Genomic DNA, 72,089 nt, shown 5'->3' with positions numbered 1-72,089 from the left:
TTGTTTATGCTAATCTAATCACTGTTATTCATTTACAGCAGTATTTACACCAGGGGCTACCTAGCATGGCTATTGCAGTTTTTATTAAAATAATAACTAAAATGACACAACCTGATTTTAGATGGACCTACAAGCATGCAAAATCAGCAGTGCATGCACAAGGTGCTAGTCCAATACAAGCCATTTGTAAGATACTTTATCAATATCTATGAGTGCCATTTACGGAGCAAATGCTGCTGCCCAAGGCCTGCTTTCTATTTGTCTTTCAGATCCTTTTGAGAAAAAAACTAAAGCATAATCAGCTTTAAACTATTTTGTGTTCTGAGTCTTCAGGGGAAATAATAATTCTACATGCTTCTCTTCTTACACTCATGATAGCACTGACAACATCATCCTTGCTAGTGCTGCTTGCAGCCTCCAAGGGCTGCCCTTGAGTGTGATGACAAAGAATGTCTGTTGTTTTCCTTTATTAAAATCACAGATTTGCTTTTATTGTTAAAACTTTAAGAAAAAAACCCTTATCCTCTCTTCAATCCTTTCATCTGCTTAAATCTCATCCAAATGACAAAGGTAATTACATAAATTACAGACAGTGAAAACTGGTGTATTCATTTACTCAGAGCTGAAAATGAGGGGAATGAATATTCAAAGCAGTGTGATGTAGCACTGTGTGAGGAAAAAACCACATCAGCAAACTGAATTAACTCTTTATTGGAAGTGCCTTTGAACTGCATCTGGGTTTTATGAGAAATAATGTCACTTGCCACCTACTTCTCACTGATGTCAGCAATCAGATGGAAGAGTGAACTGCCAGCTCCTGCCTTTCACCAGAAGCAAAATCACATAGAGGAGTCTCCCTCCTAAATTCACAAGATCTGGACAGATTCTGTAAGAATGAACAACATTTCTTTTGGAAACACAGTTTCTGCTAAATTTGGTTTAGACACACTTCTGCTTCAATCCCACACTACAGATTTTCAATATATTTTTAAAAATTCAAAGAAAAAGCAAAGTTCAGAAACTCTACAGTTGGCATGCCTTAGTGGATTTTTCCTCAAATCCTTGACCCTTGTAATAATATTCTGCATTTTTCTTAGTTTAGGAGATCACTGTGGTGCTGCCTTGGATGAGGAGATGAATTGACCTGCCTGATCCAACACAAAAAACATGAAGGCTCTGTGATGATGGATGTGATTTTTGAAAGAAACAAGGTCAGCTAAGCCACAAGTGAGTGGTACACTCCTGAAGCAGTAAGGGTTGGAAACCTGCAAAACAGACCTTTCTTGTCTCCAAGGAAGGATCTCTTGCTTTTTTCTCCTTGAGCTCTGATTTGTGGTTTTGCTCGAGGGAAGAAGTGAAGAGAGGCTGCTTGAATCATTTCAACTAACTGGTTTCCATGCCTTTAGAGCTGCCAGAACAGCTTCTGTGCCATTTCCAGGACTCTGCCTGTACATATTATACAGCAAAAATTCTTCAGATGGGAAAGCAGATCAGATTTGGGTGAGAATTTGCATGAAGTTCCTAAAGCAGATGAACTAGCTGTCCAGATCAGTGTGCAATCCACAGATTATTCAGGTTTTTGGCTCTGCTCCTGTCTCTATCCTTTTAAAGCCATCTCCTCATGGGGGCTTCTTTGGCACAGTAATAGAATTTTACTCACAGAAATACTTGCAATGTTTGTTTCAGAATAACCTTACTGGATTTACTTACTTTTGGACAATTATTTCAGGCACTTCAAAATACTGTTAATAACTCAGATAAGTAGCAAGAAAAATGCATCATTAATTTATATTTACTTGCTACTCCCAACTTAATTCAAGGTGTTATCTACACATAAAAACTACTGTTACTAATTTCATACCTTCTGCATGACACAGTAGACATTTGGAGAGATCATTAGGCTGCCAGTCTCTGTATCCCATGTTAATTCTAGCTTTTTATTGTTTCTGAATGCCATTCATTTGTTATTGTGGATGCAGCTTCTGAAAACGCATTAGTGTTGAAAACCCCTAGATTGTTGTAAATTAGGAAACAATCCTTTTCTTTTCCAACAGGTGTCATTTGAATGTCACTACAAACCTCTATATCCCTGTTGCAAACGGCAACATATTTTTCTCCTTGTTATTTGAAGGTATTTATCCAAAATTCCATGCTACCAAACATTAATTTGTTAAAAAACCAGTCTGGTTTTCTTCTACCACAAAGTTTTGTTTAGTCATTGCAATACCTATTCATATCCTTGCCCTAACTACCATTATACCAACATGGCCTCACATCCTCACTGCTAATGCTCCAGCTACCACATGCAGAACAGCTGCTCTCCCCAACAGGTACTTACACCGCTTTGGTGGAAATTGTTGTGCTAAGAATTGCACTAGACCACTTCAAAGCTATTAAAATGAGGCATCAATCTGGCTTTTATCAGAAGTGCTTCTGAAGTCTTTTTCTTTTTCTTTTTTTCTTTTTCTTTTTCTTTTTCTTTTTCTTTTTCTTTTTCTTTTTCTTTTTCTTTTTCTTTTTCTTTTTCTTTTTCTTTTTCTTTTTCTTTTTCTTTCTTTTTCTTTTTCTTTTTCTATTTCTTTTTCTTTTTCTTTTTCTTTTATCTTTTGGTTCTTCCTGAGTGTGAAATTAAAAGCAACACAGCAGCAGCATCTGTGGCCCGTTCTGCAGTTTCTGCTGCCCTCTGATGGGCGCAGTGATACAGCAGCTTTGGGAACTCACTGATATTACTGTGTTGAGCTTGTTCAGCGTGAGGGGTTGAAGCCCCTTTTTCTGCTCCTCAAGTGAATACTAGGCAAATACAAGGGAATACATGAGTTGCTGTTTATGCCCCTCTCTTTCTCAGGTGGCCGTTTGTATTTGTGTAACGGAAAGGAAAAGAAAACATAGCTATTCATTTCTTTAAGAGAAAAAAAAGAAAAAATAGGGGATTTTAGGTTTCAGTTTTGGCATGGTTCTTACTCATACTTCAGCGTAAGTGTGTGGCCTCTCTGAAATCAGTCTAAACATGGTGCACCATGACTGTATACCATTAAGCACTGTATTCTTGCTCTCCATCATAGAGTAACTTGGCAGTTTCAAGCTGGCCTCATTAGGTTTGAAGCCTCCCAAAACCACTCTTTTTGCCACACCTTGTCAAATGGATCTTGTACCTGCTTTTGAGTCCTTGCTCCTCCTAATTGCATGTGTGATAAGAGCCAAATTCCTGTCTGCAACACGAGCTTTGCACCAGGTGTTGATCCACTGAAGGCTCCCAACTCCTGCCCAAACATTTCCCTCTCCCTGAAAGGGCTGAGAACTCCACTCATGCCCCCTTCTGCACCATACTGGTAGTTACTGCTGGTGAAAACCCACTTTTCTTTTCAAAAGCTACAGACGTTATGCTGCAAACTTGACCAAGTCATGTATATAAACTCCTTCATGAAAAGACTGGGTGCCAAAACCAGAAAAAGAAAAGCTGTCATACTAGTGGCAAATTTCATAAGCATCAGCAAAGACAACAGTAAGGTAAATATGATCTTAATTTGTGACATACCTTTGAAGCTATGCTACATGCTGAGAATGCTGACACCATGTACATGGCATGTTCTGTGCCCTCATCTGCACTACCCTGCATGCAACATCAATGGGCAATCTCGCTCAGAACTGAGAGAATCCAAATCTAAACCAAGTCAAATATATATATATATATATATATATATATATATATATATATATATATAATATATATATACTCATGTCACTGATGGAAATTATCAGGGTAAGAAAGTTCAGAACAGCAATATGTTTTCCTTCAAAATAAATAAAGCAAATTTCCATGGTTTATTTTTAACGTATTTTTGTTCTTCTTGAAGGACTTCCAGTGAATAAGGATTTCCAGTGAAATCTCTTGTTTGCTCTTATGTCACAGAGACACTTGACAAAATGAAGTCAAGACTTCTCTCCGTGGCTCATACAGTAGCTAAGCCTTGATTCTAATTATGACAGGTACAGCACTTGCTGCTGATAGCTCTTTTAGCCCATTTGTATTTCTGTTAGGGCCATTGGCAAGGATTTATTTAATTCACTTTCCGGACCACTGTCAACAACTCAACTGTAATTACTCCAATCTAGACAAAGACTTCGCCTACAGAATGTACTAAAATATTATTTCTGTCTGATAACTTTTCCTCATCTCAATCAGCTTTAGCTTGTAATCTGTATATAGTTGTTTACTGGGCTTCAATTTTTCTTTCTTTTTGCTTTTTAAATTGCCTTGCTATGCTTGGGATGTGTTGAAGGCTTCAAAGTAAAATGGTCTGGCCTCTAATGAACTTCTTTCAAACTTGATGGGTATATAAAGAGAAAACAGGATACAGCAAGAGCCAGACAGTTATCAATACAAGTTGAGTTGCTTTTTTTTTGTTTCCACCCCTGAAAAACAGAATCTAAGCAAGGATATTTGTATAGCCCAAGCAATCCTGTATGTTGCCCACACTTGACGATAAAAAGAATCACCATGTTCACAGAAGTGGGAAAATAATAAGAAAAGGATGAAGGCTTTTAGATTTGCAGTTAGAAACTTTACACTACAAGAGGTAAATGAAAACTGAAGTGAGCTACTTTCTGTGTAGAAAGAAGATGAGATGGTGCCACATGTGGAAAGATTCTAGCAGTGAAGAGTCCAGGTTTAACACCAAAAGAGCCAACTAAAGCAACTAAAAGCAACATTTTCTGTACTTCTAGAAAACTTTAGAAATCAAAACCATAAAAAACAGGTGAAAGATTCTTAGTAGCCTTCTGAAAATGAAGCAGCTAGTGAAGGACACCATAACACAAACACAACCCTCTTTGAAAAGGCCTGGGGTGGAGCTAGGAAATTATAGACCAGTCTGACCTTGGTGGTAGGCAAGATCCTAAAGATATTAATAAGAGATGACATCACAAGGAACACAGACTGGACAAAGTGATTCATGGACATAATCTACTTGGATTTCAAAAAAGTATTTGACATAAAACTGTAAAGTAGATTAATGTACAATGGCAGCAAGCACAATATAGAAGGTGTCATCCCTGAGCGGCTAACGAGAACCACAGGTTCACCCTGCATCTCCCCATGCTACCTGCACTCTTGGAGAAAGTATGATAAAATTTCATTCTTTTAACATACAGACTGCAGACTGAGGCTAATTTGTTGTTCCAAGGTTGCTGGTCTCTTAAAGATGCAGGGGACACATTTTGCTCTCAGTGCCACAAGTGTAGTCACTAGAGATTTCCCACAGTGGGTACTTGAGGCTATATATATTCTGTTTTAGGTACCATAGTTTCCTGTCAAACTAAATTATTTTGACTTGTTAGTATGAGTTTGGGAGATAAGTTGAGATAAGTATTTAGCTCTTCTTCCACAGCATTGAGTTCTTTGATGGTCACTTTTAGGAATCTGATTTGGTATCCTTTATTTCTACCAATATAAATCCTGGGCAAACCCAAGGAAGCTGTTCCATTAAAATGAATTAAAAAACCTAGTCCTGAAAGCATTAAATGTGTACTTTGGGCCTGGCTGTCTGAAAAGTCAATTGCATCAACTACAGGAGAGAAATTCGCTTATGTAACTTCTTTACTGCTGATCCCTTGTAATGCCAAAAGGAAGTTCCAACCATTTACAAGCTGACATATATAAAATGTGAATCCACTGGGATGCCGTAAGTCTCCTTTGAAAACCCTGTCACCATCAACAGCTCAGGCTAATGTCAGCAACTGCTGTGAGAGTTGTTCAGAACAGTCATTCCTTTTCTGAAGTGTGAAGTTGAAATGGCAAGATAGAGTTGCTGCTTACCCTCGTGTTGCTGCTTCAGCAGGATATATTTATCCCATTACTACTGGAGAGCTTGGCAGGCTGCTGGAGCATCGTGATGAACCACAGTTAATGATAGCAGGGAAGCCAGCTCTGTTCCAGATTTGTGGATGTGATGCCATGTGCAGGGGACTGCAGCAGCATCAATGAAAGGATCAGAAAGGAGTCAGCTGATCACTACAGATCAGTCTCTGAAAACCACCCCACATCCACAGCCTGAGTCTCCCTAGGGCAAGAGGCGATCCCAATGTGTACTTCTGGAATTAGGAGGGACTGCCAGCAGGAACCAGCCCAGAAGGGTGTGTGTCCAAGTGGTGATGGATATCTAAGTTCAGCTGGATAACTGAGAATGAAATTTGACTCAAATCTGCTGCTGACAGCCATTCATGTGCAAGTCACAGTGCCACTCAGATACATCCTCTTGGAAGTTTGGGTTATTTTGGTGGTGGTGATGTTGTGTCAGAACATGTTCTGAATTTGGTCTTGGACTCTATCAGAAGTATTATCAACACTTGAAAGTAAAACATTTCAATAACTCTCTCTACATCATAGACCTCACACAAACTCAGTCTTCTGACTTAGCAAAGTTGCAGAACCTGGGCTGGGAAATGAAGGCTTCAACTATTTACATCTACCTTTTTGCTAATGATGCTCACCTTTTGGATCTCTACCAGGTAAGAATTTCCCTTGCCAAAAGGAAGAGAAAACCACAGAAACAATGTATTCAATTTGCTTCTTGTCCATGCCACAGATTTCTTATACAACTTGTTATGGGGTGCCCTTTTCTTGTGAACAAAACGCAATGTAAAAAAGAACCCTATAGTTTTTTCTTTATTACATCTTCAGTCTTCATCAGAATAGTCATGAACTGATATAAATTAAAAGAAGGGAATCTAGTTGACAAGAGACTTTTAGAGTTGACAAATGAAATACCCCAATCTTTGCGCCCTGAAAACATTAAAAATGTCCAAGAGAAGTGTGTCTCTATACTGAAGGCTGGTATTTCAGTCTCTTCACTGGAAGCCTGGCTAGTTTCTTGGCTACTGTTGCTCTAATGCTCCTCAGCATGTCCTTCATTGATACTTCAACCTTTGGTCTTTCTGATAGGGTGGATTAGAAATAACATGGAAAGAAACGTGTGTGCAGCAACTAATGTGACAAAGGAAATTTAAAAACAGTGTAATTATGATGCTTAAGAAAGATCCAAATGCTTCACTACATGATCTAATGGAAAAGGAAAACTAAATTCACTGATTTTTTAAAGCAGAGAGAAAATGACCACTGGACAAAGAAATGGCACAACATTTATCCACTATGATACGTCCCAACACGGACAAATCAAATAAAGCCAGAAGGAATAAGGTTTACTGAAATGATTTGTGAGTATCAGAGGCCTGGGGAATTTTGCAGGAGCTGGCACAGAATATAAGACATTTCTGAAGAGTCATGGCTGGAACAATTTGTTTTCTCATGCACAAATAGACTTTCCTTCTCGTTGGGCAACACAGTTCATCACAAAGAGTTATCAAAAATATAATCAAAAGTGACTTTTGACCCCATGACAAAAGCATTGTACATTAGTGCCAAGCTCTGCTAAGTTTTATTTTTCTTACATGGATTCTGAATTTGACTTTAGACCCTTGAGCTTTGTGGCCTAGAGCAAGGAGACCCAGTGTAGCCCAGAATTCAGACAGCACAGCGACAACATGAAAATAGTTCTGTCCACCTTATTCTCTGCTGGAGCCTCATGCCAGGCTAAATAAAGAACATGGCCCATTGTTCTATATGATTTGAATTAGAATTGTTACCAAACTGACAGTCACTTAGGACATATGTTCTTATTAAGAGTATTTCTGTTAAAACATTTAGACAGTAACAATGTAGATAGGTTAGCAAATGAAATACTTCTCATCTGCATTCACCAAACAATTTTATCAGAAAAAGGGTGCTAATCTCTAAACAGCTTACTCATAAAACATTTTATTAAATGAAAATTATCAAACTGCATCTTTTCATGTAACACATTAGAATACAGCTGTTACTCAGAAGTCAATTCTGCTGAGACAAACCCACAGTTTCAGATTCCTGCAGCACCATGGCTATAAAATTACCAGGTGTAGTGAGAGGCTGGGCTTTTCCAGAGAACACACAGAAGCCCATGATGGGGAAAACAGGGATGACAATATCCTCAGCCTCCTGTAAAGCTGTGGAAAACATAAACATGGCTGGCAGATCCCTCCATCTTCACAGATGCTTGCCTCCTTTTGCTGGTAAGTAATGACCATGGAATCGTTCCCTTTTGGTGTGCTATCTATAAATTGAGGGCAGTGTTGCTGCACTGGAGGTTTAGCCCTAAGGATACTGTGCTTTCTAAGTCCTATAAAGAATTCCAGTGAGCAAGGGGAACTCCAAATCGTGAGTCTGCCTGAATCTGTCTGTTCAGACTTGTGACTAATTGAGCATCTCACAAAATGAAGGAAACTGAAGGAAGGCGGTACCAACCAGGCAGGCAAATTAAATTGTTCCAAAGATATGTGTTGAACAACTTCAGATAAAATGAATCACATTGCTATGAAAAATTATAGGCTGTACAATTACAGAGACTGAAGATACTTTTAATTAACCTAATGTGTTAATTATCTACTTAAAATACTTTGAGAAGGATGAAAAGGAAATCCGTTAGGAAGTACATTTCTGCTGTTTATTTTTAGGAAGCAATCCTTGTATACAAGCTAAACCGTAAAAAAAAAAAAGGTGTTTTGTATTTTGGAAAGCTGTCTCAATATTTTGTATTTTGGAAATATCTCAATAAAACTATTTAACTGTATAGGCAAAATCACAAGCAAGAAAAAAATTAAACAGCCTCAAAATTTCTAAGCCAATTTCAGGATTTGGTGACATGTATTACAAATGCTGTGGTGGAATTGATGCAGGTAATTTTCACCCTATTTAAGGAAAAAACATCCTGTGTATTCTTTTTTGCCAGTGTTAAATGGCTATGGAATTTTTCTGTTCCAGCCCCATACACATTTTGACCCTGCTCTTCCCTCTTCACTTGATTTCAGGGGTATTAGCCTGTCACAGTTAAATCTAGATAAGACTCTCAGCTTACAGTGACAACTGAGAGGGCTGAAATGGAAATACAAATTGACAGTACAAGTTTCTCTGGTGTCTGTGGCTCCTGTCATTAACAACCAAAACTCACACAGCAAGGAAAAGCTGCACATGTTCATAATTCATAAAGAAAGACCAGAAAAAATTACCTTCAGGAAGAAAGATTTTGCATGCTTAATTCTCTTTCAACTGAGTATATATTTCTCTTGATTCTCTTCTCAGATATTAAGGGTCTGAGTCTGTGCACATCAATTCAGTGGAAAATCTTCTAGCTGTGTTAGATTTAAATGTGCTCCTTAAAAAATCTACAAATAAAACCAGCTGTGATGGGTTTAAGAGTTAATTTCTGTACACAATCTAATTTTTCTACAGTTACTTGAAAAACAGTTAATGCTCTTCCCATTTGATTATTGTCTTAAAACCTGCCTCATTCTTATACAAAACCAAACCAAACAGTGTTGGGGTCTCTAGCTGGTCAGAGTGACCCCAAGAAGAGTTTGAAAGTCTCTTTTCCCAGCCTGACGCTTGAAGAAAGAGTCAGAGCTCTTAATTTCTCAGTCTCAAGGTTGTTTATTGTATCTTATCCATAAAATTCTTTCTCCTGTCCAGTTGAGGTCCGCTCAGCAAGACAGTCCGAGGCACTCTGGCTGCCTCCAGAGCGGTGTTATGTCTTTATACTAAAAACTACGTGTACAATGTTTACTTTCCAATACCTATCACCTATGCTAGACAGTGAGCTTCTACTGTAAACCAATCTAAAAGTGTCCATATCACAGCAGAAGATGGAGGCCAAGAAGAAGAAGGAAAAGGGCTGGACATGCCCAGATCCCTCCATCTTGCCCCCTGAATCCCCATTCTAAAAACCCCAAAATCTACTTTTTCACCTTGTGATAAATTCACTATCATTCCACTTAATTTGTCATGGCTTGAAGATCTTCATCTAAGGTTGGTAACTTGCTTCACAGGTCATAATCAAAACCACAGGCATTTTAGGCTCTGTGCCAGGGTCTCTGGGACCGCTGGCAGGGGTCTTGGCTGCTCAGGACAGCCAGAGGGATGTCCTGGGTCCTGACAAAACAGCAAATCACACAGTTTTTGCAAGCCTTTGCAAGCTTATTGCCTTTGCTAACATTTTTATCCGAGTGAAGCTGCAGTGCTGACAGAATTCAATAGCACAAGCTCACTCCTGGAACTACACCAGCTCCCTCTATGTGCACCTTGGCAGACACATCCTCTGGCTGAAAGACTGCAATGAGATAGGAAATAGAAGCAGTAAAGCCCAGCCTCAGCCTGCCCTGTGCTGCTGGCTTCCAGCAGATTTACGGCGTTGCTGAGGAAGGCGCGGGGCCAGGCTCCTGCGAGCGCTCGCTCCGGGGCTACGCGCGGGGTTTGTGTGCGCCGGGGCCTGGCTGCCTTCCCATGCGAACCATGCACCAGGATTAGCTCCTGCGCCAAAGGAAGCACGGAGAATTCCGCCTTGACTTGAATGCTAACAAGTAGCAGACCCCGTGTGAGCGAGGTTTGAAAAGTCATTTTTAAAAGCAGCTGTTTCTTTAAATTCCACCATATTTTCCAATTAGTGGAAAACTGAATCACTTTCACTTGAAACCACATGCAATGCAGCCTGGTAGCTTTGGGTAAGAGTTTTGGAGTGGAATCCTTGAATCCAAGGATGAATAACACCATTCCAGCTCTTATATTGCTGAAGATACATTTTGAAAGGCATATGCGGACTCTGAAACAAAACATTTCCTTGGGGACAAGACAGACAAAAAAGTTTTTAAACCTACCATAGTAGTGGCTGTCAGCTGCTGTCTGATGTGAAAAAATTCAAGAACGTGCTTTGTGTTTTACTGCAATAAAATATTGTGTGACAACATAAATTAAAAACACAGTTATCTGTCTTTGGAAATGAGCAACTGCCTTGTTTCACATATAACTGGAAGTGTTTGTTAAGAAAACAATACTCACAGATGTTGAGAAATATGATTTTTTTAATTAGTGAAAGTGAAATACTTAGCCTGATTCATTTACTGCTTCACTTTGCTCCCTGATATTGAAATATGAAGTACTTACTTTCTCTTCTCCATTAATTTCATTGTAATAATGAAGACTTTCATTCTTTTTAAATTGCATTCACTGTGTTTACTATTGTGTTGGCACAGATTTGACACAAAGGAAAAGACATTGCTTGGAAATGATGTTCAGTTTCTGTGGTGGAAAGCTGCATGTCCATTTAAAGGCTTATATAAAAGGTGTTAATTCCCTGAGGTATTTCTGAAAGTCAGTATTCATATTGTTTTCTTTTTTTTTCTGTTTGATTTATTTCCTCTGCCCCCTGTGAACTTTGCCTGTCTTTTCAAATTATTGGCTTGAAGAAAACCCACCCATCCAGATTTTGTCTGGTCATTTAACCCAGGAGAATTGCTGGAATTTTCTGTCATTTTTTTGCTTGTTCTTATTCTTGCAGTACCTGACAGAAGGTTAATCAGAACTCATTTTCATGCTCTGATAACCTCTGTAGAAAAAAATACAGAAGGCTGGACTATGAGAGTCTTGATTAGTACAGAACAAATGTACCTTAACTATGCATGTTAGAATAGTTGCCCAATTTTATAAAATTTAAGTATTCCATACAAAAACAGCAGCACAAAGTTCTTCCTAGTCTTCAGAAAATTTACTTCTATTCATTAAGGAGAAAAATGGTGGAATGAATTGCAGGAGTGTGTATTTTCAAAGAGAGCAGAAGGTGTTCAATCTTTATTATTAGCATCTCAGGGAAAACCTCTCTGCAGACCATCTGGAATTTCCTAAAAAGGAAACATTAATCTAATTTCACCTGATGACAGCAGGATTTGTTTTCTGGTTTCATATGCTTTATACTAGGTCCTGTAACTGGAAAAAGCCAGTGGTCTGTGGATGAAAAGACAATCATAGAATCGATACTGTGTGGCTTAATACTTAATACTCAATGGATTTAATGTTACTACCAAGGAATCCATGGCAGCTAGCAACAGGACCTCAGCAAAAAGACAGATGTAAGAAGATTTTTTTTTTTCATCAGTTGACTTCTCATTCCACTTCAATTATGGCTCACCAAACCAGAAGTGTTGGAAGCACCTGCTTGGAAGCACCATTGACCCCAGCACCACCCAGAAAGAAGGGCCAGTGCTTTTCAGCTGGCTGGAGACCACTGAAGAAGTCCCTTGCTTATAAACTAGTGCCCCCAGCAAGCAAGTTAACAGCAAAACCCCACATATGACCTGGTGTCACTTTGGAAATAGAAGCTGTTTTTCCCCAGCATTCCCCTGAGGAATGGCTGCGAGTGACTCTGCTGCACACACTAGCCCATGGTGTCCCAGCTCCAAAATCACTGAGGTCATGTTGTGCACAGCCCTTGTGCACCACCAACACTGCCTTGTGCTCTGCCCTGGCCTTACATTATCCTTATACCTGTAAAATACATATGGTCCAGGCTGCTGGGAGTCCAGTACTTTACTGATTATTGTCTTGGGATGGGAGTTTGGAACAGGAGTTTCAGATGCCTTCAGAATTAAATGTTAGTTTCTCAAGAATTGAGGGGAGCTGTTTCAATAAAGTGTTGCAGCATGGGCTGTGTTTTAAAAAAATTCTTGGCCTCAACTCTCCCTGAAGTACCAGTGTTCTTCAACCATCCTAGTCTTCCTCCAAAAGTGGTGCTGCTGAGTTATAGAACTGTTGTAGGCTGTTCTGCACTACTGCAAGATGTCATAAACTGCAAATCAACAGCAAGACACTTTTAAATATTTAATTATAGGGCTCTACCTCAAAGCTTCCTTTCCAAGAAATTACATGCTTTGCCCAGTGATTTGAGACAAAATTCTCCATTACTATTTAGGAACACATGTAGGTCATAAATTACATTAATCTCTGGCTACTGACCCAGTCTGTGCTATGACACCACTGCAGCCTCTCTGCAGATGCCCCTGCCACAAGAGCTGGTTCTGGTGTAGTGGGCACACTCACATTAACTTTCATCTGGCTAGAAACAGGAGTAATAGAGACTCAGCAGGACAGACTTCATCACTGACTCTACAAACCTGCAGAAAACCCTACATATATATGTGAAGTTTGTGAGCCCTCACTAGAGCCTGCAGTGCTATGTTTATATGATTGTCAAACTGCATGCTAGCTGGATTAAACTTGGTGTGGTTATGCCCCATCGTTTACTGAGTAAAGATACTGCAGATGCTGACTCAATAGACTGATGCTGAAAGTGTTTCCCACACAACTTAGGCTCTTACTGCAGGCCCAAAATACTTCAGCATGGCTGAAATGAACCTTCCAAGCAGGCTATAAAATACAACAGAACAAACACAGAATGAAATCTGTTGTATTTTATATAATAAATAGGAACCTTGCCCAAACCTCATGTAAGTAATTGTTTTTCACTCATACCCCGCAGCAGGGCTGCACCTTTGTGTACTGTTACAGTGTGGTTTGAAAATCATTTTCTGTTACACTTGTGCATCTTTCTAGGAATATAACAGCAGAGAATAAAAGGAAGTATTCACTTCACAGTCAAAACACACTGTTCCTTCCCTCTGGGACAACTCACAGGGCTGTAACACTCCTTGTATCTCTCTTACCCAACAAATGAGTAGGAAAGCAAGAAAGAGTGTAAAGAGCACTTGATCCTTAGGCAGTAATGCTTTCTAGCAGAATTCTCTTGGATTCTCATAAGGATGAGTATTTTGTTTCTACAGACTGGGTTCTTCTGCCCCAATCATTCTGCCTGCTTTCACTAGCAACCATATCTGATGTGATGTGATGATCTGCTATCTGCCCCTGCTCCTGTTCACAGCATCAGCCAGCACTGAGCAATGGCCGGGCCACTGACAGGATGTGATGATGAGTTTGGACAAGCAGTCAGTACAACTCAAAAGCACTATCTCCTTCTCAAATGTCACAATGCAGTGAAAACTATGGGAACTGGAAAAAACACCCAGATACTATTAGATCTGATTACAAGAACCAAGGCAAAAATGTTACTCTCATCCTGAGGGAACTGCAAACCACCAAATTATCCTAAGTTAAGGAAAACACACAGAGTCTTCTATTATGGTAAATTGCAAATGTGTTTCTTTTATTCTCAAGAGTTTAAAAATCCTTAAAAGCAATTTTACAAATCAGACTCCCCAGTCTAGGTGCATCTATGTAAGACATAAATGGCACAGTGGACTCAGAGCAGGGGCATTGTGTGCACTGCGGAAGGACAGCCACACCTAAGACAAAACCGGAAGCTCATTTAGAGAATACAGCAGTCCCACACAATAGCACTGGCACAGGAGGAGTAAATGATGTCATTCATTTAAATTTCTGCTACCACAGCGAACTCTGGGTATTCAGAAACTGCATCTGACCAGAGCACCAAAATTAACAGCTGTGAAAAATGTGTATTTTATGACTGGCTTTTCACAAATATTTACATGAATATTATATGTGCTATGTTAGAAAGTTATGTTGTATTAATTTTCTTAAGTAGTGTGTTAAATATAGTTTTAGGTTATAACATAATGTTAAAATAGAAACTGTGCTATCTAAGATACTTTTTTAAAAGAAGGACTAGCAGCGAGATAGCAGCCACAGGATTCCTAAATCTTTCAGAGAAAAAGAATTTATTACCCTCTTATCAGAAGAAATGAACTTCTTCCCACCTTGCTCAGCCATGAAGATGCCATTAGGATTCGGAGGAAGAAGCTGACACTGACCAGACAGAATCCTGTATTCAACAGGTTATTGTTTTTAAGGGTTAATACTCTGTTAACAGGTGACCTTTTTCAGGCTTATTTTGCCCAGAAAAAGGTACCCAGACGGTCTGTAACTCTTTGTTTTTATTGTCTCATATTTTCCTAATACAAAGTGTCCAAATGTTTATTACTCTTATTATATTACTATTTTATAGCCATTTTATTACTATTAAACTTTTAAAATTTTAAAAACAAGTGATTGGCATTTTTCACAACATCAATGAAAAACACCCTCAAGGGAATCAATTTTATTTATATACATAATCCAAAAGAATTGGATTTTATATATATAATTATTATAATCCAACACAGACTTCATATCACTTCAGGAAAAAAAATATCACAAATTCTGTCTGAATTATTACTAAAGCCTTTGAACCCTAACAATAAAAATGCATGCTCATAAAAGGCATGCACACAAGGATGTCTTTTCACTTTCCCCACACTACATATCCCATTCAAACACTGAAAAACACTTATTCCCCAATCCCTTATATGACTGATTTAATTCATCAGTCTTTCAGCACCAACTTAACAGCTGTAGTGACAGCAACTATGCCAGGACTGCAGTTGTTAAGGAGATTCTGCAAAGGAAAACTTGAAATTTTCATAAGTTTTTAAGCATGCTTTTGAAGAATCTGTTCTTCAAAAAGTCTAGTTCTTCCAAGTCACAGCAAACTGAATTACAGAAATTACAAAATAAAAGTGATGACTGCAAGCCAACAAAGAGGTGGGGGCTGGCACCCTGGGGGAGCAGCTCTGGCCCTTCCCAGTGTCTGCCTGGCTCTCCAGGTCAGATCATTCCCAAGAGCAGCAGAGCTCTGTCCCTGCCTGCTGGAGTCACTCATAGAACTTCAGAGTAAAAAGGCATCCCTTGAAAATGTTCTGGTACAAAAAGAGATGTGAGCAGAGTGTTTTATGTCTGAAGTGGAGAATAAGGGAAAAGGGAATAGTGGGGGATAACGCCTTATCCTGGACACACAGGCACACTTAAACATACACCAACAGGTTCCCCAAACTGTGTCAGGTGACCTTCTTAGGGTCCAACAATATGCAGTTATTTAGTCTCCACTTCATAAGGCAGCAAAAGATTCCACCTAAAGATAAAGCAATAACATTTTTCACTGCACTTGGGAATATTTTCCATTTTCTCAGAGGCTTATTTTGAATTCTCAGTTTCACTATTGCAGGGTTTACTAGTAAGTTCCAAGATATCTTCTTTGAGCTCAACTTCTTGATCCATGAACCTGTTAAAATAAACATTTTCTGCTGCTACCTCAGTGACATGGCTGACACCAATTTGAAATGAAAAAATAACCAGGGTATCCAGCAGAATCAAAACAGCTTTACAACAGCTTTGCAAACAGCTTTAGCAGAAAGAAAAGTACAAAGGGTTATGTGTAATTCCAAAAAGTTTTGATTAAATTTGGAATCTAGTACATGAATTGTGCTCTAGAAATTGTTTTTAGGACATAGAATTCACCTTATGTTGAGAAAAGGCCAAGGATACATTCTTTAAATGTAATGAAACACAGAGAAGTGAGGCACACTTACAAACCAATGGCACAGGACTTGTTAAAGAACAAACTGGCTGAATTAAAATTATCATAGAAAGGATATCCTTGGCTGTGAGCTCCAGATCCATAGGTTTCCACCTAAACAATCCTGCTTAGACCCTGAATTCTGCAATTTCTTGAATACAAACTACCACAGGGGTCAGCAGGACCTGGCACTAACCCAAAGTACTATCACAGACCTATATATGAGTGCTTAGATTTTATCCCAAGGTAATTTCCTTCCATAAGGAAAAGAGTATGAAAACAATGGTACCTTCTTACTCTAGCCACACATTCCTTTTTTTGTTTTCCTAAATACTTAAATACTTTAGGACCAAAAAAAAAACTTATTCTTTACTAAAACTCTGATAAATGGATGCAATCCATTCCCACACAGTGGGACTATATTTCCCTTTAGGCATCACCAAATAAACTTATTTGGTGCATTTCAGTGACAAAACACCAACCATGGTGTAAGAGGGGGATTCAAGACTCAGTTTACAGTGCTTATGTTGAAAATTATGCTTTTGATTAGTAAATGGAGCTAAGTGAGTATAGGAACTATTCAGACAGAAAACCTATAGCAGGGCCATTTTACCAAGACGTTTTTCTGACTGCAATTCCTAGGCACAAACATGCATAAAATTGCTTTCTTCCAAAATAGGAAAATGGGTCTCTTGGATTGTTGCTCATAAAGAGAAAAGGGGAGCAGAAATAACTACATTTTTGTTCTGCTTAAAAATTAATGTAGCATGGAATTTAAATCCAAACCTGAGGCCTTTCAAAAATGGGCAGTACTAACTGCCATAAGCATTAAATAAAATAAAAAATCACACAGAACCCCGGGGCATTTTCATCTAGAAGTTATTATAGAACTGGATTTAACAATGAATTCCATTTGACTTTGAGTTAACTGTCTGAGCTGCAAGTATTGAGAGCTAGCTTTCAAATTCTTCCTTGCATATATTGCATATCTTAAAATACGGGAAAAAAAATGGTGATTAATTTCAGAGTCCTGATACTGTGGTTCCCACACAGCTGTCTAGGAACAGCCCTGATTACTCAGTGCCAGCTCTCCTTGTTTCCAGCTGCTAAATCCCATTAGAAGCAGCTAAAAATGCATTAAGCACTTTCCTAACATTCCTTTTCCGTATAATCAATTTTTGTAGTTGTCATATGGCTAAGAGACAGAAAAGCTGGATCAGCAATAAAATTAACTGCTTTCAGAGATGTGTTCAGCAAAGTTAGAACATACACAACCTTTGATTTCGGGGGTAATCAGGCACCTAATACCCATAAGGATTTTTTTCTTAAATTCTCGAGCACAGCCCTGGCTGTGCCGTGATTAATTGTGAAGTTTCAAGACCGATTAATTTCTCAGTCTCACAATCCTGCTCTCAAGCATACAACCAGCTAAGGGTAGATGAAAAATTCTGAGTGTCTGCAATTTCTGTTGGAACACTCCTGCTTTGAAAGTGGGATAAAAGTCAGCAATTGCTGGATTACAGTCCTCAGTCAGTCCATTACAGAGAATTGCAGAGGAAAAGCATCATTTCCAAACAAAAACAAAGCACTGGTTGCTTCTGAAGTGAAAAGGAGCCATGGAGCCCACTTGTATGAAGGTACAGGACTCACTGAAGCTGTAGTACAAGGACTTTTCAGAGGGGCACAAAGTGACTCACATGTTAATTTGAAAAATCTGGAACCAACAATGACAGGATGAATTAAGACAGTAGCTGGAAAACACAAAAAATGCTGGAGAAGCCAGGGCCAGCAGGTATAAGTCAGGCCACAGAGACTGTCATGTGCACAACATCAACAGCTGTACCAAGGGCTGTTTCTTACATTTTAAGTGAGACTACATATAGCTATGGGAGTATTTATTGGCATTAACAGCACACACTCATATTTGGAAATTATGGATTTTTGCTGAGGAATATGCACTTCAGCATCTTGATAATAGTTCCAGTCAGAGGATAAGAATCAAACTCTTTTAGATAAAAGTATTGTTGCATCAAGATCCTGTTTACTTCCAGTTTTGCTTCTCCAGAAAACGTTAGTCAGGCTTGGCGTGCTTCCAATGTGGGGATCAGAATACAGGAATTCCTTAATTAACTTCACACAACCTCTGACACAGGAGCTGAGGCCTCTGCACACGGAAGAGTCAGTAATGGCAATACAAGACACACAAGTCCCCCCTGCACTTCCAGTCCTGTGCCAGAGAGAGACAGGAGGTGCTTACAGTGTGAAAAATGCCAATCACTTGTTTTTAAAATGTTTAAAGTTTAATAGTAATAAAATGGTTATAAAAATAGTAATACAATTAGAGTAATAATAATTTGGACAATTTGAATTAGGACAATATGAGAAAATAGAGACAAAGAGTTATGGGCATCCGGGTACCTTTTTCTGGGCAGCACGAGGCTGAAAAAATGACACCCACCTGTTAACAGAGGATTAACCCTTAAAAGCAACAGCCTGTTGCATATTCATATACCTCATACATGATGCATAAATTCCATTCAAATACAGGATTCTGTCTGGTCATTGTCAACTTCTTCCTCTGAATTCTAACAGCACCTTCGAGGCGAGAAGAAGTTCATTTCTTCTGATAAGAGGGCAATAAATTCTTTTTCTCTGAAAGATTTAGGTGTCCTGTGGCTGCTATCTTGCTGTGAGTCCTTTCTTTAAAAAAAAGTATCTTACATAGCATAGTTTCTATTTCAACATTTTGTTATAACCTAAACTATATTTAACACATTACTTAAGAGAATTAATACAGCATTACTTTCTAACACAACACATACAATATTCATTTTAATATTTGCGAAAAGCATATAAAAAAATATGCATTTTTCACACAGGGCTCTGCATCTGCTCTCACAGGCATCAATGCAATGGCTTCTGTGGCTCTGAACCTGTAAAAAAGACAAAAAAGTAAAAAAGACTAAAAAATCTATACAAGACAGATGCTGTTTAAACAAAGAAAAATACCTAAACACACACACACACACACACAAATCCTAAAGAACACAAATAATAATCTTTATGATATGTGAAAAGATGCTTTAAACCAGTTTATGCTGGCATACAAACCTAATGTAATCTCAAGGCCCAATGTGTGGATGGAAAATCAGTGCACACCCACCAAACCATCTGCAAGGCTCTGCCTCAACAGGAAGATTTCAGCCTCCGGAGATGTCAATTAAAAGTTCACACTGGATCAATCCATATTAATCATAACAGCCCCGAGTCCATCCCGCAAGCAGAAGGACCAAAAATATTACTTGGACTGGCACAGGATCATGAGACATTTGGGTAGGAGCACAGCACAGCAGCGTTTTTCTGCTCACAGCTATCCTGTACCATGTAAGAACACGCACTGGAACAGATCGTCCATGGAGAGCATGGAGCCTCCCTCACTGGAGCCATTCCAGCACCGTCTGGACACAGCCCCGAGCCTGTGCTCCGGGATGGCCCTGCCTGAGAGGGTGCCCTGAGCCGAGAGGCTGGGCCGGATAACCCACTGTGCTCCAACCTGACCCATTCTGTGACCCTGTGAACTGTGTAACCGCTGTGGGCACGCACCTCATCGCTGCTGCCAACACTCAGAAAAAAACACCTCAGCTCCTGTCACTGCCCAAACACGCTCAGGCTTCTCTAGAGGGGAAAGCCGGAGGCGAGGGTCTCCAATCACCTCTGCCTTGGCTAGGGGGAAGTTTCGTTTGAATGCGCTGAGGATCCCCGAGTGCCGGGCAGGGGGAGCGATAGGAAGGAGCCCCAGCGCGGACCCCTCACACCGCCCTGGCCCCGCCCCCTGGCCCGCCCCTTTTCCCCCCTGCCCCGCCCCTTTCCCCGCCCCTTTCCCCGCCCCCTGCCCCGCCCCTGTCCCCGCCCCTTTCCCCGTCCCTGCCCCTTTCCCCGTCCCTGCCCCGCCATTTCCCCGCCCCCTGCCCCGCCCTTTCCCCGCCCCCTGCTCGTTGCCGCGTGCCTTCGCGCCCCCGCGCCCCCCTCTCGCCGCCGCTGCCTCCGCCAAGTCTCGCGAGAGCCGCGCGTCCGGCGCGCGCGGGCCGCGCCATGTCGGACGCCGTTGGGCGCAGCCGGGGCCCCGCCCCGCCCGGCGGCCCCAGCGCCCCGCACTGAGCCCGGAAGCGCTTCCCGGCCGCGCTCTGCCCCGGGACCCGCTCCCTGCTCCCGCCGCCGCTCCCCGCGCCCGCCCGCCCGCCGGGCCCCGCGCCTCTGCTTCTCCCCTTCCTCAGCAGGAGCGGGGAGGCCCCCGCAGCGCGGCCCGGGGCAGAGCCGGGGGGCGGGAATGCAGCCGCCGGAGCCGCAGCCGCAGCCGGAGCCGAGCCCCCAGCGCAGCACGGTGAGGGGGGGCGGTGGTGAGGGAGGGCTGTGCGGGTGAATCGGGGGCGGGCAGGGCCCCGCTGCCGGGGGTCAGTGAGGGAGGCTCGGTGACACCCCCGCTCCCCCATCCCGGCGGGCTGTGGGTGTCCCCCTGGCCGTGCGGGAGCGGCTGCAGCCGTGCCGGGGGAGCGGACGGGCTGCCCGGGGAGCGGGGCTCTCCTGCCCTGCGTGGGCCCGGGTGTGGTGACGGGAGGCGGCTCGTGTTGATCCTGGCTCCTGTTTTGCTGCCGCACTCCCACGCAGCGAGCAGGGAAAACTTTGGTCTTTGTTTTTGGAGCCCTTTGCGGAGCGAGGCGGGCGGAGTGCCCGGGGATCCCGGGCGGGTGTCCCCTGAGCAGGGGCTGTGCTGCCTGCTGGGCCACTGATGCTGCTCTTGCTGCGTAAAAATAAATTCATTAATAAAAAGCAAATGGATTCACAGGTAAACGCTGCCAATGCCCCTTGGACGTGACTGCAGCGCGATGCTGCTGCTCATGCTGTGCCTTGGCTCTAGAAATAGAAGGCCCCCAAAGGTAGCAAGGCCTTCCTTGGCTGTGCTCTGTCCAGAGTCTTGGCTTCAGGTCGGGTTTGAGATCTTATCGGCTGCTTGTGTTGGCTGTGAGCAAAATTAACTCGAGTTTTAGTTGGTTTTTTAAATGCAAGTGAATATGGTGGATGGATGCAGCTCTTATTTATACTGTTCTGTGTTAGTGTAGGACTGTGCAGTCGCTGTGCTTTTCCCCTTGTTCAAACATAACTTGTAACATGATATTGGCCCTTGTTTCCCTGGCTTTGGCAAGGAGAAAACAAGGAGAGAAAAGACAATTGCTTAGGTGGTTTGGGAGTATCTGCACTTCAGGTTTTGGTAGACATTCTCTGTGTCCAAAAAAATGGTATGGCTTAGATATGCCACACTTGGAAAGTAATGGAAAAACTTAAAGTAAGACCCTGTGTTCAAGTGAACATGCATGAAAGCTGTTATGGAAGGTCTCAGTGCTAACAGGTTTGAAGACACTATTCTTCAATTCTAAATAAATCTTGAGAGTGGTCAGGTCAACCTATCCAGCTGATGTGTCAATATGTGTTTGTTATTTTTAGTGCTGGTGTTTACTGTGACAAAATTGTGTAGTACTCCTTTATGGGCTTATGTTCTCCAGCAGCTCCACCTGATCACTAAGATTTCCAGAGAACTTAGTATAACAGAACTCTTAAAAGTTACAGGTAAAGCTTGCATGGTCCAAGGCCAGTCACTGTTCTGGTAACTTTAATTTTGTTTTCTAGCTCTGCAAGAAAAGCAATTCTTTCTTCTGCCTCTTCTTAAGTATATTTGCAGTTAACATATTTCATGTAAAAAGAAGAAATGTTAAATTCATTTCCTCTTTGTAGAGAGAGAGGAACAGGATTCTTAAAAATAAAGTATTTCACAACATTTGTTAAAGCTTGCACTTTGTCATGCCTTATGAATGGTGTCTGTTGACAGCAGCAATCTGAGGAGTGCCTTAACAACCTGTATTAATGTGTATATAGACTGTCTTTGTTTGTCCATAAAATTACCAACACAGCAAATTTTGCGCACATTAATAAAAAATATTAAAATCAGCATTTAAGCCTGCCTTTAATCTTGAATCTTTTGCTTGAAGCACAGGTAGCCAGCTGAGTATGATGTATTCTAATTATGAAATTGTACTCTTATTATGAAATTATACTTTTATTATTTTTTTTGTCATCTTGTGTCATAACCTTTACATATAATGATGTCAGGTAAACGTAATGAAGGAATTGTGAAATCTGTGTCCACTCTTGTTTCCTGAATCTCATTGAGGCTCCTTTTCCTTTCCATGTCTTTTCATCTTGAGGAAGACTGGATGAGTTGAATAGGTATTGTGAAAACACATCTGACTTTCAGGCAGCTTTGGTGATGTCTGTGCTGGTGTCTCTGTTGAGTTGCAGAGTAAAAGGAAATCCTAAAGGGAAAAGACTGCTTTGGAGTCATCCAGGAGAGTGCATTGATGGGATTCTTTGGGTTATCTGCAGACTCTCCTCTATTCCCTCTCAGGAATTATGTAGTGCTTAAATAAAGGTTTTGGTTGTGCTGGTCTAGAGGCTTTCTCCTGATTTCAAACCTATCATGATTAATTTTGTTTATATTTGTAAACAGCATAAGTATCCTCAAAGTATGACCTGCAGAAGCATTCTTGGTTAGGGCAAGAGTTACATGGGTATGCACTGCAGTTCATAACAAATAGGAAACCTAAGATATTTTATTCAATTCTTTTTCAAAGCACTTTGTCTTCAACTGGGATGACTTTCAAATCCCTGCTTTCACAGCTTCAGTGTTTCAACAAAATCACCAACACAAGCAAAAGCCTTTGATTTACTTTTTTGACACCAAAGGTATTTTAGTGATGATAGAGTCATTGAGTAAATGATCAAATCTAGTAAATTTTGGGTAACATCAAGTCTGAGTGTGTGCTTAGTCATGCAACTCAACTGTGCTATGACACATTCTGCTCTGGGAGATCTGTGATGCTGCTGTTCCTCTGCTGTGAGCTGAGGTAGGGGCAGAGCCTGTGGGCTCACACATGAGCACAAGGAAAGTGTAACTGAAGGTGTTTGCAGTGGGAGTTATTTTTGTTATGTGGTATGGTTAAAAGGCAGGTGAAAAACAGTGTGAAACTGAGAGGTTTCATACAGAGCCTGAAACTTTACCATGAGCACCTTTTGGGCTACTCTGGACTGCCAGATACATGGTAGAAATATCTGTGACTTGTGGTTTTGCAGTATCTTTTCCTGTCCCTGTCTTTACTCTTAAGAGAAAAATAAAACAGAACTGAAAAATGTTGGTGCTACCTAGTGCAGTGAACTGATATTAAGGATTTACTTTCATACCTCTGGCAAAGTTTCCTCTTATTGTCACCTTCTTTTTCCAGGTTGGAACTCTTGGGTTTTCTCTATAGTACAAGTTTTCTCTAGGCTTATTTCTGTGTGGTCATAGTAGAGTAAAATACTGTCCAAAAGGCAATATTGACTGTCTTGTTTTTGTGAGAGATTGAGAACTGCTTTGCAGAAGTTGCATGTGTGGTGATGTCGTGGTGCCAGTTCTCACGTGTGAAACTCTCTCTGTGAATGGAAAGATGAGTTTTGAAATACTTGTTTAGACTCATGTGCAAATGTTGAAGGCGTTGGTTGAAAGCACTGCTAGAATAGGTGCTTGTAGTCTGCCAAACCTTCAAGTGTCAAAGTTGTCTTTTGAAAGGCTTTCAAACTGGCAATGTGCTCATAATACTTAAACAAAGTGCTCTCTCCAGCTCCAGGCAGGTGGTGCTAGTGTAGGTGGTTCTGTGGTGCTGAATATCCATGCTGGGTGTCTGTTCTGTGTGGGGAGGGTGGTTGGCCAGCAGCTTCTGTGCTCTGTCGGTGTTGGTGGCACTGTGGTTTGGTATCCAGGAGACTCAGGTGCACAACTTCCAGAAAAACATCACTGGGGTGTTTTCATTGACTTGAGAAGCTGAAATGCATGTCACAGAATTCAGTATGTAGTATGGTGAGACAATGCCACTGTTCTTATTGTTTGGCATTTTTCTTGTTCATTTCTTCTTTCTGAAGATCAGTTATACCATATAGATCACAGTGTCTGTCTCAGCTTAATGGCACTGTGGAAATAACATTTCAATATTCTCTACACCCCATTGATTACTGTGTTGAATGTTTCTCCCTTTTCAGGTATTGTTTTAAAATAGTCAGCATAGCACTAGAGAGTAAAGATGAAAAATGCCATCTCTGTTGAGGTTATATACAGTTTTGTGTTTTTAAGAAACATTAGTTCTTCAGTTTCTGGTGGGCTTTATTTTATTAAGGGCCTGAATTCAAAGCAGTGGTATTTTAAAAGCATTGAATTACCAGGTTTTGTCCTAACCTGGCTCTTTGGTAAGGAAAATCACTGCTCTTTTCAGAGAGTTGTTTAAAGCAGGGGGCTTTGTAAGCAAATAGCAAAGGGAGAGAAAGGAGGGAGGTCATTGTGCTGTGTGCTGCTGAGCAGCCTCCCTGTCACAGCTCAGGTACAGATGTTTTCCTACCTGCATGTGGGCTGGCTGGTGGATCATTGAGTGTTTTCTGGAAAACACCCTTCAGCAGGTTCTGTTCGATCAGTCTTGTTCCACACTCAAAATGAAATCCTTTCTTTCAAATGAAATTGCATGTCTGTACATTAATTTGAAAAGTGGATCAATTTATGTGAAATCATGGTTGATCTAGGGGCAAATGTAGAGTTTTTAGAAAAAGAAATCCTGTTACTATCAGTATTTGTCTTGGATGTTGTGGTAGGGAAAAATCTTGAACAATTTAATAAACTGCATTCAGTATTGACTGTTTCTTACCAGATTTGGTAAAAAGAACCAGAGCAGTGCTGGTATTTTAATCTTGCAGCTTTATGCTTCAGCATTTTTCTATTCCTTGGTTGGATTCTGAGGTGATTTGCCCCCAGGTCAGCTGTTTGAACAACTCCTCCTGGTTGACAGTGCCACAGCTGCATTAGAAATTGGCTGGGAAAAGGCTTTGCTTGTTCTAAGTATGTTATTTGTCACATTGGTATAAATCCTCAAGTGTAATTCTGTGTCTTCAGTGGGGAGTTTGCTTGCCTCAAGATTCGGGCATTTTTTCTTAGCACTTGAAAGAGTTACAGATTTGTTTTGTTCTCCTATGTTGGGCATTGGATCAATAATAGTTGATGAATAGGAGATGATTGGGTTTTGTTGCCTTTTTTTTTTAACCTAGATGTTGTGCAAGTTATGAAAGAAATATAGAGCTGGGCTTCCATGTGGATGTTCTTGAGATCAGCCTGCAGAAATAGTAAGCCAGGTACTAGGCTGTTGCAGAGCATTGCATTAAAGCGTACCTGCTTTTTTTTTCTTGGAATTCTTATCTTTATCTTGAAGGAATAGTAATTCTCACTGTAATCCTACTAATGCTGGACCAGAAATTATGTGTCTAGCCAAGACAAAGTGTTAATTTGGTATAATTTCTCTGTTGCTTCATATTTGCTCAAAAACAAATAGTTTAAATTTCTACTAGCAAGCCTTACATCAAATATCATCTTCTCACTGCTGATTTGAATGTGTTAAAAACTTTTAAGTTATTTGCTGGATATTCTGCTGAAAAGTCACTTTATGTTCTTTCCTGGTAAAAATAAAGTTTTAGCTGCTGGCTGATCTGGACATTTGCAAATGGGACTTCAGTAACTGCTGAGTAAGTGTTGTAGCTGAATTCAGAACGCTTACATGAAATTTTATTTTAAAACTTTTGTCAATGCTTTTGTACACTACCATGGATTTTTTTCAACTCCTTAATCAGTTTCAAATGGGCAGCACAGGGGAACAGGTATTTTAGTCTTTTATCTATGCTTTATTTCCTGCTGTTTGGGCAGCATCTTGAAAGTGGGGTTGTAAAAATTTGCATGCAGTTCCAACTTCATGAGCATCAGTGTTTTATACAGGTGTTTCACAACAAATCTCATTGTTGGGCTGAAAGCTTCATGCATTTTGAGTAAGAACTTTCTGAATAAATGCTCAGAAATATGTTTTTGGTTTTGTACTTTCTCTTGCTCTTACACTGAAGCTCTTACTCTTCAGTATGTACTGGTTTCAGTAGCAAGCAGTGACAGTGAGAATTATCCTTGTTTACATCCAGCTTCCTTCTGTGTTGGTTTGAGTTCATTGGCACTTTCTGGAACAAACATTTTTTAATTATTGTTTTCTTGGAATATCCAGTTTAAAGGAAGAGAGGTTAGACAGGGAAGAGTTTGTACCACATCTATTGCAGCTGAATTAAGTTCATAAATGGCAGAATGTAGGTTCTCTTAAATAAAATCTGCCTCTTGGCTTTTGAAACCCAGCCTCTACATGCTGTAAATGCTGCTTTTGCTTTAAAGAAAGTTCCAAGTCAAGTAAATGTTCTACCTGCCAATCCCTTTCAAGTTTTGGGAGTTGAGGTAAATGAGGCTGAAGGTAGCCTTAGGCCTAAGAGAGACCTTTTGGTCTGTCTTTAGAAATCATGATCTACTGTATTAAAAAAAAAAAAAAAAGGAGAGAGTCAAAAATCACTTAAGTGTTGAAACAAAGTTCCTTGATTTAGGAGTAAGAGGTCTGTAAGAGGGAAGTGGCTTCTGTAGAGGACAACTTGAAGTTTTCCACAAAGAAAGAATCCTCTGAGGAGTTCTGTGCAGCAGGTCTTGATGGTGTTGGTTCCATCAGGTGAGTGACACCTTTCTGTAGCAGTGTGGTCACTGGGGCATCTTCAGTGATCTCTGTTGTTGTTACTCATGGAGTCGCTAGAACCAACAACACAGACATTTCTGGTGCTGTGATAAACACTACTTCTATTTCTGTAGGAACACTCAGTCACTTGAAAGCTGCTTTGCCTTAACTGAGACATTTTTGCTGTAAAAGTTGTAGCAAAAATTTATGGCACTTCTCCTAAGAGCATATGTTACCCAAGATGTGATCAAGGCATGGAGGCTTGTGCTGCTTGGTTCTTATCTGTACTGTTCAGTTCTTGGGTTTTGGTTTCACAAATCCCAGGGCACTTTGTTCTCATGTCTGTCTGTTATGGACAGGTTGAGACACAGCAGTGGTGGACTGGTGTCTGCAGTCTGAGGGAGGATTCCTGTCCTGGAAACACAGAGGAGATGGAAGAACAGCTCCTTCTTCTCTTACCTTTTAAGAAATCCATATCTTCTGAAAGAGGGGTTCTGCTCACTCTCCTGCTGGTTGGATGAGGCGGAGAAAACTTCCTGTTGCCATTCCTGGGCTCAGTGAAGCCATGGTCCCTGTGGGTGTCAGTTCATGGACTTGACGGCTCAGAGAACTTGCTGAAGGGGGACTGGTGTTGGGCAGCTGACAGGAAAGGGTCAAAAGAAGTCTGACTTTCTTCTGTGAATTGAGTTCTAGAAAGATCCCCAAAACCAAGCAATTCTTATATGCTTTCCCCCCAACCAATGAATCCCCTTAAAATCTCTACCATAGATCATTGTTTTGTCCTGCTTCCTGTAAAGAAGTTCCTCTAAATGTCTCATTTTTTTGAAAATTTTGAAAGGTAAGGCTTTTGTAAGGTCTAAAAGAAGAGAAAAAGAAAGAAACAGATTTAAGTGTTAGAATTTCTATGGTTCAGGTGAGGGGAAAGTAGTTATGACATTGACATTTTGATATGCTTCTTCTTATGTTTTGATTATGTGCTAGAACACAGATTCCAAAAAGAACAGATGTGTCTTATGTGAGGAGTTGTGTCCTTGTAGCAAATTTCTGCTTTGGGGTTACTCTGAATAACTTCTCTTGAGCATAATCCTTGGATTGCTCTATCCACTTGACAATTCATGGAATATTTGAGTTTAAGCTTTGCCATAGCCTTACTTAGTCAGCCTTGGGGTAAGGGCTGTAGGTATTTTGAATTAGTTCCTAAGTTTTACTTTCTCAACTTTTTTGCCACTGTTGGTTGTAATGCCATCAGTAAAAATGGTTGAGTGCCACAGGTTTATGTAAGCTGGACTCATTTTTTAAGTTAAACTATTTATGGTGCAGGCTTGTTAGTCTGTTCAGAAAGTGAACTCTGCATACTTAAGGGGAATGCATTTAGACTTGCTTGGGGCTTTCTTTTGTCTGCTTTTGAGTTTGGTTTTGTTTTGTTTTTTTTTACTGTAGTTGCCTTTATGGGGGTTGAGGGTGGTGTTTGTTTTGTTTTCCCAGCAAGTGTATGGTGTACTTTGACTTGTAGGGCCAGTTATTTCTGTGTATAGTAGAATTTGTGAATTATGTAAGCATGTTACATAATCATAAATAATCTTAATTTTCATTAAACTATAATAAAAGTCAAGCAAGGAGAAAAACTTGATGCTTGGGGTTATTTGTTCAGAACTACTAATGACCCCATATTCTGTACTATGAGCATCTAAGTTTGGTTTCCTGATAGCCTGTACAGTGTGGCAGAATGCCACAGAATCCAGTAGACAAACACTCTACCAAAAAACTGGATTTTTTTTTTTCAGAAAGTGTTTTGGTTATTATTTGAGCAATGCATTCTTAAAAAGCAGTTTTAACAGCTGTATTGCATTTGTAGTAAGCAGTATTTAATTTGGGTTCCTTTAATGGTTAATGATTTTACTAGCTATGAAAAAAGATTACTTAAACATGAAATGAGTTTGCTAAGGTGCAAACCTCAAGGTTGAATTATAATAGGTTTTTATTATACATATATTCATTCAAGTACATCAAATTTCTGTTAGCTTTATTAAATACTCAAAGATTAGTAACTTCTGAATATGTTACTGTGATTGTAAGTCTTTCTGCAGAATAACTTTTCAGGAGGGATCTGTGAGGATTGCAAACTTGTCTTTAGATGTGTGCTTTAATTCTTATATGATGCTGGATCAAGCTCATATCAGTTCTATGTATCTCAAAATTCTAACATTTTTCAATCACAATATTTGTATTTTGTATAGCCTGCCCTGGCTTTTGGATTATTTTCTCTGGTCTGTGCTTCGTATTTGCTAATCCCTGAGATTCATAACTAATCTGGTTTGATGGCTTTGTTTTTCCTGTGGTCAAGGCTGAGAACTTTTCCCAGTTCTTCCAAATAAAAAAGAAAATGAAGATTCAGGAAGGCAGGTTTTCAGGAAGTTGAGAACAATCAACAGTACTCCAAGGTTTAGGTTTCTGCCTTGCTTGAATATAGATCATCTGGATTTCAAGGAGATGCTGCTTTTTCTATCATTTAACATGGAAAATAAAACTTGTACAAATGTTCCATGTTTTCAGTGCCTAAATGACTGGGTAAAGTGGGACCAACCAGAACTGCTGGTTGCATAGCTCCTTGCACCTATGAGGTTCCTGTGAGTGGCAGGAAAACTGCTAAATGGAATCAGCATTCAGCCTCAGACTGTGACTTGGACTGCTTTCTTAGTGAGAAAGTCTAATTTCCAGTAAGTTTTTGTGCTTTACCTGAAGGAAGAGTCTGCTCTGAGGTCTTTGTGGTCAGATCTCATCCTGACACTTTGGTCTAACACTTCTCTCTCTCTCGCCCTGGCTGCCTGCCTCGGTCTCAGATACTGGGGGCTTTGAGGGGTGTCAGGGAGCTGATCCACTTTGGGTGAGTATTTAGTGTTTGTAAATCAAGGTTTAGCTTTAGTGATGTCCCTGTCACCATTTGAACTCTAAATTTGTGGTGATGTGTTGGGAGGAACAAGTATTGAAAGGAAAGGAGAAGCAAATTCTTTCTTCACAATTATTGTGTTTTTACTGGTTTGAAGTGATTATGAAACAGCCAGATGAGACTTCCTTTGTGACAATTTCTCTTGAGGAAGCACCCAGAGTGTGTGCTATTGGAGGGCATTTTATGATGATAAATATTTCCCTAGACAAAGATTCCTCCCCCCACCACCAGCCCAGCTTATTTCCTGAAGTTAAAGGGTTTCTCTGCCTCATACTCACTTGTTTAAACTTTTAAATGTTTTTTCAGAGTTCAACAGCAGTATCAACACCGCCTCTCTTTTGCTGGGGTTGCTGTTTTCTTGTTGAGTTGTGACTCTGTATGCTGGACAGAAAAAATGAAGAATTTGGATGTTCAGTATTGCTTTTCCCTTGTAGCTGCATATTTCTGTGCCTCTGCATAGAAGGGAATTAGATTGCAGCCCCCATGTTCCCAGTTAAAGTTTGTAAGAAGCTTGGTATTTGATGGTGGTATGTTTGTAATTTTTGGTGTGTTTTTTTCTCTTCTGTAAATTATTCTTCACTTTTGATGTTTTTGGTGGTTTTTTTTTGTTTTTTTTTTTTTTTTTTTTGTTTGTTTGTTTGTTTGTTTTTTTTTCTGGAAGTAACATTCAATGGCATCTTAGTAGTTCTAATATTCCAGAATTCACTGCTAAGTTGTCTTTCTAATGACTTCCAGACCAGTCTAGGAAATGTTTGTCACATAGTCTTCATTACAGATACATTTGTCTTATGCTGTTAATTTAAAAACTGCTTTTAAAATGTAAAATACATTTGGCAGTTCCATTTTATTTAGGTAAAAGCAGTTGTATGAAAAATTTTGTAAATTAGGGACACGTACTTTTGATTTCTAGTAATGAGATTTCCTTCAAATATTTGGTTCTTATTTGAAAATAATAATTTGAATTTTAGAAGTTGCTTTTTGCATTTGAGAATTTTTAATAGAATTTTATCATGCTTATATGATTTTTTTTCATTATATCATTGAAAGTTTATAAAATGAATAATAAGTAGAAAGTCAATACTACAGTGTTTGAACCTGTGGCTTAATCATGCATCTGTTTGGGGTTTTTTATGTGTTTCTATGTATTCTGGACTTGATTCAGTTGAATTGAACATGTAAAACTACAGAAGGAATGTCTTTACTCTTACAGGTACTTGGGGATGTGTTGTTATAAAGGCATTTTCTCATTAGGCTGTTTTGTCTGTGGACTGTGTGCAGTTCATTAACTTTTCAAATACATAGAAAGTTGCTCTTATCAAACTGAATGGTTGGGCGTGGAAATCTCACATGTAATCAAAGTAATAGAGATTATTGTGTACTTGAGGAAGTATGTACAGAGCTGAATGTGCACTGTCTTCTGCAAATGTTTAAAATTGTGTCAAATTTGCTTTTAATCCATTTGAAAATTAGACAAAACAGTAAGGTGTTTGAATTAAGAATAACTCCATAGGCTAAACTGTGCAGACAGTAATGGAGAATTAGTGGGTGTTGAGTAGCCAAAGTCTTGTGCTGTGTTCCCTGACTGGAGCCCTTCTTGGAAGGTGGCTAAACCAGAGAATCAGTAAGGTTGGATGAGATGGTGTGATAATGTAAATCTGGTAACTGGAGGTTCTTTTGATTGTGGTTCTCAGGTAAATATTGTTTTAAACAATTTCATCATTTTTCAGCCAATAAAACCCTCAAACTTTAAATAGAACTGAGTTTGGTTCACCATAATGGAAAACTGGTGGTATGCAATAGTTGTGAAAATGAGCACCAATTATTATTGTATTGTCTGGGATTTTTTAAAGCATGAATTACATTTGTTTTTTTAAAGCTGATGCTGAATCAAAGAACATGCTTCTCTGAGGTACCTAATTACTTAATTTGCATATTTCTCCAGCAGTTAGAAGGAACAGAAAATCTGCATATGATTTATAGTCAGACTTAACAGGTCTGTTGTGGTATTGCTCAGCTCATCTGGCCATTCACATACTGAACATGTAGCATTGCTTCCATCCTGTGGGGGAGGAATGACTCAGAGCAAAATCAAATAAGGCTTGTGCTTAAACAGCACTAAAAATGTCAAAGGTTTTCATCTCCTTGCTTCTCCTCTCTCTCCTTTCAAAGCAGAGCACCCAAAGCTTACACTGAAGTCTGGCTTGTGTAAATGCTTAGAGCTGAGTTTGTTTGCAGTAATGTTGTGAGAATTCTGAAGGAGTCATTGGGCTGTTTGGTGAAGCAGAGGGTGTGACTGCTTGTGCTGGGATTTTGGAATCAAGGTATCAGATTACAATGTTTTTTTTTAATATAAGCTGGTTAGGGTTTTTTTATTCAGAAACGTACAAATTTCTCACTTTGTGCTCCTTTGTCCAGGGCTGGCATTTTGTGTCACTTACTGGCCTCAGGGGAATGCTCTGGTGGCAGTTGTGCTTTCTTGGCCAGGGGGAAACAGCCAATTATTTTAAACTTTAGGTTTTTCTGCTGTCTAACCTCCTGTTGTGTATAAGACTTCATTTGTGGGAAGATATGACCTTGATTTTTTTCTTATTTTTTCCCCTCTATGTTTTCTGTACATGATTCCCCTCTAAGATTGAAGGGAGTTAAATGAGAAGATTGGCTTGAAGAGGTTGAAATTCTTGGTTACTAATTGAAGAGCTGGGCATGCCCCACATTGTTGTTTTCTACAAACCATATGGACACTCCCAATTCTTACCAGTAAAGAAGCTGGGACATTGGTTAATACCACATCTTTTCCTTTGCTGCAGTATCCAAGCAGAGGAAGCCACTGTGACATAGCAGGTGAAAGAAAGGTTTTTGTGTTCTTGTAGTGCATCTGAGACACTCAAATTGTTGAGTGGGTGTCAGTTCCAGTCTTCTGTTCTGATGGAGGTGAAGAGCCCTGAGCACAGCACAAATACCAGAGCAAGCTCAGTGTAGTGCAGAGGATGTTTCAACAGTTCTTTAGCTATTGCTTTACTGAGTTATCCTCAAAACTCCATAAATGCTGAGAGAAGAGCAAGGTCTATTAAAACAAAGAAGGACATGGATTTTGGAGGCTGTACCTACCTTCAGCTGCTGGACAGCATCTTTTTGATTTTGAGGAGTGAAATAATCCAAACCTCTTCAAAATAATGAGTTGGTAACTATTTTAGGTCGAAGCTGCCTTTGAGCCCTTGTGGTTTTTTTCTTCTTCTAAAGCAGGATTATGAGGATAGCTTCCTAAAAGGGAAATGAAATCAGTGCAGTTTATCCTACCAACCTTAATGGAGTATAGTAAGGCAGATCAGAGTGGAAATGATTTGGCTTTAGAGAGATGCTGATTGCTTAAAGTGTTTAACTTGCATGTGTAACTTATATTTGGAAGGATATTTGTCATGTAGAATAAAAATAAGGTATTGTAAAAATACCTTGAAATGATACCCTTGAAATTGTGAATAGGGGCTTTTGGGTGAAATGCTTTGAAGAGTCAAGTACTACTTACTCCTCAAAGTTCCAGAACATGAGCCTCATTCATTTTGTATATTTATTTATACAGATTTATACTTTTTTTTTCAGTATCTCTACCTGATGAAAGTGACATTTACTTGTAACTTCACCATCAGCCAGCTGTGTCAGCTGTGGAAAGACTGCCTAGTAGTCAAGGACCTCTTTCCCTCTACTTTGTATCCTACAAGGCTGATTCTATAAAGCCCCAGGGTTGTTCAACATGTTCTTGCTATAGGTTGCTCTGTGAAAGAGCATCCAGCTCCATCATCACAAAATTGATCTTTTAGGCTCAGCTGTATGTAAAAAGTTACCCATGCTCCAGCCAGGAATTGTGTTAATCTCATCACTTGGATTTGAAATTTTCTGGCCTGGTGTCAGACCAACAAAAATAAACAAATGTTATGACAGATGACCTGAATACTGCCAACCTGCCTTTGCAGGCAGTGTCATTGAGTAACTGAGGTGTCCAGACTGCAAACACAGCTTTGCTTAACCTCCCAAAGTCATGGCTTAGCCTTGGACAGAGAGCTAATGTGTGGGTTTGAGGAGGAATTTCTGCTTCTGTGTAACTGTAGCTGACCTATGAGTGATTATAATTCATTCGTCTTCCAATTTAATTTTAGAAAAATACGGAAATTAGAATAAATGTTGGAGAAAAGCCAGTTTAATATTGTACCCAGAGTGCACATAAGAGCATGAAAGTTATTTGCCAGTGTGAAGACTGCTGCATTATTAGAATAGAATAGAATAGAATAGAATAGAATAGAATAGAATAGAATATTCTAGCCATAAGTATTGATTGTTTTTTTCAAATATACAGGCTTTGGATACTACACTGGGTTGGGAACAGAAGAATTTACCAAGTAGCTATTAGATTTTTAATTTGGCAGAAGCAATAAATACAAGAAAAATAAATAATAAAAATATATTAACAAACATATATACATACACACACATGTATAAATACAGTGCAAAGGTGTCACTGCCCATGGCAGTGGGTTTGGATTTAGGTAATCTTTAAAACCCCTTCTGACCCAACCCATTCTGTGACTTTACCACAAATTAATTTTGTTCATGAACAGGTTTAATGTAGGTGGCTGCAGTTTTTCAGCTGTTATCTGTAGTTTCTCAGGTGTTAAGCCCACCTGGTTCGGAGCTCTCTGTGGGAAGAGGATACTCTGAAGCTTTCATGAAGTAAAGATACTGGATACTCTTCAAGGTCTGAAGCTCTACAGGAATTTTGGCAGGAATGCATTTTAGGTTGAACAACTGTATTCATATTCTAGTCCTTCCATTATATCTTTTGGCTTATCCCATTTCTGGCCAAGATGATAGAACAAGTAAATCCGAAATAATATTGAGACTCCCTTATAGAGATTTGCTATTTAAGCAATTCCACAGACAGGACAGCTACAGCTTTATCTGAGTGTTGATTAAACACTACCTTACATACCAATGCTTCTTTTTGCAACAGATGTAACATATGGAAAGCTTATGGAAAGAGGGGAAACAGCTTTCCTTTCACCAGCCTTCTCTTTTTTAATTTTTTGTATCCCATTAGTATTTTTTAATAGGTAATTGCTGAAGTTAATGCAGAAAGAAAGCAATTCAAAATGTCTGCATTGTGTAATATCTAAGGCACATCTCCCCAGAAAGTCCATCTGGGGCTGAGATGAGATAAAATAATGTTAATAGAAGATGACTGTGGTCTGATGTTGCAGAACCTGTCTGTTGTAGAAACAGCTATCTAATTTTAAGGCATTCTTCCCTCTCTGCCTCCAAAAGCAAAAAGAAGAAGAAAAAAAAAGATGCAAAAAGCATAACCTAGGATGTATGTGACATCTGTATATATACATATATAGCTCATACATATACATGTCTGCATTTATTTATGTTGTTGGCTGGTTATTTTTTATTTTACAGCCCAAGGATGTTGGGCACAGCAGTTCCTGACCATGGCACATGGTTGAGCACCTCTGCATGTACAGGTGTGATCATGGATAACCTCAATGTGTCAATGTGTTATATTGCAGTAAACATAAGTAAATTAATATAATGTGGTGTGTAACCTCTTTATGTGGCTGTCTTGCAACACTCCCATGAGAAGGTTTTCATGCAAAGACTTGTCAGGAGATACCACAGAATCAGCAAGGTCCATGTTAAATTTCCTTATGTTAACAAGTTCTGGAATGATAGAAAAGACAGGCATGCTGTGTAACTTGTTCATCATATTTTATAGCAATTATTCATGTCAAAGAAATTTACACAGGCCACCAAAGTTTAATTCTAAACTTTAGAAATGGAAATTGATGTGTTCTGCTGTAGTGAGTATGATTTGTATTTTTCTGTACTGTTGTTCTGTATTAACTCCTGTCTGTTCATTGGGGTTTTTTTTCTCTGTCAGCTTTCTTCCTTTTTGTTCCTGTTTATATGTGCTTGTCTGCTTCCCTGCTCAGTTTCATGTGTGAAGAGTCATGTCCTAATCAGTTTGTGTTTGCTGGGGATCCTGACAGGTGGTTCTGCCATCCCCTCACTCTGCTTCTTTCTATTCTAGGGTTTTTCTTCTAGTTTTGATGACCAGAGTGAGGAGAGGCTGGTGGTCATCAGGCCAGAGAGTGTGGAATGTTGTACTTCCCAGTGCCATTTTCTCCTTTCTGCACTGGCCATGCTGGGTGTGGAAATGTAGGGAATCAAGTGTGCAGGCAGTCTGCAATTGGTGTTGCTTTTTGCAGAGTTGTCACTTACATGGGCTGCTAATGAACTTACACAGGTGACTTACCTTGAAATTAGTGGTAATTACTGTCTCTCCTGGTTCTGCAGGAAAAGGAATACTTCTACTTTATGGATAAATATGCTTTTTGATCAGAGAACAATGTAAATGTTTAAGACAAGGTGTGTTACAGAAATTGTCTGCATCCTGTAAAGCTTTTCCATATATGCAATTATCAACAAAGTAGAAAGCTTTGATTCATTGTATTGAATATTGAGTATTTCCAAGATTTGTCATAGAAGAATTAATCAGAGACTTAACAGAGAAACTTGACTGTCTGTTTATTTTAGTGTTTGCAGCACTACTATGGCAAGCAATCACAAAAGTCTTACGGGTATTTCAGAAGCAGGAAACCTGATATTTAAACAGTTGATTTAGAACTTTTGTCATCTTCTTTCTGCTTTCGTAGTTGCTTAATTCTAATACTTCAAGTTTTAATTCAAATAGAGGAATTTTTCTGTGGTAGCATAAGTGATTAGATTTTATTTTTCAAATTTTATTATAACTCATCCTATTGCTGGATTGCAGCATGATTGACTAAATGAATTTAAATTTTGTAGTTATTGCACATCTTTAGCTCACTCTGAGAGGATGGCCAAGCTTTTTTCATAAAATTGTTTTCTGAGCCACCCAAGTAAAAAACTGGTTAAAAATTCAAATAGTACAGCCCTGAATGTGTGACGTGCATTGGTGCCTTTTATAGGAGTATCTGCAGCCTTAGACAATCAGTGTGTTGCTTTTACTCTGCAAATGAAGCCTCTTTCAGATTTATTGATAACAGTTTGTTTGTTTGTTTAGAGCAGTCATTTTTAATAGAGAGAAGCCCAAGTCAAAGTGAAAAAGTAGAGTAAGGGGTGCATTTAGGCTAATTTTGTGACTAGCCATTGAATGATGTAACAGCTGATTTATGAGTGTAGATAACGCCAAAATTTTACAAGCTCAGTGTGAGTAATCCAGATTTGATGGAGTGTTTATTTGGGTATTTTTAAAATTATTTCTCTCTTGAGACTTTTTGCAGCTTCTGGCTTTAGTGAACTCTTACTGATCTGAAGTTTTGCAAAAGTACTTGCAGTGATTCATTTTGTAGAAGCGTCTTTGGAGAGACTTGTGTTTTACTTATGAAGATACCTAAGGAACAAAGCCTGTTCTGAATATTTTACAGGTGAATTCAGTACTTAGCAATGAATTTGTCATGTAGGAGTAGGAGTTGATGCTGAGAATCACCTTGTGTAGGAGCTACAAAGCACCTCAGCCAGGAACAATATTGAATAATTCCTGTTGTGCTGGTCAAGATTCAGACTGGTGCTCTGCAGATAACTCAGTGTCCATAGCAATATTTGGAGACATTGCTTCTTTGAGAAGTGTTAATCTCAAACTACTGAGAAGGAGGCTCACTTTCTCAGATTGTGTATGAAATGATATTCCAGTACTTTTGCACTTTGTTAGATCAGTTCTCTCCTGTATAAACCTCAGCTTCTAGTAGTTGTTAAACTTGGAAGTATGAAGAGCAGACTGTGCTTAAAAATGAAGAAAAAGCTGAAGTTTGTGATCCATGGATCTACAATAGATTTCCTCCAATGCTTGATAGTATATAATCATTTTCACATTTTCTTGTATCCTTTCTGGCTCGTTTTGATTCCCAGAATAGGATGTCACTACCAAAAACTTTTTGCATTACCATAAAACTGCTTTTATCAGGGCCAACACAGAAGTTGATGAGTTAGGAAATCTGACAGTGTACTGTTCCTTGCAGGATTTTTCCCTGCCACAGCCTCATTTCAAAGGTGTTCAGTCAGAAATCATAGATCATATGTCCTCCTAAGAAAGGCAGTTCATTGTTCTCACAGGACTCTACTTCAGGATTGTCTGTGAGCTGTACAGGCTCACTTGCATTTGCAACTTGTAGTTGTGCCTTGTGTTCTGCATAGCCCTTCTGGAAGCTGGTGTTTGTGGCATGGTAGCATCATTCCTGAGCTATTCCCCTGCCTTGGAAACTTTCTCTTCTGTAACTTTGCTCTGTTGTGAGAGCTGCTTCTACTTGCTCACTGGAGTGAGAGAACCATCAGTTCCTTCAAAGTATTTTCTACTGTGATGCAGCCTCTCAGTGTACGAGAGGTTTAGAGGAAAGATATGGGGAGACTTCTTGCCAAGGTCTGTCATGACAGGATGAGAGGCAGTGGTTTTAAATGGGAATGCAGTAGGTTTAGATTGGACATAAGGAGGAAGTTTCTGAAGAGGGTGGTGAGGCTCTGGTACAGTCTGCCCAGACAGGTGATGCTCCATTGTTAGCAGTGCTCTGGATGAGCTGGACAGGGCTTTGAGCAGCCTGGTCTGGTGCCCCCTCAGCAGGGCTTTGGAACTGGGGTGGCCTTTGAGGGTCTCATCCCAACCAGACTGTGCTGTGACTTACTTAACAGAGGGATTAGTGGCCAAGAACCTCTTAGCTACTCACCAAAAGGAGTATCATTGTTCCAGTTAATTAGCCTTCTCATTATCATTTAGTTTTTACTGTTTCCTGGTGCAATGTAGTTATTAAAAGTTAATTCTACTTTGTGGAGGTTTGACTTGTATATGGGATTGGGATGAGTTTCACCCCTTTTGCTTCCAATGCAATTAAATAAATTATGTCTATATAAATGTTTAGTTGGAAAATTCAAGTTTTGGATCCCTCATTGCAAGGAATTTGAGGTGCTGGAGCATGTCCAGAGAAGGGCAATGGAGATGATGAAGGGTCTGGAACACAATTCTCCTCAGGAGCAGCTGTGGGGGCCAGGTTTGGCCTGGAGAGAAGGAGGCCTCAGGGTTGACCTTACTGCTTGCTTCACCTGCCTGGAAGGAGGCTGTAACCAGGTGGGGGGCTGTCTCTTCTCCCAGATAAGTAGAGGTAGAACAAAGGGAACTGGCCTCAAGTTGTGCCAGGGGAGGATCAGGTTGGATATCAGGGAAAATTTCTTCTCTGAAAGAGTGGTTAAACATGGGAACAGGCTGCCCAGGGAAGGGTGGAGTCACCATCCCTGGAAGTGTTCAGAAAATGGGTAGAGGTGGCACTAGGTGATGTGGTTTAGTGGGCATGCTGGTATTCAGTCAGAATTACACTTGCTGATCTTGAAAGTCTTTTCCAACCTTAATGGTTCTGTGATGTAGATGGAAGAGAGAAAACAGTAGCTGCTCTCTGTTTCCACCCCCTACATCTCTGCTGACGCACTGGTTAAATGTTTCCGAAGGCCAGGATACTGCCCACAGACCAAACCCCAGTTCATTTCTATGTGGATGGCCCATAAGGATGGCAGAGTTAATTAAAGGGGGAAAGGCAAGGCAAATGCCAAGGCACACAAAACAACACAAAACACATGCTTAAGAGGGAGCAGTGATTGATAATGATTTTTTGAATTTTTGTAACAACCTGTGTCATTAACATGCTTGTGCACAGGTTGCAGATTAAACCCTTTTATGCTTCAGTCATGTTTCTAGGCAGTGTCACTGCTTGGCCAGAAATGGGTTTCCTCTGTCCAGGTTTCTGTTACCTCAGAGTTAGATATTGTTTTTGTGTGATATAGACACACAACAGTGTATCACAACATTACTCATTTATAGAGTTTGTGGGAAGAGTTTCAAACATGGATAAAACTGATCACTGCTGAAGTTTAAGCTACTGGGGGGAAAAAAAAAAAACTCAGAGAAGTGAAGGAATGATTTTGTTGCTCTACACTCCTTTATTGTCCAAGATGATAGTATTCTGATCATGCTGACTTTAATGATTAACGTTCCATTTCAGTACTCTGAGCTGTTCTAGGCCATCACGTGACACATCTGGGCAACTGTTGTATGGATAAGTGGGCAGGATATGGAATTGTCAGGAGAGCTTGTATAACTTTATCATAAGAGATCAGTTGGTCAACAGGATAGCTTGTCAGCTTTAGTTTTAGTTTCATTCTGCTGTATACCTCTTTTTTGTGCTTCACATTGCCTTCCTGCCATCCAGGGGTTTTATGATCTTTTACACAAGTGAATGACTGTCCATCAGAAGACAGCTTGCCAAGCCACGAAGCTGTGGTTTTACTGACACAGCCAGGCATTCAGAACAGTGTCAGCAGCATGCTGAGCTCAGCTTTAAACACTGACTGCTTGTATTTTGCTTTGTTGAACTTTATAAGTGTGTGTGAACTGACAAAATGTCTTTAAGTTCTGTTGTGTCCTTCCTCCTGTGTGAAGCAATACAATCCCAGAGATCTGGGATGTATAACCTTGTAAATAAAGAAAACTTCTCTTAACAAATAGGCATTCTAATTTCTGAGATGGAAAAGTTGTGCCTAGCTATATATAATCCTAAAAATTATTTTAGCTGGACAGTTGCAGGGAAAAATAATCTTTGGGGTTTCTCTTATGTTTATACAGTGAGTGTGTGAATGAAGATGGTTGTGAGGAAAAATTGCTCTTGGCACTGTTAAAACACTTTAGTTTCTTGTATTTCTGAGATTTTAAGGTCTTCTAGCTGGCAAGTTTTTGTGAAGGTGTCACATTACCATAAAGTCATTTGCCTGCCTTTGCTGCAAGAGCAATCCAGCATTTTAGCTGGATTGATGTAAGTATTGTGACATTTGTGGGACGAGTTAATTGTTTTTGCTTATTTGAATGGTTAGACAAATGCAAACTTAGTGTACAAATCTGTTGTCTTCCTTTTCAGTATTGAAATTATGTCTTCCTTTAAAGTATTGAAATTATGTCTTCCTTTTCAGTATTGGAATTTTTAACAATGACAGCCAATGTAATTTTCTACTGCAGGCAGGCACCTTTGAATGTAAGGTGACAGTGGTTCTAGAGGCTGCTCAGGGATTAGAGGTGGGATTACATGATTGCATCCGCAGCCAGGTCAGATGCTGGGCATGTTTACAAGGCTATAATTGATGCCTATTAAATAATAGGTATGTGTGGGATGGGATGTTAAAAACCACATTTTTGCATAGTTAATCCTTTGTGTGAAGCAACTCAGTTTGAATTTTTAACTTTAATCTTAAGTGTCATGGTTCTATAGAAGCTGATTTACAAAAATGTTGCTCTTTAACAGCTTTTCTGCTTGCAGTCACTGTAGGAAGCACCACAATAATTATACACCTTAACATCTACTTGAGTACTGAATTACAGAAGTGGAATTGGGATGTGATGATGCAGTAATGGCTGAAATCATATTTATTTGTTAAATAGCAGTAGTAGCTAAAGCCCCAAAGATACTAATAATCAGTCTAATAAAGTGCTTTCTAAATATGTTGTCTGAGCTAATTAGTCTCTTGTCTTCTCGTGTGTTACTGTTGGCAAGCAGTGTATGGGCAGTATCCTGGCCTTTGGAAACATTTGACCAGTGTGTCAGCAGAGATGTAGGGGCTGGAATCATATCACTCACTGGTGAAAAAGAGCTGCTGCCTGTAATCAGTTGGCCTGCCACAGTGCTCACTAAGATTTTTTTAGAGGATAGTGTTAGTATTGCTTGGATGGTGAGCAAGTGATGATGGGGAGTTGGAAGTGTGGTTTCAGTTCTGGTATCTGGTGGTGGCATTGGGGCTTTCTTGCAGTGCCACAGCATGGTCTGTGCTAACTCCAGTATTGACAGCACTTGGTAAAATCCCCATCCTCATTTACTGCTGTTTATACAAGAACAGCTTTTGCTTTTGTTACAAATCTGCTTCAGGTGAAGGTGTCCTCTTGTCATGGCTTTAACAGGTCAGATGGCTTACATGTGCTGAAAAGAGGGAGGTGGTGTGCTGTTCTTGGTCCTGTGTCCTTTTCCCCTTTTCACCTTTTCATCTTCCTTTGTGCAATGGTGTGTTGTTCAGTGGGTATGCACTGTGCAGAGAAAGCTTGTTAAACTATTAAAAAGTGCTTGATTTGTGTTTTAAACTGTTTTAACAGGTCGAGTTAGTACACTTGAGTTGACTGAGGGTGAGAAGAAAGGTGGAGAAAGCTGTTCAGTTTTATGTGAGTTGTAACCAAGGAGGCTGTGAGGGTGGTGAAGGGTCTGGAGGAGCAGCTGAGGGCGCTGGGCTTGCTTAGCCTGGAGGAGGCTGAGGGGAGACCTCAGAGCAGTCACAGCTTCCTCATGAGGGGAACAGGAGGGGCAGGCACTGAGCTCTGCTCTGTGGGGACAGTGACAGCACCTGAGGGAATGGACTGAAGCCGAGTCAGGGAGGATTAGGTTGGGTATCAGGAAAAGGTTCTTCCCCCAGAGGTCATTGGCCACTGGAACAGGGAAGTGGTCACAGCACCAAGCCTGGCAGAGTTCAAGAAGTGTTTGGACAATGCTGTCAGGCACAGTATGGTTCTCGGGGCTGTCCTGTGCAGGGCAAGGACTTTGATATTCCTTGTGGGTAGCTTCTGACCCCAGTATATTTATGATTCTGTAAGCTGATTTTTTATTTTTGAAAAAAATTGATTTTTTTTCTTTTTACACTTCAATGCCCAAGTATTGTTACAAAACTCTGAACAATTAAATTTAAATTAATTGATTTACTGCTTCAGAAATGATGGTAGCAGAATAGATTCCCTTCTCTACATATTTGAACAGATCTTGGGGAGGATCAGACTGTAGTGGTTCTGCTTTTTTATTTACTCTTTCAGAAAAGAGGCATCAGTTGACTGGTGGAACTGTTGGTTGTTTTCTTAACTCATCATATACACAAATGGCTTAAGGAAAAGATTAAATGTACATATCATTTGGGCGTGTCAAAGGCGTGAAAAGGCAAATTACTCTATTTCTTTAGGACTTGAGTCATGGTTTGCTTAATCCCTGGTATTCATTGAGTGGCTCCTGAGATCAGCTCTGCTTGTTAACACAGCAGGGCCAATTCTGTGACAACATGCTGTGGTTTTGCCATTAGAACTGCTGTGTATTTAACACTGTTAATTTATTCCATCTTCATGAGATGCTTTTCATCCAGAGTTTGGGTACTCTCAACTCCTTCCTGAAAGCTGCAGATGAAACATCTTGTTTTCATTTTGACTTTATGTTAGTTTTTGATGCATCGAACTTTCAGCAATTACAAGGCTGGTCATGTAAGGCACCTCAGTGTGTCCCTTAGCCTGTGAATGCTGTGGAAGAAAGTCTTTGAAGGATTGCTTTCCTAGCGTGTTGTGGCTCAGCAGGAGTTCTTGTCTAAGCATCTCAGCTGTGCAGCCTTTGCTGTAAGCCCTTGGCTCTCTGAATAACTTGGTTCTCTGCCTGCCGTGTGCTGTGCAGCAACATGGGAAGTGGGTATTGTATTGCAGCCAGTTCGTGCCTGCTTAGAGTGGAAAATGTGCAGCCAGTTGTAGTCAGGTCAGGTCAAGTAGAATAAGCTGAACAAAATGCTGGACAATAGGTAGGACAAAAGGCTGGGCTTGTACATAATGACAATTGTAAATTTTGTGGTATTGGCTGGGGGGGAAAAAACAACAAATTTCCACAGTGGCTTAGCAATGTAATCCAAGGACTTCAGAATGATTGTGTGTTTGTTCATACTCCCCAAGAGTTTTGAGTCTCTTGTAGGCTTTTTAAGGCTATCTCTGTAAGTGTAAAGGCTGGAAGCTTTGACTCCTCAAAATAAAAATGGAACTTTGTTACCCATTGTGTTTCTAAGTTTGGTAAAATTCATAGTTGGCCAGTAACTGCCAGTTACTTCGTGTTATACCTCTACTCACCACACATATTTGGGAAATGTTAGAAAACAAAAAGTTAACTTCTGTAATTTTAAGACTGTAGTAGAAAAACACTGATTGTGTTGATGATGGATCTTCTGTCCACATGTTATGTTTACAGTCACCCATGTTATGTTTAAACTTTTAAGAGAGAAATGATGCAAAGGCTCTTGCCAGTGCAAATGAAATTTTTATAATTATTAACTTCTGTTTCAGATGCCATCATTTATTATTCCACAGAGGTTTTAACTGCAATTTATTCTGTTAGGGTACTCCTTCATTACTGCATTTCAGTCTTTGCCTCCTGGGATAAGGAGAGTTGTCTAGAAACACATAGAGCTTGATTGCTGTCAGGTTTTATTTGAGTATTCTTGTGATGCTCTGCCTTTCAGAGTATAATGTTTGTTCATCATTTAAAAAAAAAAAAACAGGTTTATAAAAGATCCCCTATTGTGAGTGTAGACAGGAATTTTCTGCTGGAAGCTGCATTTCCTTTTAAAAAGAGCATTCCTGCAGTGAACAGAAATGAGTTGTGATGTACGTGTAAGTTTATTGCGATATTTCCTAAGTCACAGGAAGATAATTCACATATCTCACTGTTCTTTAGACTTGTCACTTTTATCTTGAAAAAGTGTGTGATGTGGCAGATGTGATAGTGGGTGCTGCAATAATGAGATGGGCCAGAGAGGGACCCTTTCTGTGAGCACAGGTGGTGTTCAGTGAATGCTGGTGGCAGCTGGGAGCTGTCCACATGCAGAGCCACACATCCTGGGCTGGATTTAGCTCCTGCTTTTTTTACCCCTAAAACTTTGTTAAAGTTTTTTTTTTTTTTACCCTAAACCTGACACTTTACTTTTCTTTGAAGATACATACTCTGTTTTCTTGCCTATGAAAATAAAGGAACTTTCAGAGGAAACTGTTGGAGTTTTAGTGCCTAGAGGTATGTGTGCATTTGCTGGTCTGTTGTGCTGCTGGAGGCTGCTGGAAGTTGAAATAACAAATGAAAATCTGACTGGGTACCTGTGCCATGTGCCACCCACAGTTGCACTGAGGTCAAGATAAGCATGATTTAAACTTGGGACTTTGAGTAGATAATATATTATTAAACACCAGCTCTGCTGGTATCTGAGTTTCATTTTCTTTTTGAACACAGCAGTGCATTCTCTGCAGTTAAGAATTCCACTGAGCAGTAGTGTTGGAAAGGCTTTTGAAGCTTAGCGGTGATAGATGTGTAACAGGGGCTGTGTCATGCAGCGCCTCACACAAAGTTTTTGTGAATCTTTGCTTAGGCATCAGCTGCCTTTTGGTTACTGCTGTGATCATGACCCACAAGCACAAAAAGCGTTTGTTGACTCAGACTGTATTTGCCTTCCAGTAGTCCTTGGGTATTGAAGTTCAGGTAGAATATTTGTGTTGTTGAATACAAGAATTTTGACACAGAAGGAGGTTTAGAGGATTTTGTTTGCTTTGGTTTTTGTCACTCATTATGTTAGTATGAATGTAACAGATACTTCACAAAAATCTTAGGTAGATGCTTCTCTAATCCTCCAAAGGGCTCTTAAAATTCTGTTTAATTCTTGTTCAGTTTCCAAAAATTACTTCTGACTTCTTGGATTTATAGTGATGTAAAGACAAAAGAGTTTGAACCCTGTTAATAGAGTAGCTACTTTGTTTTCCAGCCTATTATTTCTAGCATGTTGTAAATAAGATGTGTAATTGGTAATAACTGCATTCTTTTCTGCAGACTGTTCAGAATTTCACTGGGAGTAAATATATAACCGTTCTATTTTATGCAGGTCACAATAATTAAAGTCACACATGGTGCTACAGTGGGACTGAGTAAAGACCTGAACTAGCACATTGCAGTGCAGTGCCCTATAGACATACCTGTGGTATGTTAAGTGTTTTAATATTACTATTTGAGATTATTAATTTATTATTTATGATTATTCCCACCCCCTTGTGTTTAAGCCGTTGTCTCTCTTGGTAGTTAAAAAGCATTACAGTAGTTTTTCTACACAAGCAGTTTGGGAACGACAAAGAATTGTGATGGCTTAAAAGATGGTGTTTTCTTTCTTACAGAAAATGCCAGAAGCCTCAGAAGACCACAATCACTGGAAGGCCTGTTGACTTCCATTCCCTGGTGATCTGAACATCCTCCATCTGGCATGGCGCAGGGCAGCCAGCAGCTCGACGTGCAGGTACTCCACGACCTCCGGCAGCGCTTCCCTGAGATACCTGAGGGGGTGGTGTCCCAGTGCATGCTCCAGGTATGGTGAACACTCTGTGTGGTTTATTTTGGCACAAATATGAGTTCAGTATGGAAACGCTTTTTAGTAGTACGTGTGGAGCATAGGTTTTCATTCTCCTGGTTTTATTTTAAAAGGTTGGAAGACTCCACTACTTACATTTCTGTCTTGTCTTTTAGGTACAAAAATTCTGTCTTTCTTCACTTAGGTTTGTGGAGGTTATTTTGCACTCATGTTTTTTCATTGTCTGTGTGATGTGTGACTGTATGCATATGGATAACAAAGAAAGTGGCTAATAGGATGTTAATTGATGATGGCTACATACATAACATACATATTCTAGAGCAGGTTTTAGTAAACAGTCACTCATCCTTCAAGGATAAGGAGCTGGACTTAGCTAGCAATCTGACAGTTTCCCCCTTCATGGTATCTTTTTCTCATGGCTCTCCAGAGGTTTAGTTGTACTTCTCTCTTTCTAGGTAAGGTGGTGGTTTGTCTCTCCGCACTCCTTTTCCTTTCCATTTCATCCTTCCACCTTCATCTCAAATCAGAAATTGGAAGTGATAATAAGTTACCACATGGAATGAGTAGTGGTCATCTGGGAATACCTTCAGTTAATGGGAGGAATCAGTAGTGGAATAGAAACATGCAAGATCTGGTTTGGCCTTGTGTGGCCATGGCTGAGGTTGGAAAGCTGTACTTGCATCCTGCCTGTCCCTGGCAGATGAGCAGATTTACTCAGAATAGGGATTGTAATTTTTGCATTTTGTCTTCTAAATCATACAAATAAAAATTAATTGCTTTCAGACAAATGTAAAGCAGAGGAAGTCCTTCAGTTTAAAGCTTTACTTATCCTGACAGACATATCTTCTGTACTGTTAAGTACACAAACCTTTTGATGAACTGTGTTTGTCATAGACATTTTTAAACTGATAAAATTAAAGAACCCACAATGCTGCAGAAACATATGGTGCTCTGTCTCTATTATATGGCATGATGGATAGCTAGTTAACTTTGCACAGCAAATACTTGTTATGTTTTAAAGTATAGATTTTGTTTCCAAACCCACTTCATGTTTTAAAGATGTGTGAGCTGATTTCCAATAATCATTTGCAATAAGTGCTCTAGATTTGAATCAGTTTAGAGTTTTAGACCTGTCAAAAATTGAGGGTCCTTTGAAATGACAATACATACATACCCTGATAAAATCAGATCAGAGCCTGTCCTGTATATGTTCTTTTTACCTGCACCCTGACCAAGTGACCTAAGGAAACTAAAGGCTCTGTTCATGAAGTTCTGTTTAGATGGCAAGTGGCTGATGGTAGGTGTTCACTTTTTTGAGATTGCTGCCTTGGCATTGTGGTACTGGTTGTTATTACAAGGTCTGGTTCCCACATATTCTGGTCTTAAATTTTTAGTGCTGTGTCTAAATATTCCCAGTGATCAGTGATGTCTAGAAGGAGAGCTCAGTATGAAAGGAGGTTGTCAGGGACAAGTGTCAGTAGAGTGAGAGCTGTTCCTACTTAAGTGCTGCACTCTTATGTCATGTTTAGTAGCAACTCTTCAAATGAGAAGATACAGAATATGTGAGTTCATCTGATAGTGAATTCATATGAAATTTTGGGCAAATCATCTTCAGTCAGGTATTAAGACTGACTAGGTATAGTCCATGAGAAAGGAAATGTAATATGACTTCTCAACCAGTGGCTATTGAAAATTGTATTACAAGGCAATATATGTTTATATGTAATATATGCATACAAATTTATAGAGTGATAGTGATTAAAATAGAAGTGCAGTCATTATTAATGTCCATTCCTTAGAATGGTAATTTTAGCACACTGAGGAAGGCAGGGGTGTATGTGCATATATAAATATGTACACACTTGCTGTGGAAGGAGGTGCTCTCTGTCACAGAAGGTACCAGTCTTGGGTCATGTCTAACAAAGTTAGGGTGCTAAAGGCCAAATTTATTTGAACTTCAAGTCAAATTTGTTTTCTTTAGCTACTATGTAAATTAAAATCTGAACCACAGCTGATGGAGGCTGTTACATGATAAAGTGGGGAGAAAAATAAATCCACCATCTGGAACACTTTCTAGTGATTTTACTCATTTGGAAAAGCTATCATTTATGTTGTTCTTTTTACAGACTACATTAAGCTAAAATTAGTGGAGAGGACAAGAAAGGAAACAGAATTCCCCATTATATTTCTCATTTGATTCATAAATTATTGTCTGTATAGTTTCAACTGCCAGCACCACAGAACAAATGAAACATTTAAAAGGGTTATTTGGTTTCTCACTGATGTATGAATAAACCTTTTTTAGCCTTAAGTTTGAAGTTCTTAAAGGCAGTTTAAATTTGGTTGGAATTGTAATGTTCTTTATGGAATCCCTGGGACTTCTTCAAGCAATACTTTGACTTCATTGTTAAGGTATTAAATACTGTCCTACCAATAAAAACTGCTTTAAAATGTTGGGTTTTTAGTAAACAATAAACTGAAAGTGAAAGCAGTAAACACTCAGATTAACATTGGAATGTTGTCTGCATTTTTGTTTTGCTTCTTTAGAGTTTGCAATTTTGATCTAGTTTATTTTGATTTGTGTTGTTACTAGAAGTAGTTAATTGTACAAACTTGTTCCTTGAAGAGCATGCAGAGACGTGTAACCATTGCTTTCCCAAAACTGGACTTTTTTTTTTTTTGATGTGTCATAGTGTAACTAGTGTTACCAGAGTATTTTGCCAGCTGCAATGTGAGCTATGTATTACTCACATACCACATAGCAAGTATCATCTTTATTTCACAATACCTGTGTATGAAACATTACCCCTAGCTGTGTCCAGGCTGGGCCTGGTTGTGGCCTCAGCTGAGTGTTGAACATGGAGTGCTGGCTCTTTCTGTGCTCTGTGACAGTAATAGGTGCCTGTGACAGTAGTGACAGTAATAGGTGTCTGTTCTTGCTCCTAGAACAACAACAACCTGGATGCCTGTTGTCGAGCCCTCGCACAGGAGAGCAGCAAGTATTTGTATATGGAGTACCACAGCCCTGATGACACCAGAATGAACAGAAATAGCCTTTTGCACATTAATCTGGGTATTCATCCTCATAGCAGCTACCACGCAGGGGATGGAGCTCAACTGAATGGTGGCCGTACACTGGTGCACAGCTCCAGCGATGGACACATTGACCCGCAGCGCACGGCAGGTAAACAGCTCATTTGCTTAGTCCAGGAACCACATTCTGCTCCCGCCGTCGTGGCAGCTTCTCCTAGTTACAATCCATTTTTTGTGAATGACCAGAATAGAAATGCAGCTACTCCTCCTCCACAGCCACCTCCACAGCCATCTTCCATACAACCAGGAATGAACACGTCTGCTATGCAAGGCCCTCCCACGTATATGCACATACCTCGGTACAGTACAAATCCCATTACTGTTACAGTATCACAAAACCTCCCCTCTGGACAGAGTGTACCCAGAGCTCTACAAATTCTTCCACAGATTCCAAGCAATCTTTATGGGACTCCTGGCTCTATTTATATTAGACAAACATCTCAAAGTTCTTCAGGACGACAGACTCCTCAGAATACACAGTGGCATTCGTCGCCACAGGGCCCAGTTCCACATTATACTCCTCGTCCTCTACCTGTATATCCACATCAACAGAACTACCAACCTTCTCAGTATTCTCCAAAACAGCCCCAGATCCCTCAGTCGGCTTTTCGATCTCCGCCCGCATCCCAGTGTCCCTCTCCCTTCGGCTCTCCTCAGCACCAAGTTCAGCCTCCTCAGTTGAGTCACCAGAGTTCACATGTTTTCATGCCTCCTAGTCCTTCCACTGTCCCACCCCATCCATATCAGCAAGCATCCCAGACTTTTCAAAAGCAAGGTGGTCACTCTGTATCGTACCTTCCTCCTTTTGCTGGACCTAGTTTATCCAAAGGTTCCATGAATAAAATAGAAATTACAGTTGAGCCACCGCAAAGGCCCGGGACTGCGATGAACAGAAGCCCTTCACCTATAAGTAATCAACCATCTCAACGAAACCAGCACCCGCTGTATGCAGCCACTACTCCTCCTTCAAGCTCTCCATCCAGAGGTATGTCAGGACAACCCAAACCTCCATTTAGTGTTAATCCAGTATATATTACCTACACTCAACCAGCTGGACCTGCAGGTGCACCAACACAGTCTCCTCGGGTAATGGTGTCTCAGCCAAACCCAACCATTTTTAAAATCACAGTAGGTCGAGCACCGACTGAGAATCTTTTAAATTTAGTGGACCAAGAAGAGCGTTCTGCAGCACCAGAACCTATTCAGCCTATTTCTGTAATCCCAGGATCTGGAGGAGAAAAAGGAAGCCATAAGTATCAGAGAAGTTCTAGTTCTGGATCAGACGACTATGCTTACACTCAAGGTAAATGTTTCACCCTGCAAATTGTGGTTGTTGTAAAATGCATTTTCAGTTTGATTTTGCTGCTTAGTGAAAATTTTTGAACCTGTACAGAAAAAATAGAAACTGTGTCAAAATCAGACAGTTTTTTCTAATTTTTTTTTAAAAACTGCCAAATTTCACTCCAATACATAAAGAATTTCTAAGGGTCCTAACATTGCTGTTCTTTCATCTTAGGGGACTTTCTTAAAACACTGCAGTTAACAATGATAATTAGCTTGTTCATGTACTGTGTGTCAGTTTTGTCAATTCTGCGTTGAAGAACTGGGTCATAAATTTACATGTGGATTTTTGTAATGTTTTGTATTTGTTCATATTCAAGTATTTTAGAACACCTGGCTTCTGCATTTGGTTTAGATTGAAGAATATGAAGTCAAAGAGAAGAGAGAGAGATAAAATGCAGCTAAAAACCTTTGTGAATACAAATATTTTTTTAAAGGTAATAAAATAATGATTTTGAAGAACTTAAATCAAAAGTTCACTTCTTCCACTTAGAGTTTTCAAAGAGGAAGAAGAGATTGGCAGATAAATTTTAGGATGTATGTTCTGCACAGGAATAAAACATAGTTTTGATATATAAATGAAGAATTTGGTAATTCAGTAAAGAAAAAAATATGAAGTTAACCCTGAGCTGAAAACTACTTTTCTTGGAGTCATCTTCTGTGTAGATTGGAAACATTTAAAATTGAGCAAGTGAATCAATCTGCAAGCATTTAAACCAGTGATTTGGATAATGACAGAATGATAACCTGCAACAGGTATTTTCTGGATTTGTGTTTGGAAAGGACAGTCTATTCCTCTGTTGTTCCTTCTAGCCTTTGTTTTACTTCAGAGAGCTTATAGTTCTTCTCTGTAGTTCTTGATTTCTTTTTTCACCTACTGCCTTTTGAGCTCTTCTAGCTCATCAACAAAGCTGTTTTGTACCTCGTAGACTCAATTAGAAGTTCTGCAGACCCAATTCTTCAGTAAAAATGAATGCCAGTAGGTCTGTAACTGAGGCCTTGTGCTTTGGTTGTGTTGCTATTACAGCTTCAGTAGAGGTTGTCATTTATGTGAGAAAAATGCAAGTAGCTTCACATAGCTGTGAAAAACATGTTCTGAAATGTAAGACCTGGTTTTGCCTTTGTGCCTTCCACTAGATTTGTGACTCTGAAAAGCAAACCAAATAAAACCAATTAGTGTATGCTTTTTGGGGTGTTTGCATTTGTGGCAATACCTACCAGAGTTTTTTTGTTTTTTTTTTTTTTATTGCTGCACTCTGAAGTCTTGATAGAAATAAATTAGAGAGGAATAAGCATTTTATCTTTACTACCACAAAGGAATCCTAGAAAAGAGTATGTTTAACAGCTTAATTTAGGGAACAAGTTTGTTTAATTTTTGCTGGAATGTGAGCCATTGTAAAAAGTGTAACCAGAAATTCATTCTAGTTTCTGTACTTTGCTTCTTTGTAATATGAGTCATATTTGATGAGTTGTACTAGAGTACAATGTGAAGCTCTGAAATGTAGTCACACCATGTTAAGTTGAAGGAATCACACAGAGAGAGGGTTTGGTAACAATAGTGGAAAATCATCCAGTCTGATATCTGTACTTCTTAATTCTGCTTGCATGACTTATGCTTGCTACTTGAAAAAGTAGAGAACAGTTCTGTTAAATAATTCTGCTGCCTGTAGTGTAAAAACACCTGGTGTTATTCTTGGCTAGGCTCTTTGGTGTTTATTTGTTGGCCATGAATTGGTGAATCCATACAAAATCCAAATTACAGTGCTACATTTTTGTGTGGAATGCTGATATATGCTTCTAACAGGTTGGGATATTCTTCTTTTGCAGTAAGTTGTCGTGGTGTTACTTATTTTTCTAATTCTTTTTAGCTCATATGTTAATATTCTTGGATAGTATGTGCTTTTCCTTTGCCTTTGTTGGATGGGATGAAGAAAAGGGCACATTCTGGCTGTGACTTATCATGAAGTATCATTTTGCAGGTTCTACAGCTTCCTTGCTTTGAGCACTGTTACATGAGCAGCATGTTTGTCTGAATACCCACATCAAATGTCTTATTTTTCTCTGTCCTAGCAGACTTCAATCAGGTAAAACCAGCCTGATCAGAAAGGATTAAGCATCACACTGACTTGGCTAGCTTTGCACCATGATGAAATACTGAGAAATACTCTTCTTTATGAAGCTGAATATTATCTTCTAGCTAGTCAAAATTCTTTTCTTTGATTCTCTGGGAGCCCAACAGCAGTTTGTGACTGAGAGTCATAAATGTCAGTACCATGATGAAAATGAGGGAGTGACTCAACAGCAGAGAGAAGTTGGAGAAATTGATCTGTTACAAAATTAAGATCTGAAGCACCCGAGCTGACTCAACTTTTTATTTTCGGGATTCTATAGTTTATTTTGTTGAAAATCCATAGTTTTTCCTCTGAACCCTTAGGAACTTACAATATTGAGGATTACAATATTTCCTGAAAAGCTAAAACTACTTAAAAGTTATACCATAGTTCATAATAGTAATGTAAAAAAACAAATTTGGGACTGACATTTGGCTAATGTCTCAGGGCTGGTGTGTCAGCTGCTGTTGAGCTGCAGGTATGAACCGTGTGTTACCTCCTGATCTTACCTCTAGTATATTTTTTTTTTTGTCAGTAGAGTATTAGTATAACTAGGTTGCTGTTTCATCCTGAGAAGCTGTCTCCTAGTACAGGTGCCTTTGTATTTTTGAGACGAGAAAGACCAAATGCATAAAAAGAAGCTTTGACCAAAATGGTAATAATAACTTCAAGTTCCTGTATAAAATGTGGTTTTATTCTGGAAGAACTTTGTTCTAAATTGTAGTTCATTTGGCATGAAAGCATCTTCACACTGATATTTGGCTGCATGTCTGTGATCACCTTTTTTTTTCCAGAAGGGTCACTCATGAGTCTTACTGATAAGTTAAGAATTCAGTGTTCAGGTTTTTATGTGCTGGTAACTATTTCTTTGTGTAAAACATTAGCCTTGCTGTTACATCAACGGGCAAGGATGGAGAGGTTAGCAAAGGAGCTGAAGCTTGAGAAGGAAGAGCTTGAACGCCTGAAGACTGAAGTCAATGGCATGGAGCACGATCTGATGCAGAGGCGGCTTCGGAGGGTCAGCTGTACAACTGCAATTCCCACAGTAAGCAAGTTGTTAGTATTTTAATTCAACATACACATTCATTCTTTGTGTTTTAATGAAACCAAGGTATTGTTCAAATATACTTCTGAATATAAAATCTTCAGTCTTTGGGGACACTTTAAGTACTTGACTTGTCATAAGCTAATTCTTGTAGTTGATGAAATGGATATGTGTGCAGTTTTCTTGGTGTTCCCAGCAAAGCTTCAGAAGGTTGTATGCATGTACTTCTGTGGATCACAGAACTGCATATACTTAGTTCCTTACCAACCAATAAAAGTATCTCCAAGTATATCTGTTCAATAAGCCTTAGCCATATAGAGCTTGGTGTCCATGCAGGAAGTTTTACCTTTTGTTTTTAAAAAGCTATTTTATTGTTTGAGTAGTTGCTTCTCATAGACAGTATTTCTCTTTTGGTATGTGCAGGATGTGCCAGATAACTGTTCAGTGTCAGTGTTGCCTGAAATAGTTGGAACTCTCCTTTTTACCTTGTTGATTCTTCTTATCTGTGTGACTTCCACCTGCAAGTGACTCTAGCCCAAACATGTGTGTGGCTCTGATAAGGGAATTCATCTGGCTGAAAAATAGCTTCCACTGTGTGTAGTTGTTAAGCAAATCAGCTCAGACTTACTGGCTGTATTGACACAAACAATAACCACAGGTGTAGGCTGGAAGGCACAGAAGGGCTGTTGGCTGCTTTGCTGTGGCTGTTCTATGTCTCACTTGTTTCAGGGCAGCATTTGGCACAGATGAACCTGGGAGAAGTTCAGAGGCACTGAGTGTGCCAGGATGAGGTTAGGAAAGCCAGAGACCAACTGGAGGTGAATCTGGCACAGGATTTCAAAGACCAAAAGAAAGGCTTCTGTAACTGCCTAGGTGACAGCAGGAAGACCAGTGAAAATGTGGGCTCAGCAAGTTGGGGGTATGGTTATGTAGGACATGGAAAAGGCTTGAGATACTGAATGAACTTCTTGATTCAGTCTTTACAGTCCATCAGGAATCCCAGGTCCCAGAAACCCTGAGAAAAGTGTGAAGCAAAGAAGGTACACCCTTAATGGAAGAGAATCAGGTCAGGGAATGCTTAGGCAAAGCAGTCATACACGAGGTCATAATCCTGGATGAGATACCTGTGAGTGCTGAGGGAGCTGGCAGCTGTCATTGCAAGGCCACTCCAGGTAATCTTTGGTTCATTAATGGTGTTTGGGAAAGTTCCCAAAGGCTGGAGGAGAGCAAATATCACTGATGTCTGCCAGAAGGGGAGGACCCAGGGAACTAAGGTTGGTCAGCCTCACTTTGATCCTTAGGAAAGTTATTGAGACCCTTGGGAATGCTGCTGACCCTTTCCAGGCACATGAAGGACAAGAAAGTGGTCAGCAGCAGTCACATAGATTCACCAAGGGGAAGCCAAGCTTGGCCAATCTGGTAAACTTCTAGGATACAAAGTCCTAGATGATCTCCAGAGGTTCCTTGCAACCTTGAATATTCTGTGATTATGTGACTGTGATGCTGGAATGTATCCTAGGATAAAATGTGTTAGTGATTGATGGTGCTAGTATTAAAAAAGCTTTCCATTCCAGGAACTTAGGGTTTCTCAATGATATGCAAATATATGCGCTTAAATAACTGATTATGCTGTTCAAAATAATTGCAGTCCTTCATCATTGAATGATTTAAATATACTGAGCTAAAAGGTTGGGCTTCTTGGAGCTCCTTTGGTTGATGGAAATGAATAGATTTTTAACCTCATTCAGTTATAAGCAAGTAATAGTTAATGTGGGCTGCAGTTTGTATTCTGGTTTTGATTATCTTGATGCAGACTCAGGTAGCAAGTCATCCACTTGTACAGAATTTAGTAACGTGTGTGGTTTTATAAACTTGAGCTCAGCTGTGTCACCTTACTGATGAATTTTAATATTAAGTAACTTGTCTGTTTTCCTCCTCACATACCAATAGAAGAATGTTTTCTGAGGGCAAGTGAGTTAGGAATAGTAGGCCAGACACTTGGACTTCTTTCAGTGCCTTATCTATACTCAGTTTTTAGTAAAGCTGTTAACAAAGACATAGCAATGTTATTTCTATTTCAAGTAAGATGCTGACTTTCCCACAATTACTATTATGGGATGTTTCTTTCTAGCCTGAGGAAATGACCAGATTGAGGAGCCTCAACAGACAACTCCAGATAAATGTTGACTGTACACTGAAAGAAGTTGATCTCCTTCAATCTAGAGGTATTGAATTGATACTTTTAAAGAAACATCATTTGGATATAGTCACAAACATGAGTCTGCTGGAGGTTAGGAAGGCTCTGCAGGGCCTCTGGACAGGTTGGACCAATGGGGTGAGGTCAATTTTATGAGGTTCAAAAAGCATCACAACAACCCCAGGCAGAGCTGCAGGCTTGGGACAGAGTGGCTGGAAAGGTGCCTGGAGGAAAAGGAGCTGGGGGTGCTGGTCAGCAGCAGTTGGACATGATCCAGGTGTGCCCAGGGCGCCAGGGAGGCCAATGACACCTGGCCTGGATCAGCAATAGTGTGGCAGCAGGACCAGGGCAGGGATTGTCCCCCTGTGCTCGGCACTGGTGAGGCCACACCTCAAATCCTGTGTCCAGTTTGGGGCCTCTCACTGCAGGAAAGGCACTGAGGGGCTGGGGTGAGTGCAGAGCAGGGCAGCAGAGCTGGGGAAGGGTCGGGAGAGTCATAGGAGAAATGGCTGAGGCAGCTGGGGGTGCTTAGCCTGGAGAAAAGGAGGCTCAGGGGGACCTCATTGCTCTTTACAATAATGTGAAAGGAGTCTCTTCTCCCAGGTAACAAGTGACAGATGAGAGGAAACAGCCTCAAGTTGCACCAGAGCAGGTTTAGATTGAATATTAGGGAAAATGTCTCCAGGGCAAGAGTTGCAAAGCATTGGAACAGGCTGCCTGGGGAAGTGGTGGAGTTGCCATCCCTGCAGGTATTTAAAAAACCTACAGATGCAGCTCCTGGAGACATGGGTTAGTGATGGACTTGGCAGGGCTGGGGTAGCAGTTGGACTCAATGGTCTTTGAGGTCTTCTCCAACCTAAATAATCCTATGGTTCTAATATGCCATGTGCTTAAATGTGAATATTTGGAGTTTTTAGAGTTCAATTTATATTAGCAGTGACACCTCTAAAAGAAGGTGGGTGTTTTTTCAGTAGCAACCTAATAAACTTGGCTTGCTAATACTTCTGTTGGCCAAGTTAAATTCCATTAGCAACAAAGTGGTGACATAAAATGACTTTGCCAAGAGCATATTAAAAAAAATTACTCCTTTATGAAGATCCTTCACTTAAAATTTTAACGTCTTGCTGACAAAGGCTGTGGCCAAATAATACAGAACTGAACAATGAGTTGCAACCAAGAGGCTGACAAACAGAAATTTACTAGGGTTTTTAAAAGTCTTTTTTTATCAGAAACTTGTCTTAAATAGAATCAGGATTAGGAATAGATTAGGATATGCACAGTCCTTTTTTATCAAGGAAGGATCCTGTAGGAAGATGTACATTTCACATGTTTTCATGGCAATGCAAAATGTTGAGCTGGAGTTGATTTTTCAGTATGGGATTGCCCTGCTAAAAATTACTGTGATTGACAGAAAACTAAAATTATATTACAAAACTTGTGAAAAAGCTAAGATATAATGTCATAATAAGATGATGTATAAAATAAGAAGCCTTTGGATGTTTATGTCACTGGCATAGGCATTTAAATAACCTTCACCTTACACTTTCTTTTTCTTTTGTGACAGGAAACTTTGATCCGAAGGCCACATGTAACTTCTATGATAACATAGAGCCTGGTCCTGTTGTGCCACCAAAGCCATATAAAAAAGGTAGGTCAACAAACAGGCATTATCACCAAATCTGCATTGAGTGAGGTTTTTTTTTCTTTTTAAACAATCCCTGTGGTGGCAGGAAGCAGCTCTAGTTATTTAACTTTTCTGTCTATAACTCAAACCAGAACATTTTTCTATAAGTGCAGTAATTCTGGCTACAACTTGTTTTCCTCAGGCAGACTGTTGTGAATGAATGTTCTGTTAATACCACCTTGATTATAAACAGTTATTCCCTTCTAGGAAAAAGAGCTGAAATAGCTAGTGTGGAATCCTGTGCTCTGATACAGAAGAAACAACAATCTTTTCCCTGAAAATGTTATGTGTGATAAGATTTATAACATTGTGTCTGCTCTTGCTGTACCTAGCATGCACTGCACTTGTTAGTGGAAAGGAAGCAGCTGAATCAGTAATCCTGTGGTCTCCCTGACACTCCAGAGTTTGTAAATGAATTCTGGTTGCTGATAACACTCCACAAAGGTTTCTGTAGGTGAATTTTGAATTCATATTAGGAAATTTTCCCCCTCTTTTGAAGCATTTTACTCCTCAATCTAATAAAATGATTACTGAGTAGAAATTTAAAAGAAAGAGAAGGCCTAGAACTGCTTTTCTGGCTCAAAGAAAAGATAATACTGGGAGGAGTTCCCTGCATTAGGTGGTAGTGTCCAGGAAAGCAGTAGCACCAGGTGAGCCATGGTGTGCCTGGCTGGAGTCACCTTAAATTGCAGTGATCATGCTGTTGATTAAGGAGTTGTTAACTTTGTGGTGCTTGAAGAAATTCTCTTGATTACACTACAATATTTAATGTATTATTTCAAAGCAAAACAATGTGCAAAACTCAATGTGAAATGAGTTATTTTATTTGGCAGTTAGGATAGTGCCTTGTAAGGATTTGTACAACGAGCTTCCTGGTTTTGTCTGCCAGCTTATCAGAGTTCAGTTGTAGGGCTGCTGTACTGTATTCAGAGCTTGAATTGTTACATGGAGGCATCAGGTTTTTTTGTTGGTAAATAATAAATATTGTTTAATATTGAGCTGTTGGAAGCGTGGGCAGACAGACGGGTGTGGGCCGACAAGGGTGTGCTCTGTGCTGCCATCTGGCCGGGCAGTGGAACGCAGTGAGTGCCCACACTGCCTGCCTTACCAGGAATTTGTTGAGGTCAGGCACTGCTGATGTGGCTGTGACTGTGCAGCTTCTGGCCAGGAGGCTGCATCTAAGCAAAGAGATTACTTTTATTTCCTTTGTTAGTCTCTGAAGACTTCAGTACTGTCTGCACTAAGGTTGTGATCAGGGTCTGCTGCATTTCTTAGCAGGTGGGGCGGCAACTGCAAATTACTTTGTGTGCAGTTAAAAATTGCAGACCTTTGTTAGACATGAGTTCACTGATGTTTAGCAGCTGGGTATCCCAGCCATACCTTCTAGGTATGTGTCAATGTTAATAAATATTAACATTTTCTAACAGTGTTTCCACATCCTGGGAGTATTCCTTACTTATAGTAGATAACCTGAGGTGGTGTCAGGAGACATGGAAAATTGAGTGTTTCTGTGGGTTAAGGCCTATTGTGTGATTTGCATATGTACTGATTTTATGAGTGAAAACAGACTTAAATGCTGATTCACGTACATATATCCCTGCTTCAAAGGCATGAGGAAGAATTGTCTTGTTTTGAAATAGGGCTGTCATTTTATTTTTAGATTGTATTCTTTTTCAGCCTGAGTTAATGCTAGAAATAATATGTGTTTTGTCAGACTGCTTGAAGCAACTAAGTTAGAAGTAGTTTTCCCTTTCAGGTGAAGCAGGGTTATTGTAATTAAATATTTGGAAATAGGCTGCTTTGTGTAAACCTTAACAGGATGGTGTTGCAGTGCCAGTAACAAACTTGTATGCTTTAAGCTGTTAAACCTTTAGCAGCATCAGTGACCTAACAGGGATGAGTTCTCTTGTTGGTTATAAGGTGTTACAGTTAACTGGCTCTTCACGGAAGTGAAATACTTCAGATATTCAGATTTCACAAACTGAATTAGAAGTGCTTTAGGAAGAGGTTTCCATGTTCATTTTAAGATTGACTGTTTAATTAGGTGACCTTTCAGAAATGTTATCTTGTCTATTGATCTTTCTCTGCTGAAATAAAATGTTTTCTTTTTGCTTTTCTCTAGATCATCAAAACAGCTCCAAACAGACTCCACGGACTCAGCCAAGAGATGAAGACTTTGAAGGGGCCCCATGGAATTGTGGTAGCTGCACCTTTCTAAATCACCCAGCACTAAATCGCTGTGAGCAGTGTGAAATGCCACGATACACCTGAAATTCAGGAGAGGGCTGCACTGGGTTGAACACAGGCTCTCAAGCCAACAGCTGTAAGAGAAGGAAACATGGGGAACCTTTCAGTCCACCTGCCCGGCCTTTGCCAGTCAACAATCTTCATACTGCAAGGGGTGGGGTAACGTGCTAGGATGTTTCTGCTTCTGCTGCACTAGAAAATAAGTAAATTAAGGGTTAAATTCCTTCCCATTGTAGTGAGCAAAGCAGAAAATGAAACCTGAAAATGTAAAAGGATTAATTTTGAGAAGAATGTATGCAGGAAAGCAAATAACTACTGGTGTTTATTCCTGTGGTTATAGTTACTGCTTAGTGGCTCTAAAAACAACCAACCCAAAACTACTGATTTTTTTAAAGAAAATTATAGGACTCTTAGTAATGGTGTGAAGTGTTACACTTAACCAGAAAAACTGGAGAGCCAGAGCTGACTTAACCTGGCTACAGCTAGCTGGAAAACAAAGGCTCCCTGTGCTTCTAGATTGTAAGCCACTGAAAAAGAAGACAGGTAAATGCAATGATAAATTTTGCGATGTATTAAAAAAAACAAGGAGAAGGGTATTTGTAATTGCTGCTTTTTTTCAGGGTAACTTATGTCTACAAAAAATTGCTGTTTGAAATAGTGACCTGAGGTGACTCAGTGAGGAATGGTGTGAGTGTTTCAGAGAGTGTAATCAGAGGTAATTTTTTACAATCCCGTTTGCTTGTACAGTGCCCACCTGGCTGTGTCAACACTGGTAATAAACCGAGAATGAATTCTACCACGTTGCAGATGAAAATCCTGCTGCATGCTTTCATTGGGCCGTCGTGTTTCCAAGCTCAAAGGATGCTTTTCTGCACAACCCTCTGAGCCTGTGCTGTGCAGCAGTACAGTGAGATATGCCATGCACAGGCTAGTCCAAATTCCATTTGGAAGACTTGGGCTCAGCCATGGTTGTGTTTGAGAAGAGTTTGTACCCAGTTCCTTAGGCCTTTTCAGCTTCCAATTTGTGAAGAATTCATGGTGTTTACAGCACAGAAGGTACTTTGTGCCCCAGATCAAAGTTAGCTGAAAAATGATTAATCAGCTCTTCAGTAAAGGTTTATTTGCACATTATTAATAAACCAGCCTGGACAAAATAGCAGATGCCAGATCCTGAAGAACTACACACTGCATTCTTTCTATTTTGGTCAGGAAATATTTGTCATGGGTTAAAGAACATAAGACTTGCAATTGAAAATCCTACTGGTACTTATCTGCCTATGATACACTGTATTCTAAAGGTGATGTTCAATCTGTCTGGATGCTTCAGGCTGCTGGAATAAAGCACTCGATACTTTGAGATCGACCTTGGGTTTGGGCAGCTGAATGACTCTGTGACACAACTGTGTGCCTGAGTAGGGTGTTCTGTGTACTGGTCAGAGGCTGGTACAGTGCATTTGAGTTTTTATGGTATAACTTCATCACAATTCAGAGATGCAGCCAAGCACTTCAGCTGAATTATGGTAATTGACTCGGTAAAGCAAAATTTGCTATTAAATTTACCATGAAAGTTTGAAACTGCTTCATTTTAAGCTGTTCTTAGCTCATGGCAGCCACATCATTTTGTCAATTACCACAGTTCACTCGATGTGTGATAACATGCTAAGCTGTGGTAGAACAATCATATGTCCGAATCCTTATTTAAAATAAAGCAGCATTTGCAAGGGGTGGGTGGAGAAAAACTCATCTTGACTGCATTGCTCAATCTGGTGTCTTCTTTCCCCACAGTTTATAAAGACAACAGTAAGAGCCAAACTGTTGATCTTAGATGAGGAACCAATATTTTATCTGGCATTTTTCAATATGTTCTTGCACTAAATCTTCAGAATAAATTAAAATAAGCTAAGAGGTCTCCAGCAATCAGTGTGCACCACTAATGAGCAAAACTAAGTCAAAGGCATCAGAGATAGTTTTCCTTCCTTCCCTGTGATTTACACTGCTGTGACGGGGGCTCATCACATGTGGAAGGGGGTAAGAAAGTTACTGCCAGTTACTGTCAGCTGAAATTAAAAGGCAGGTATTAATTTTGTGCATGTCAGTGTACAGTTTCACAAAACTGAGAACTAGAAAACAGATGAGCAGAAGCATTGCTGTTATCAGCTACATAACAAATGACTCCAAACAATACCAGTAACTTCATGGCTTTTCTATCCTGATGCCTTTGCCATTGTATTATTTCCATTTTCTGTTCCTTTGTACTTCTGGTGAAGTTCTAGAAGCATTTGTTTTTGCTGGAATTACAAAAAAGATAGCAACTGAAGTGACAGTCAGCAAATGAGAGTAGGGGTGTCATGCAAAAACACAGTTGTACCATTTTCAGACAGAATAGATGCTACTTTCAAAGGAGGAGGTGCAAATAATGCATTCAGTCCAAAAATGCCCTGAACTGCAATAACCTTACATGGAGACTTGCAAATCTTAGTCCCAGCTTCACCAGAGGAAGAGAAGGAGGGCTGCCACCACAGCAAGGTACTCATTGGAAGAGCGAGTGAGTGCCATTAAATTGAAAAATGAATCCTTTGTACCAATGACTTTACTTGGTTTTTTCAATTACTCTCATGTGTTGCTTGTACAAACAAAGAAAGAAAACCACCACACCCTTCTGTTGTATTCTTTTACTTGTAAATCCCATACTCAAACTTTAATAGTAAAGACTTGACATGGTGCTTGAATATTTCTAGTTTGTTAGAATGTAATTGTATTTTAAATATTGGAAGATCCATTTTCCTTCTGAAAGCAGGTGATGCCATTCAAACCCCAACTGAATTGTAGATTATACCAAAAAGATTGGTTTATGGAATATTTATTGAATGCACATAAAACCCTAATGTCAGCTGGCAACAAAATGCACTGTATTGTATAAAACTTGTGTGTGAGTGAGAGAGAGAATGTTGGGATGCTGATGCTGTTGATTTAATGCACTACTTGTATTTTCTTTTTTCCTTAATGACTGAGCTTTCCCTCAACAATGCTACTAGATTGGTAGAGTTTGTAACTGACTTGGACATTCAGTTATTCAAAATGATCTCATTGTTCATTGAAATTTTATAAAGCTTATTTTATATTTACTGTGCTATTAAGATGAATTCCCTTTAATTATAGGATACTACTGTAGCTCTTGAAAAGTTTATTTAGAGTGGGGCTTGTGGAAAATTATTCAGAACATAGTAAACCAAAAGAAATCCTGAACTTTGGATCTACTTTTAATTTGGTGTAATTATTAGTCTTGCTTGGGTGAAGAGGAAGGGGGTGGGAAAGGAAAAGGAAAGGAATACTTTGTAAAATGTAGTCTTAGATCAGATTGAATTGTGTATCTGTGTGTCTGTTGTATGTGTGTGTTTCCCTTGAAAAATGGGAGGTGTGATGAAAAGGTGTAGTAATTCTTAAAAGAGCTGGTCTCAGTACTTTCTGATTATGATATGCTACTGAATCACGTTTGTTTTTATTTTTAAACCCAGCTTTTCTCTCAATTACTTTTGTCTCTCCCAGCTATACATCTCTCACTTCAATTTCTAAATACTTTTCAATTTCTAAATACATTTAATATTGATTGTAAAATCCCTTGAAACTGAAATAGAAATACTTGAGTTGAAATGGGGACAAAATAAAAACAATAAAGAATGTTTTAAAAAAGAATGTGAGAATATTAAATATGTTAAAAACAAGCTTGTCATCAGGATGATAGTTCTTTTAAAATGCAGTGGTGTACCCTAGAATGTGAACATGACTATCCTGATGAGAAGTGCATGGTTGGACATTAAGAATTCAGCAGCCAATTTGGTACCACAGAATTGATGTGCTCTGTACTGCAGCGACTCCAAATCCCACAAGAAAGGAAGACATGCACAGATATCACATCTCACAGTCAGTACTGTCTCTGTGTGCAGCTGCATTTGTTTTTGTTTCAAAAAGTCAATCTTACATGAACCCAGACATGACTGAGTTTTGCCACATTTCTTCAGTTGGGGCTTTCATTGCTGTATATGTCCATAAATGCAAATATTTTTCTTGGAATAATCAGAAATCAATGGAGTTAATGCAATATTATAATCCTGGATTTCCAGTATCTTTGAAACCAATTTTAAAAAACTGTGTTCTTGAAACTTATTTATTTATGGTGGCACCAGTGTATCTAATCCATACTTCCTGCTGTGTGAAACCCTGTTAAATTTTTTCATTAAAAAAAAGAAGACACGATCTTGTTTAATCCTGTATATATGGTGTCTACATTCTAGATTTGTGTATGCTGTGAATGAACTTATTACTAAGAGATGAAATTGTATAAAAGCATTCAGAGGCTATGCATGCATGGTACCTCCAGAAAGTGCATACTCCAAGTTGCAGATTCCTGCAAAAATAAATTAATAAAACTAAGCAAACATCACATCCTGCATTTGTTCTCGTATGTAGTAGGAAACATTTTTAAAGTACAGCCTTTTTTGCCCTTCATAGCCTGATTGTTTCTGGTCTCCCACTTGGACCTGTAGCTGTAGCAAGTTCGTTTCAGGTCTTTTGGGGTTTTGTTTTGGTGATCATAAGGTATTTGCTGAATATTGAACTGGGGTCTAAATCTTGTTCTCATGAATGTGCATGAGCAGGAATCCCATTTAGATGATGGATATTGTGTGTAGCTTCTGCTGTGGAAGCAGGACATAGCATGTTCAGAGTGTGAGGTGGCCTCAGCACTTCTCCCTTGGACAGAAGGTTGTTCCCAGAGCAGCTCTGCTGCTGCAGCCCCTCGGGGCTGGGGCCTGGATGGTGCCTGCAGTACCTGCAGCACACGAGTCCTTCTGCTGCCTTAACTTTTGGAAAGGCACTGCTCTGGGAGAGGGGGGAGAGGTGGAAGTGCACAAATGTGAGTGCAGGCACTTCCTAGGGCTGTGTTCTCCATGGTATCAGCAGCTCTGGAGCTGTGCCCTGCTGGGTTCTGCTCACACACACTGAAGGTCCTTCAGCACCTTCCTGCTCACAAACCTGCTGAACTTCAGTCAGGAAACACAGGTAAGAACTTCATTCTGCATTCCTTTTGCTAAGTTGACTTTATCACAGTCTCAGGAGACATTTGTATTTTAATTAAGCATTTGATTTTTCTCACTTTAGAAGTCATTGCAGTTGGAACAGATTAAAAAAAAAACACACCAAAAAACATACAAAACTTGAGATACCTGTAAAGTATATTGTGCTAACAGAGACCATGCAGACCCAAAAGACACCAGTCTAACAAGGTCACCATTTTTTGTTGTTTCCCTGAAGTCCTGAGGAGGCAGATCTGCCTGAATTGCATAAAGCTGGTTGATTAATTCCTCAGGATAACTTGGCTTTGGCAGCAGTGAACTGTGTCTTAAACCTGTGGCTGTTTGAGAGATAGTTTGTCCTGTGGTCTGGTAAATATTCCTGGAATGTAGTGCTGCTGCTTCTACGGAGGACAGTCCATGCTGTGATGGGCAGGTGCTGTGCATTCTCTGTTGCACCATCTCTGCTTGTAAATGCACTTTTTGAAGGAGCTGGTTGATGCCTGGCTTTGAATGGCTGGACTCAAAGTGTTATGTGCTCAGTGGGCTGCCTGAATTTTTATGGAAACCTTGTGAAGTTGCTGAAGAAGGAGCTTTGTTAATTTTTAGCTGGAGGGTCTGTGATTATCACGTGTTCTAGTTTGACAGTAAAGCCAGGCCAGACCTGGAAAAGCCTTTTTCAGGGGCACCACTCTGCTTCAGAAAATATTATTTCTCTAGAAAACACTAATGTATTGAGTTAAACAAAAACAACAACAACGAAAAAACACCTCTGCAGGTAATTTTCCAGATAGGCAAGACTTACAACCTTGCAGGTAGTTGCTGCTTTTGCAAGCTTCATTTTGAAAATACAGATTCATTGTCCCTTCTTCCTTCTTGAAGTTAACAAAATCTCTCTTGCCTGGTTTACTTAAAAATGAAGTCAATATGGTTCACTACTGCTTTAGAAACTAAGCCACAGAGCCTGGGAGTTAAAGATGTGCAATGCAGGTGCTGCTTTGCTTTTGACTAAAGACTTCCCTTTTTTTTTTAAAAGTTTTAAGAAAAGAAGTTTAGGAAAAACATGGAATACTTCAGGAAAAAAGCTGCTAGGTGGGGAAAGTTTTCATGGTTTTGAATGTGATATTCTGATTACAGACTGGTAAGCCCAACAGTGTGTTCTGCATTTGGTGCTGAGTTCTGGCATTGGTTGCAGTGATGGAATAGCCACAGCTCAAATATTCATCCCAAACTCTCATTGGCTCTCTGCTGGATTGCTCTAAAGTATCCCAAACCAGTCTTGCACATTTCAGGCTTGGCGTTATGTTTTACTTCACCTGAAATTACCACTCTCTACTTTTGAGCCATTCAGTTAAATCCAATGATTTTGCAAGACAGGAGTTGGTTTTGGCAGTACCTGTGTGCTGGGGAGTGCCTGCCCGCAGTCAGATCCACGTGGAGGAGCCCCCTGAGCCCCTGGGATGGGGACAGTGACACAAAGACACTTTGCAGGTGGGTGATGGGAGTAAGCGGGGTCTGAGAAAACTTTGTAGAGAAGAGCTTGTGCCTTATGAGAGCTGGTGAATCCTTCCCTCTAATTAAGTTTCTGTGTGTGCCTTGCTTTGCTTTGTGGTGAGATCTTTGGTGCTGGAGAGCCTTGGGTAACTTTCATCACCACAGATCCTGAAGCTTCATGGCTTGGTTCCCTGTTCCAGGTAACTGATTTTATATTTCCCCTGACCTCCCTTTGTCTCAAAACTGATTGTTCATAAACTTGACATCCTTTTCTCTTTTTTGATGCCAGACATCCTCACTGGCTGTGTTTGTGTGCTCCCACCTGTGCAGGATCCACTGTGAGGATCATCCATGGCAGCCCAGCAACAGCAGGGAGTTACACTAAATATGGGATTGTGTTTGCAGGGTGCCCCATGGCAGGAAGGAGTGATGCATCTGACTCCATGTTCTCAGAAGGCTAATTTATTATTTTATGATGCTATATTATATTAAAGAATGCTATACTAAACTATACTAAAGAATACAGAAAGGATACTCACAGAAGGCTAAAACGATAATAATGAAAACTCCTGATTCTTTCCAGAGCCCTGACGCAGCTTGACTCTGATTGGCCAGAGTCAAAACAATTCTCAGCAGAATCCAATGAAACAACCACCTGTGGGTAAACAATCTCCAAAAACATTCCAAAGGAGCAAAACACAGGATAAGCAAATCAGATAATTATTGTTTTCCTTTTCCTCTGAGGCTTCTCAGCTTCCCAGGAGAAAAATCCTGAGCAAAGGGATTTTTCCAGAAAATATGAATGCCACAATATGGCTACAGTATTTCAGTATTCTGGGTGAGACTCAAATCATCTGTGCTCCAGGGAGGGAAATGCAGATGTTTTCATGAGCTATAAAAACCACCAAGTGTGTGGAATTCCCACGTGGCAGTGCTTGGCTTTAAAAATGAAAGCGAGTTTATTGCAGCAATGAATGCAGAGTGTGTAAATGTCTCCCAGTAGTTTTCAAAGCTGTTCCTTAAAACTAGAAGTGAAAAATAACCACTTTGCTCTTTTTTCCAGCTCACAAATTCTACTGGCATCACATTTGTTCTAAAAAGGAAACTGTTTTGAAAGAAATTCTCTGCCCTGACAAATGAGGGACTCTTCCATATCCAGAGGAATAACTTACTGTCTCCCAGATACTAATTGTGTATTGCCTGGGTTTTTCTAGCTTCTGCAGAACTTCAGATCATTGTAAGCTCATGTTCTTTTGCAGCTATCACATTTTTCCAGCCACCTTTGCCAGCTGCAGGCAAAGGCCTCTCCAGGCTCCTGTGGGTCACTGCCCTGTGACAGACAGACAGACAGACGCACACACACGTGTGACCTAGATGTGATACACCTGTCATGCCACTTTCTTATGGGAAGAGGTCAACACTTGTGCTATGCCATTAGGATTCAGAAATCCCAGCACCCTCAAACATGAGCTCCTCTCCTGGTCCTGGTCACTTCTCAGAGCATTTCCTTCTCTGCCTCTGATTTTGGGGCAGCCAGTCTGAACTACTCCTTTTGAAACTGCAGATTTAAGAACTTAGTGACAGAATTTGTGAAGAATTACAGCCAGTTGCTATTTTTATTGATAATATTCAGTATTCAGGCGTGAGAAGAGTAAGGTGATAGTGCGGCGCATCAAGAGAAAGATGTGTTGGTACCTTGGTGTTATTCACATTAAATACAGTGCTCAGGACATTGGGATTCACTTCTGCTGTAGTGGTTATCTTTCCAGGTGGGAGACAATCAGTTCCCTGGACCTGCTGGCCACTCCTCTTTGGTACAGCCCAGGACACCATTTGTTTTCTGGGCTACAAGTGCCCATGGCTGGCTCAGGGCCAGCCTCTGGTCCGGCAGCTCTCCCAAGTCCTTTCCTGCAGCTCTTCCGCCAGCCTGTGCTGCTGCCTGGGATTGCCCAGCCCTTGGTCCTGTTAAACTGCATGAGATTCCCATGGTCCCACTTCTCAAGCTTGTCCAGGTCCCTCTGGATGCTCTCCTGTCCTTCAGGTTTGTCACCTGCATCACTCAGCTTGGTGTCATTTGCAAACATGCTGGGAGGGGCACTTGATCACCACATTTGCCATTATTGTCGCTGTGCCCTTGTTGCCCTCTTTTCAAAAGCCATGAAAAAGGGTCAGATAAAATATAAATGGTACTTTCAATATTATTTTGTAATAAATAAATAGCGATTAAACAGCCTAATTATCTCTCTGATTTCCTCTTTCCTACTCAAGGGGGTGCACACCACAATGCAGCTCATTAGCTCAGGGATGATTCTCAGGAATGCACCAACATAAACACTCTGCCAAGTAGTATATTCAGCTTGCCACCATTTCAAATATCAGGAATGAAAAGTCTGCAGCAGATTAAGCCCCTTCATGTGCTGTAGGGAGAGATATAATCTAGATTAAGGCCCTAAATGTCACATCTTCGCTGAAAACCTATTGCTTTTTTTCTTTTTCCTTATTGCTTGATTTATTTTTTTTAAGGTAAGGCTGCCAGATGTGCAGCACTAATTCTGAAAGGTGCACTAGTAGATTAGATCTATATGGTTTGGTTTTGCTCATCAGCTTTGACAGGAGAAGATGCTGGTAAAATCTTAAACTCCTTCAAGACAAACTTCTCAGTCTTCAGGTCACATTTATTCCCACACACAGCAGTTCAGGATTTCTGACAGGTTAATCCCAAAACCCTTTTCTAAGATTTCAGACATTCCCTACAAAGAACAACAGTATTACTTGAGCACTGAAACAGTGCCCTGTTCCTCCCAGGAGGAGAAATAGGAGGAGTAGGAGGCAAAATCTCCATCTCTATGGCCATGGGAGAAGTTAAACCTGCTCTGCATCCATCAGTTTTATCATCCCTGACAGATTTTGAAAGCAAAACCAATATGAATTAGTTTCAATTTACATTGGTGTCATGCATGGGCCCCTCCAAGATAATTTGTTCTTTTGTTTCTCACTTTCCAATATACAGAGTTTTGCAATTGCTGTGGTTCATTCCACTGCTGTTGAATTACTGAATTTTACAAAGAAAAGTTCCTTGCAGAGGGAATATCCATGATATGAACCACAAGATGGGTACTCTTATATGTTTTGGGTTTTTTCTACATCTGATAAAAAGATATTGATAGTTTTACCTGATCTTTACCTGCCCTGCTAGCAGGATGTTTGGGAGGGTAGATGTGTGTGTACACAAATATAAAATAATCCAGTTTACTGGAGCTGGTCCCAGAGGGGCTGATCACTTGCAAACACTGAATTGACCACCTCAGAGCTGAGCAGGTTAAAGCACATTGTTCTGGGCATTGTCCAAGCCTGTGAAACACTGACAGCCCCGGGGCATCCACCACCTCTAAACAAAGCCTGGTCCAGGTTTTGATCACCCTTTCAGTAAAGAAATGCCTCCTAACACCCAGTCTAAATCTCTCCTAGTGCAGTTTTGAACCACTTCTACTGACATGTCAGTGTCCACAGTGAGCTGCAGGACCTAAAAACTGTCAGTAAAAGATTTCTTACATTGCAAGAGTCCAGAGATTTACCTGGACAAAGTAATTTAAAGGAATTGAAGCCCTAGAGATGAACTCATACAATCTGCTCTGCAGCATCCCTTGGTTTCTGAAGGTGTCTAAAACCAATCAGCACTTCTACTTGTGCCCAAACACTTGATCCTACATCCAAATAAACCTGAATGGCCTGGAAAAAATGGTAAAGGGTGGTGTGAGTGCCTAGAGAAACCTGATTTTTACAATGTTTGTGTAAGAGCCTGAAAGCCAGGGAAAGGAGGATACAGCAACTGCACTTCTTAACTTCTTATTCAGTTCTAACTGCAGAGAAACAACTTTTGCCTTCTGGGAATTGACTTCTGGTGCTTATAATGTGTACATTGTTCGTGTTCTTAGCATCTACTGCAGTGGGCATTAATCTGTGAGCCATGCCAGGCCACTGCCAAGGCAGTCACCAATTTTTGCTTGTAACACCAAGGCTGCCACTCAGCTAAAGCTTTCCCTTCCAAATCCTGGCAAAACCACACAATACAAAGGTAAATTTCTGCAATATGACAAAGTGCACTTTGAGCATGTCATAGAATAAATTCAGATTCAGATACAGGCATTGTATCTGTAGGCATGGGGCTCTCAGGGTGATGTCTTGTCTTTCTAGGGGCTCAGTGGTCAGTTTTACTGACTTTCATGGAGATCCACATGCACAGACCTGTGCAGAGCAAACCTGCTGATATCATCAGCCCTTTGCTAGAGACATAAAATTACCAAGCACAAACCTCCTGAGCACCCTTCTCTGGAGGTCAGCCCTGCTGCTGTGTCACTTGGTAAAGCTGAGATAAGCCATAAGCCTGGGGAATGCCTGGAAAGCTTTTCTTTCCCTCTCTCCCAAGCAGACTCATCAAACAGTTCCATTAATCCTGAGCTGGGATAATGAAGTACTCTCCTGACAAAACAAGGGAAGGAAGCTATTTTTGAGCAGTTCAGCAGCTGACCTTCAAGAGTGTAAGATTTTCAATGTTTCTCTTTTCTGATTTATGAACAGAGATAGCTCAGGGACACCACTTCTTAGGTTTTCGGTGTTGTTTAGGCTTGTAAGGAAAGGCCCAGGGATGGCCTTGAAGAGCCCGGCGCTTCAAAGGACGAGGAGAGACTTCTGATCCTGTCTCGGTCTTGGTGTTAATGGAAGAGTATTAATGGAAAAAGTCTCTTTGGCTCATGTGCTCAGTTCTCTTTTCAATAAGAAAAAGAGTTTTTGTCAATTGTCTTCTATGCATTTCAGTGCTTCCTTTTCATTCTATTTGTTACTTGTTTTGACAGCTTGCACTGTGAGCATTAAGAAAGGCAGCAAAATTCGGTGCCAAAACACAGAGGTTAGTTTATCTTGTAAACACAATGACAAGACATTTAGAGCAAGGCTGAATGTCATCAATGTAAACAGCAAATACCTACAAGTCCATTTATTCCCCCTTTGATCCTGACAGGAATAATTACTGTTTAAAGCTCTCTACCTGAAGACCTATAATCTTCAGAAAAAAAAAAAAATCAACAGAAATAATCACATCTTTCAAAACGGAGAAGAAATGGAACTGTACAACCTAAATTTCCCCCACTTTGTCTGGCAAAACCTGTCAATAATACAAGAGGAAGCAGTTGTCTGATTAAAAGAGCAAAAGAAGCAATTTTTCCCCAAAGAGAAAAAAATCTTCAGAGTAGATTCTATGAAAATTGCAGACATTAGACACTGGAAGAATATAAAATATGCTGGGGTTGAGTTTCAGGTTCACTGTAACTCTCTTGTACTGCAGCTCACAGAATTATTAAAGCAGACTCTCATCAAAAAGCCCTTGTCAAATAAACCCTCTCTGCAGGGAAAGTTTGAAATTATTTTTTTCAAAGAAAACCTGAATACCAACTCTATTAACTGGGGCACCAAAACCTGAAATAAAAACAACTGAATAAATTAGAGACACCATGCTATTTTTAACATCCCCATCATCTTTTACCTGCAAAAAAGAAGAACCAAGTTGGCAGGGGTTTTGGGGCATTGGGGTTTTATTTATTTTCCTTTTTTCTGATCTTCACAACTCCTCAGAGTAACACAGAATGAATTTACCCAGTTCAGTCCTGCTTTACTCACAGGATCCAGGTGCAGCCAAGCAG

At 40.0% G+C, this 72,089-nt stretch overlaps 1 protein-coding gene across 6 annotated transcripts; it reads left to right on the top strand.

Moving 5' to 3' along the window:
* Positions 1–20,420: 20,420 nt before the first annotated feature.
* TAB3 (TGF-beta activated kinase 1 (MAP3K7) binding protein 3) lies at positions 20,421–64,271 on the top strand. 6 transcript variants are annotated; one of them, XM_059467147.1, is made up of 9 exons: positions 20,451–20,658; positions 45,636–45,731; positions 45,922–46,109; positions 49,059–50,190; positions 50,371–50,508; positions 53,542–53,702; positions 55,834–55,927; positions 57,464–57,547; positions 59,706–64,271. In XM_059467147.1, the coding sequence occupies exons 3-9, from the start codon at positions 46,008–46,010 to the stop codon at positions 59,852–59,854; spliced, it is 1,860 nt and encodes a 619-aa protein (XP_059323130.1). In that variant the 5' UTR covers positions 20,451–20,658; positions 45,636–45,731; positions 45,922–46,007; the 3' UTR covers positions 59,855–64,271. The 6 variants fall into 6 exon arrangements, with proteins under 6 accessions (XP_059323128.1, XP_059323131.1, XP_059323130.1 ...); XM_059467146.1 differs by having other exon boundaries at positions 50,335–50,508; XM_059467144.1 differs by having other exon boundaries at positions 20,454–20,658; positions 49,059–50,508.
* Positions 64,272–72,089: the final 7,818 nt, after the last annotated feature.

Source organism: Ammospiza nelsoni, chromosome 2 (genome assembly GCF_027579445.1).
Source record: "Ammospiza nelsoni isolate bAmmNel1 chromosome 2, bAmmNel1.pri, whole genome shotgun sequence".
NCBI classification, from domain to species: Eukaryota; Metazoa; Chordata; class Aves; order Passeriformes; family Passerellidae; genus Ammospiza; species Ammospiza nelsoni.
The sequence above is the reverse complement of the archived record's forward strand: the minus strand, read 5'-3'. Positions and strand labels throughout refer to the sequence as shown.

Bases quoted from the DNA above. Each gene is read 5' to 3' on its own strand.
- TAB3 (XM_059467145.1), top strand. From the start codon at position 46,008: ATGGCGCAGGGCAGCCAGCAGCTCGACGTGCAGGTACTCCACGACCTC. The intron at 50,509-53,541 runs GTAAATGTTTCA...GTAAAACATTAG, and splicing joins CGACTATGCTTACACTCAAG to CCTTGCTGTTACATCAACGG. The intron at 55,928-57,463 runs GTATTGAATTGA...CTTTTGTGACAG, and splicing joins TGATCTCCTTCAATCTAGAG to GAAACTTTGATCCGAAGGCC.